This window comes from Microcaecilia unicolor, chromosome 1, assembly GCF_901765095.1.
Source record: "Microcaecilia unicolor chromosome 1, aMicUni1.1, whole genome shotgun sequence".
In the NCBI taxonomy this organism is placed as follows: domain Eukaryota; kingdom Metazoa; phylum Chordata; class Amphibia; order Gymnophiona; family Siphonopidae; genus Microcaecilia; species Microcaecilia unicolor.
Genome location: NC_044031.1, coordinates 444,851,565 through 444,923,653, shown reverse-complemented (window position 1 = coordinate 444,923,653; position 72,089 = coordinate 444,851,565). Strand labels below are relative to the sequence as shown.

General features: G+C 41.8%; 1 protein-coding gene across 4 annotated transcripts; it reads right to left on the bottom strand.

The window, feature by feature from the left end:
• Positions 1-31,560: 31,560 nt before the first annotated feature.
• On the bottom strand, positions 31,561-53,320 carry SOCS6 (suppressor of cytokine signaling 6). 4 transcript variants are annotated; one of them, XM_030212699.1, is made up of 3 exons: positions 53,181-53,320; positions 40,874-40,953; positions 31,561-35,931 (listed from the first exon to the last, which is right to left on the bottom strand). In XM_030212699.1, exon 3 carries the CDS (start codon positions 35,817-35,819, stop codon positions 34,215-34,217), a length of 1,605 nt encoding a protein of 534 aa, XP_030068559.1. In that variant the 5' UTR covers positions 35,820-35,931; positions 40,874-40,953; positions 53,181-53,320; the 3' UTR covers positions 31,561-34,214. The 4 variants fall into 4 exon arrangements, with proteins under 4 accessions (XP_030068559.1, XP_030068585.1, XP_030068577.1 ...); XM_030212725.1 differs by having other exon boundaries at positions 53,189-53,320; XM_030212717.1 differs by lacking the exon at positions 53,181-53,320 and adding an exon at positions 52,909-52,993.
• Between the last annotated feature and the right edge of the window lie 18,769 nt (positions 53,321-72,089).

Here is a 72,089-nt window from a genome sequence, read left to right as displayed (position 1 = left end):
ACATAAGGGTTCTGAACAAGTGAATAAGAGTTAGGAGTTAAAAGCAGCATCAAAAAGGTGGGCTTTTAGCTTAGATTTGAAGACGGCCAGAGATGGAGCTTGACGTACCGGCTCAGGAAGTCTATTCCAGGCATATGGTGCAGCAAGATAAAAGGAACGGAGTCTGGAGTTAGCGGTGGAGGAGAAGGGTGCAGATAAGAGAGATTTACCCAGTGAACAAAGTTCCCGGGGAAGAATGTAGGGAGAGATGAGAGGACACTGCAGGCCTTGGCACACAGGTATATTCAAAGGTTCACTAGCATATTCTATACCATTTTGCATTCCCAGCCTCAGGCTTGGGCTCAGGTGGAGGGTAGAGAATGAAGATAGGGTGGTGGCAACAGGGGGAAGAGAAGGGAGAGAGAGGCTGGATACCTGAGCAGGTAGAAAAAGAAAAAGGAGATGCTGAACACCAGGGTTGGTCAGGAAATGAAGAGGAGATGCTGGACAATTGGGGAGGTAAGGAAGAGGAGATGTTGGACATGGGGGAGGGGCACATGGATGAAGGTTTGCTTACGGCCTGCTCCCAGATTATGTCCTTAAAATGCAACAAGATTAGCATACAATGGTAGTTCAATACAGCTCATACAATTTGTGGAACTGCATACAATATTTTTCTACCAGCAAAGGCTTTGTTCTTCAAGGGCCCTGTTTACTAAGCCACACTAGAGGTGCATTAGCGTTTTTAGTGTGTGCTAATAATTAGCATGCGCTAAATGATAGTAAACAGGGCCCTAATTCTAATTCTTATTCTTATTTTAACTTTACATATTATTATTCTGCTGGGATTATATGCATATAGTTTATTTTTGATGTTTTCCATCCGGGAAATTATAGACCGGTGAGTCTGACGTCGGTGCCGGGGAAAATGGTAGAGGCTATTATTAAAAAGAAAATTACAGAGCACATCCAAGGACATGGATTACTGAGACCAAGTCAGCACGGCTTTTGTGTGGGGGAAATCTTGCCTGACCAATTTACTTCAATTCTTTGAAGGAGTAAAAAAACATGTAGACAAAGGGGAGCCGGTTGATATTGTATATCTGGATTTTCAAAAGGCGTTTGACAAGGTACCTCATGAAAGGCTACAGAGGAAATTGAAGGGTCATGGGATAGGAGGAAATGTCCTATTGTGGATTAAAAACTGGCTGAAGGATAGGAAACAGAGAGTGGGATTAAATGGGCAGTATTCACAATGAAGAAGGGTAATTAGTGGGGTTCCTCAGGGATCTGTGCTAGGACCGCTGCTTTTTAATATATTTATAAATGATTTAGAGATGGGAGTAACTAATGAGGTAATCAAATTTGCTGATGACACAAAGTTATTCAAAGTCGTTAACTCGCGACAGGATTGTGAAAAATTACAAGAGGACCTTACGAGACTGGGAGACTGGGCGGCTAAATGGCAGATGACATTTAATGTGAGAAAGTGCAAAGTGATGCATGTGGGAAAAAAGAACCCGAATTATAGCTACGTCATGCAAGGTTCCACATTAGGAGTTACGGACCAAGAAAGGGATCTGGGTGTCGTCGTCGATAATACACTGAAACCTTCTGCTCAGTGTGCTGCTGCGGCTAGGAAAGCTAATAGAATGTTGGGTATTATTAGGAAAGGTATGGAAAACAAGTGTGTGAGGATGTTATAATGCCGTTGTATCGCTCCATGGTGCGACCGCACCTTGAGTATTGTGTTCAATTCTGGTCGCCACATCTCAAGAAAGATATAGTAGAATTGGAAAAGGTGCAGCGAAGGGCGATTAAAATGATAGCGGGGATGGGACGACTTCCCTATGAAGAAAGACTAAGGAGGCTAGGGCTTTTCAATTTGTAGAAGAGACGGCTGAGGAGAGGAGACATGATAGAGGCATATAAAATAATGAGTGAAGTGGAACAGGTGGATGTGAAGTGTCTGTTCACGCTTTCCAAAAATACTAGGACTAGGGGGCATGCGATGAAACTACAGTGTAGTAAATTTAAAACAAATTGGAGAGAATGTTTCTTCACCCAATGCATAATTAAACTCTGGAATTCGTTACCGGAGAACGTGGTGAAGGCAGTTAGCTTGGCAGAGTTTAAAAAGGGGTTAGACGGTTTCCTAAAGGACAAGTCCATAAACCACTACTAAATGGACTTGGGAAAAATCCACAATTCCAGGAACAACATGTATAGAATTTTTGTACATTTGGGAAGCTCACCAGGTGCCCTTGGCCTGGATTGGCCGCTGTCGTGGACAGGATGCTGGACTCGATGGACCCTTGGTCTTTTCCCAGTGTGGCATTACTTATGTACTGGTATGTAACTTTATCCAAACTTCACAGTGGATTGCAATTAAAAACAAGTTATACAGTTCTTAACATTTTATTCTTGTACCAATAAAAATCTGCTTTGCTTCCCTTATTACCTGGTAGCATCTATCAAGCTAACAAAATACTATCCCCATCCTCAAAAATACCTAAATAAAATATTTTCCTATGGGTGTCTCTAAGCCGCGCTAGAGGCACATTAATGTTTTTAGCACACGCTAATTATTAGCACGCATTTACCGTGTAGATGCCCATAATATTCCTATGGGCATCTACACAGTTAGCGCATGATAATTTTTAGCACGCACTAAAAATGCTAGCACATCTTAGTAAACAGGGCCCTAAGACCTACAATTTATAGAGATGATATGTAGCCTCTGAAGCAAATTTTGCCATGTGCTAATAGTTAATTAGCTACTTTGCATGGTTTTGCATTACAACAACTCATTAACTTTAATTTCAATAAAATGTTGCACATGTAAAAATATGCTTATAATTTAACTCTTTGCCAAAAAGAAAAATATTGCAAATGGCGCTTTGCTAAAATTTCCTACAGTGTACCTTTATTGTGATGGTACACACACAATAAGGGGGTAAGAGGAAGAGATGGAGGTTACTTCTAGGCAGAGTGATGGGGCTCCTGCTGGGCAGGAGTCTCTGGGAGCATGTATGTGAGACAGGAGTGCAAGGCAAGCAGTGAAGGGGAGAGAAAGTGGGATGTTGTAAGTGTTTTGGGGAGAACGAGGAGGATGCAGAACAAGCAGAGGATAGGGTTTGTCTTACAGAAATGAAATAAACAAAACTAAAATTAATGGAAAAAATACCCAAAATTAAAAACTGTTCAGTGCACACTCCTATTACTAATCAGCCTACACTTACAATAAGACCTAGAATATATCAAGTACCCCAGAATGCTCATAAATCAGGATCGCTTAGAGAAAGGAAGTATTTACTGAGTAAAAATGTATTGAAATTGTATTGAATGGCAGGAATAGCCCTCTCCTCAAGTCACTCCACTGGCTCCCTATCCATTTCTGCATAAAGTTCAAACTCCTCTTATTGACTTACAAGTGCATTCACTCTGTAGCTCCTCAGTACCTCTCCACTCTCATCTCTCCCTACACTCCTCCCTGGGAACTCCGTTCACTGCATAAATCTCTCTTATTTGCACCCTTCTCCTCCACCGCTGACTCCAGACTCCATTCCTTTTATCTTGCTGCACCATATGCCTGGAATAGACTTCTTTAGCCGGTACGTCAAGCTCCATCTCTAGCCGTCTTTCAATCTAGGCTAAAAGTCCACCTTTTTGATGCTGATTTTAACTCCTAACCCATATTTTATCATCCCCACCTTAGTAATTCCCTTATCTCTTATTTCTCCTGTTTGTCTGTTCTAATTAGATTGTAAGCTCTGTTGAGCAGGGACTGTCTCTACATTTTCAAATGTACAGCACTGCATACATCTAGTAACGCTATAGAAATGATAAGTAGTAGTAGTAGGAATTAAGGCAATGCTGACAACAGCTCAGCTTTAGGACATTGACCATGTTGTGTGTGCAGTAGAATCGAGGTTTACAGAACTCCAGAGTGCTTTGGACTTTTGACTCGGCATTCATCCTATTCTTAGTGAAAATGGCCATTCACCAAGACTTTAGCTTGTGCGCTGTGTGATTCATATTTGGAAAAACGAGATTCAAAAGCACCAAACCCTTACGAGAAAAACTGCATTGGCTCCCAATCAAAGAACGAATTGAGTTCAAGATCTGCACCCTGGTTCATAAAATTATTCACGGTGAGGCTCCGGTATACATGGCAGACCTTATAGACTTACCAACCAGAAACACAAAAAGGTCAACATGCACATACCTAAATCTCCACTACCCAAGCTGCAAAGGACTAAAATATAAATCAACCTATGCATCCAGCTTCTCTTACATAAGCACACAACTATGGAATGCACTACCAAATGTCTTGAAAACAATGCACGACCTAACAAACTTCCAGAAATCATTAAAAAACAACATGTTCAAAAAGGCATTCCACAACGATCCAACCTAAACACCTGAACCCTGCAACACAACAAAACTTATACCAGAACTGGACAAAACTTAACTCTTCCTCCTTGATTTCCTAATTTACTCTGTCACTCATGATCTCTAACGCAATACCACTCTGTATTTCTCATACCGGAACTGGCGATTGCCATCACGGTACTATGTAAGCCACATTGAGCCTGCAAATAGGTGGGAAAATGTGGGATACAAATGCAACAAATAAAATAAATAAATAAATTCAATTCCTGATACATTTTGATACCAGACAAATCTTTTAGCTAACATTTATTTATGTTACAATTGTACCCCTCACTTTCCCACTCATGGCAAGCTCAATGCAGCTTACATGGGGCAATGGAGGGTTAAGTGACTTGTCCAGAGTCACAAGGAGCTGCCTGTGCCTGAAGTGGGAATTGAACTCAGTTCCTCAGGACCAAAGTCCACCACACTAACCACTAGGCCACTCCTCCACATTGCCTTAAAATTCCTGATGCAGGCCTATTTGGCAGAAACACAACCCATGTCGAGTCTGGGATGCTAATAAACATTTTACAGTTTTACATCATCTGGGTATTATTTTCAGTCACCTGCGCTGTGTTTGTGCATGCATATGGGCAACACAGTAACATCAGATTTGCCACATAGATATTCATCACTTTGAACCAAACCACATTGTTTCATGTATGAAAAAATATTGGCACCACCAAACAGCTGTGGATCTATACAATCTATGAATGAAATTTGTGCAGAAGTCTTTGCACTTCAAGAATTGGCCTGTATTTATGTGAAAAGCATCATCAATGACAAGCTCTGTCAACTGACGGCTTAGTCCAGGACTATATATGGTGCTTTCCTGTGACAATGGCATTCCTACCAATTCCCTTTTCTCTCCTCACATCCATGATGTTGGCAGCAAGTAATGAAAGCCATGAAAGCTGTATCTCAATAGACTGTAGTGTTGTTGTTGTTGTTGTTGTTGTTGTTGTTGTTATTTTCAGGACTTTTCTCTTTTTTATGCTTATGCTGGGTGAAGTACATGGAAATATGGTAGAAAAGCCTCAAGAACACAACAACGTAACACCACAAGCGTTGCTATATTGAGTCAGAGTAAAGTTCCTTAAAGCCCAATATCCTTTTTCAACAGTGGCCAATCCAGGGCACAAGTGCCTGGCAAGATACCAAAAGAGTAAAACAGATTTTATGCTACTTATCCTAGGAATAAGCAGTGGATTTACCTAAATCCATAAAGGTTTATGGACTTTGCTTTTAGGAAACTATCCAAACCTTTTTTTAAACCCTGCTATAATAGCTGATTTTACTACATTCTCTGGCAACAAATTCCAGAGTTTAATTATATGTTGAGTGAAGAAAAATTTTCTCCAGTTTGATTAAAATGTACTACTTAATTGCTTCATTGCATGCTCCCTAGTCCTTGTATTTTTAGTAGAGTGAGATTCTGGGGAAGATTAGATAAAGAATAATCAGTGGTGTAGCCAAACCTGACATCTTGGGCAGGCCCAGAGCTAATATGAGTGGACATTATGGGGATGATATTCAACCGGTGGGAGGCAGCTCGCATAAGTGCTGTGGTTGGCGCTGATCCCGGATATTCAATGCTGAATCATTTCCGGTGACCAGCATTGAATATCCAGTTTTATTTTGGGCCGCCAGAACTTAACCGGTTAACACTGAATATCAGCTTAAGTTCCTATTATTTATTTATCAATGTATTTATACCCCACATTATCCCCACAAACATGCAGGCTCATTGTGGCTTACAAAACCAGAGAGAGAGAGAGACAGATCTCTGGGTGATATCAGAGACAAATTAGAAATGAAGAGCAAAAGTGCAAGAAAGAAAAGACACTGTACATAGAACGGTACAAAAGAATGGGTCCAACCAGAATCCACGTTTGCATGCTTGCAGGGGTTATAGTCCTACATAGATCTTGTAGAAAATGTTTTTGCAAACAGATGCGTTTTTATTTAAAAAGTTAGATAGCCCCTCTGAAGGGACACCACCTTGTTAGTGGTGGAGGGGCTTCCATGTTTCAATAACTCAGACGGCTATGCTGAAGGGTTACCCATATTAGACAGGCCTCTGAGGAGAAACCAGACAAAGAGTGTCCCAAACTGGGAGAGTGGTGAGATGGTGACCTAGAGTTCGTATGCCCAACGGCCCAGCTGCTCTCTGAGGTTCTGTCTTCTTTATGATCTATTGGAACCTTGTGTTAATTGGATTTTATGGCACACTGGCAGGTGAGTAAAGGAAACTAATGCCGGTCAGTAGTAGATCTAGATGAACTTGAGTATTGGATATGTGATTTGATGGGGAATTATTGGAGTTTCAACATCATTGTCAATGGTTGGAGAGACATTGGTGTAAGGATAGATCAGATGTGACATGTGGTGAATGGAGATCAGCAGTGCATTCTTATAATTTGGCACTGAGGCTTACGAGAAAGGTATATTGATTGGGGACGATGTTACTGATGTGAAAATGTTACATGTTCTTCTGCAGACCAGATGGCTTATTTTTTTCATTCAAAGTTGAAGTTGTCTTGTAGACAGTCTTTAGTAGGGTCCTTGGACTTTGCTTTAGAAGAACGTTTACCTTTAAGTTTGATGAAATTCCAATAGATAGAGTCTGGTCCAAGATTTTCCCTTTGGAGAATATATTAGATAGGCTTTATAAGAAATATACTTGTCGGTTGGATAATTGTCTTCCATTAGTGATGCAATCTGTTTCTTTGAAGTTTAAGCAACTTTTTAGTTGGGTAGAACACTTTCTTAGATTAGGTAGATTCCCATCTGAATTAGGAGACATAATTATTACACCTATCCTGAAGAATACTAAGGATTCAGTGGGGTAGGTCTCAAATTATAGGTCAATTGCATCAATACCGCCTTTTGTGAAATTGATGGAAGGGATAGTTGCTGTTCAATTGTCCTATTTTTTTGGAACAACATAATATTCTTCACTCTTCCCAATCAGGGTTTCAATCTAATTTTAGTACTGAGACCATAGTGGGTACTTTATTTGATACAGTTCAATTGTGACTCAGTGAGGGGAAGAAAGTATTGCTCCTTCAATTTGACTTATCGAATGCTTTTGATTTGGTGGATTTGGACATTCTTCTACAGATTTTGGATGCCATTGGAATTTCAGGTACAGTCAACTCCTGGTTCCAGGGCGTTCTTCTTTATAGGAGATATAGAGTTAAAGTGTCAGCCAATTTGTCAGATAGTTGAATCAATGTTTGTGGGGGTCCCGCAGTGTTCCCCTTTGTCCCCCTTGTTGTTTAATTTATATATACATTCTTTGGGTTTTGTATTGGCGAATTTAGGATTTGTGCTTTGTTTTTTAGTTATTCAGATGATATAACTGAAGTTTTTAAAGAGTTGCCCACAGTTGGTGTTCAGTACTATTGAACATTGGTTGATGGTTTATAAATTAAAACTGAATACAGGAAAAAACAAAGCATTTGTTAATTACAGGCTCAAAGAGGCCAGTGGAACCCAATGTTGTCATTAACCATCAGGTTTATTCCTTTTTCCCCCTCTGTAAGGATTTTGGGGATGTTTTTGGATTCTACAGGCTTCTTAGCGCTTCAAGTCAGTAAGGTGGTTCAGAAAACATTTTTTCCTTATGCATAAATTACGTTGTATTTGTAAATACCATCAATTTCAGTTGTTGGTTCAGGCTTTGTTGTTCAGCTCTTTATATTATTGTAACATCATATATTTAGCCTGTCCTCAAGTTCTAATGTGTAATTTACTGACGATTCAAAATACAGAGTTGATTTATTTGTCAATATATTATGCCAAAGTTCACTGGCTGTCAGTAGCTGCAAGATTTGTTTTTAAGTTATCCTGCTTGATGTATAATGTGTCTTATGGTTTAGCACCTCTATATTTGACAAAATGTTTTATTTTGTCAATTATAGCGCGTGCTACCCAATCAGTACATTTATTTTCTTTTACCTCTATGAAGGGTAAAGTAAGAAAGAAATATATAGATTCTTCGATTTCTTATCAGGCAGCTAATTAGGTAAAGATGTTTCATATTTAACAGTACAGTCATCAGGTTATGGACATTTAAACGATTGCTTAAGACATATTTCTTTTTGGATTATGAAAGGAAGTGATTGTACTCATTTTTAACTCTTGAATTGTTATTGTACTCCTGGGTTGTCCAGTTTTTGCTGCATCAAACTGCGACATATTGCAGGCTATAAAAATAAAATGTTATGTTATGTTAAACTTTTACAGAGTTCTTATAGACCCATGACATGAAAAATCAGCCATTCTCAACATTTTGGATCTGCTACTTTAGTCACCTTTTCCCAGGGACGGTCACAAATGACCGACATATGCATAAATATAATCAATGAGGTAAAATTAGAAAGAGCAAATTGAAGAAACCTAGGACTAACATGACACAGTATCAGAAATATAAACATTTAACAGCACTGTAGAACAATCATATAACAGAACCATGATAAATAGTAGTACAATACAAACAGTACCATAATAGACAACAGCGAGTGGAGGAGTGGCCTAGTGGTTAGGGTGGTGGACTTTGGTCCTGGGGAACTGAGGAACTGCGTTTGATTCCCACTTCAGGCACAGGCAGCTCCTTGTGACGCTGGGCAAGTCACTTAACCCTCCATTGCCCCATGTAAGCCGCATTGAGCCTGCCCTGAGTGGGAAAGCGCGGGGTACAAATGTAATAAAAAAATAAACATGCAAGAACATTGAAATAACAGACATAACATGATGTCAGCATAACACCAATGAACACACACAGGGCCCTGTTTACTAAGGTGCGCTAGCATTTTTAGTGCAAGCTAAAATTAGCATACACTAAAGACACCCATATATTCCTATGGGCATCTCTAGCGTTACCATGTGCTAATTTTTACTGTGCGCTAAAAATGCTAGCGCACCTATAGCACAGATTAGTAAACAAGGCCTCTAGTAAGTAATCATTAGAACATTTGAATAACATAGGCATGATGCTAATGCTGTTCCTAGATTACAATGAAACATCTTACTATATACTATTTGAATCATGGTAATAATAATAATATCAACACATTTTTTGTGAGCGGTATCAGGATTAGCATCACATGTAATAGAATTAAAAAAAGACTTTCTTTCTATAGATAGATAACCTTCTGAATCTTTTTACCACATAAAATGGGTTCTGACTCTTCCATGACAGATAATGAGCCTGTCCTTGCATTGTTCTGGCCTCTGTTTTCTTCTACTATCCATATGGTCATGGGTGATATTAGGGGTGTAGCCAGGCCTGACATTTTGGGGGAGCCCAGCGTTAACATGGGGGGCACTAGGCATATAGGTGTGAGTTGTGCTTGGTACACTCCTAAATAATGCCTTAGAGTGTACTTAATAACAGTCTGTCCTGCATCAACATAAACCATATGCACAATTATGAAAACCTTGGAAAAACTGACATTTTTAAATGAAGTTGCATTATCCCATAGCTTAAACTTACCATTATAATAGACCTCATGCACTGCCTGATCCAAACTGCAGAAAGGCCTTTTCTGTTGTCAGAAATCAGGAGGATTGAATGATATAAACATAATTCTGTATGTCCCAATTGTCCATACTAATCAATAAGATTGAAGTTTAATATTCCTGATTGTCCAAGTTAATCTATTCACGATTGAAGTTAATCCAACACCTTTATTTCTGATTATGAAAAATGCACTTTCTGTAACTGTATACCTAATCGTCTCGGTCTCCTTCACCTTAAATATATATTTCTCTTCCGGAATTGGTGATCACCATTGTGGAAAATGTAAGCCACATTGAGCCTGCAAATAAGTGGGAAAATGTGGGATACAAATGCTACAAATAAATAAATATCCTTTAGACTTCTTTACTTCCTTTTCATTTATCACTTTATGTTTCTGGCTAGTGGCATACCAAGGGCAGAGCGATGAGTGTGCTCCACCCCAGGTGCTGGTAGTAAGGAAGGTGCATCAAGTAGTTGTGGAGCCATAGTCTACATTCACACAGCTGTCAGCTCTGTCTGTCCCCTGCCCGGAACAGGAAGTGGTCAGGGGACTGCAGTCTACATATGTGACAGCTGCACATATGTAGACTGCAACTCCGCAACTGCTCAATGCACCCCTAGATGGCAAACACACTAGCTATGCCATTGTTCCTGGCTGCTTGATTTGCATTTATAAGATGATATGCGTCTGCAAAAAAGAGAAGAAATGTGCTTTCTTTCCCAGCACTGTTCTCCATGCCTGTTTTTGTTCTTCTGTGTATAGTGTGTAGAGGTCCAGGCCTAACTCACCTTAAGCCTGTAAATCCTACCACAATAGAAAGGTGAGATAAAAACTTTCCTACTCCAAAATTAATTCAGGCTGGCCAGTAGGGTATTGTTTGTTTGTTTGCTCATAGCGGCTAAGCGGCTATATCACGCGATATAGCTGGTTAGCGCTGATATTCTGCGCTGGGTTTAACATTTAAGTAGGACTGCTATTTATGTGATACTACCTTTAACTGCTAGGAACTTAACCAGTTAGCACTGAATATTGGCTTAACTGGTTAAGTTCCAGTGGCCAAAAATGAACTGGAAATTCAGTGCTAATCGCTGGGTATGGTGCTGCATTGAGCTTACGAGTTCAGCAGTGGGCTTTAACCACGCTGCCCACCACTGCATGAATATTAGCTTGTGCCCACCCATATTAGCATTAGGCCCACCCAGAAAGTCAGGTCTGGCTACGCCACTGAACTAAGCATATTCTATTTACTGTGCCTAAAATATAGGCACCACTTATAGAATACGCTTAGGTGGAAATGTTTTCCGCACAGATTTTCTAGGTGCCATATATAGAACCTGGCCCTTAGCGCTGATTTTTTTTATCAGCGCCTAAATTTGGGTGCCATTTATAAAAACTGAGTCCTGCGTGTGCATTAGTGCTTAACACCCTTTAGTAAAAGGGCCTCTTGGAGAATAATGGGGCTTGCATGATTTAACATGCATTAAATCATATTCATGTGTGTCAGATAGCGTAACACCTTTTAGCTAATGAGACCCAAGCTTTCTGAAAATTGTTATCAGAGCATAGAACAGATAGCACTGGTGTTCTTTTTATTGTCTGCATTCCGGGCCTCATCTTTAACAAATAAACATTTTAAAGTAAAGACCCTATCCCAGCTTTACAGGATTGAACTTACTTAAATGACCTTCCTTTCAGCAAACAATAATTCTTTAGCGCTACTAAAAGCTATTGTATAGCTTTGTCCTGCAGATGCTGCTTCTGAGTCAAAGCAGATTTATATTTATTTTTTATAAATGGGGGAATGGTGGCAGTGCTATTATAATAACCTGATTCTATTACTTTCGCTGAAATGGAGCTGAGCTGCCAATAGCAGTATCTCTGTTGCAAAAAGTAGACTCTATTTCCCCTCTCCCCCTTAATGGATACAATGTGAAATAGGTTGGATGGAATATTACCACCCTGAAGGTGTTTTCATTTGTCATAGTTAAACAATTTGGCAATAATAACTCTCCTGTGCTATTCTACAGCTGAGCTAAAAGCACCGAGGGAGACAAAGCAGCGTCCGTCCACTGGCTTTGCCTTTGGTTCCATGTTCAGCAAAGTGCAGTAATCAAAGCATAAGGAAAAACGTTTGAAAACCTAAGAATCACACACGGTCCTTCTTGGCATGTCTATTTAGAACAAAATTGCCTTAGTTTTATTACTTCAAGACTCAAGAGGGTGCTTTTCAGTATAGATTCTGACAATTTTTCTAGCAGGTCAAAAACAGGCGGTGGGAGAATAAAAAAATATATAAACCATATCAAAATACACAAAAACTTCTCCACATATTAAGTCACAAAGCATAGCAATAAGGAGAATCTCAAACTAAACACAGGTAGGAGGGAAAAGCCTGAAAAGGAGCTTCAGACTAAAAACTGTCTTCAGAGTTGTTCATTTCATCATCATAGACATTAAAAAAAAAACCCTATCAAAAGACAAAACAGTAAACATATTACTTAAGCTTTCCGATTTGCATGCAGCCCTCTTCTCTTAGTGCCAGAGATCAGATGATGGCCAGCACTTTGCTGGAGCTGCTTTAGGACTCATGGACTGCATTGATCAGTGCTTCATGCTAAACGGCTGGCACTGATCAAAGTGTATTTTTATATAATTATTCAAACAGGGCCAGTTCAACTATTACAGAGACTAGGCAGGGTGACAGCAAAAATGCAGCTGCAAAGTAAAACTATAGGTCCTGCTAACCACATAGACTCAAAGAACTAATCAGTACACACTTTTACCCTCACAGAAGGGGAGCTAGTTTCAAACAGCCCATTTACCTAGGTAAATGAATTTTGGAAATTGAAGAGGTGAGTTCCAAAACCAGATGCATTTTTTAAATAAATGAGTTCATACTGGAAATAAAACTGTCTTTCTAGATAGCCATAGGATCTGTGAAATTTACACTAAAAGGCATATATTGGTATGGCATTTGATATTCATTGAGAAAAAAAAATTGCTTGTTTACTCTTTCCAAAAATACTAGGACTAGGGGGCACGTAATGAGGCTACAAAGTAGTAAATTTAAAACAAATCAGAGAAAATATTTCTTCACTCAACACATAATTAAATTCTGGAATTTGTTGCCAGAGAATGTGGTAAAAGCAGTTAGCGGGGTTTTAAAAAGGTTTGGATAACTTCCTAAAAGAAAAGTCCATAAGCCACTATTAAGATGGACTTGGAGAAAATCCACTGCTTATTTCTAGGATAAGAAGCATAAAATATAGTGTACTGTTTTGGGATCTTGCCAATCCCTCCTATGCTCAATTTACTTATCTGTTAACCCCATTAATTTTGCGTTTACTATAAACTGTATATTCTTCTTATGAATTTGTAATTCTTTATACTGTTACTATGTAAGCCACATTGAGCCTACCATGTGTGGGAAAGCGTGGGGTACAAATGTAATAAATAAATAAATACTTGTAACCTGGATTGGCTACTGTTGGAAACAGAATGACATCTGTCCCTGTATGGCAACACATATGTATTTCCATCGACTAGAATTATTGAAAATAAAAATTTGCATTTATCCATAAAACAATTTTTTTTTATACTTAACTGGTTTTGGAACTCACCTCTTCAACTGTCCTGGTGAGGAATAATTTTATAACAGGACAGCCATGTTGAAAGGCCAAGACGGTGTTTATTCTATCCTGGATTTATAAAGCCAACATAGGTGCCTGTGTGCCTTAAATAAACAACATCCTGGATCCACCTCCAATAGCAAGCCAGCTCAAACACATACATCTAACCATGCTTCTGAAGATGGTGTAAATGTGTATATGTACTCTACATATATATCCCTTGATTCTATATAGTGCGTCTTAAGTTGAGTACACAAATCCAGTCATATTCTGGATTTGCCCGTACAACTTAATTACTCAAGTCAATCAACACCAATAATTTGCCACTTAACAAGCAATTACTGACACTGTCAATAATTAGAATTTATGTGCAGAACTGTCTAAGCATATTCTATAATGTGATATGTGTAAATTCTAAGGGGTATGTTTAGTAAGGTGCAAACTCATCTAATTCAGAAAATTATTTTGAAGCATTGGCCAATTTTGATGCTGCATAAGGGATTAAGAGAGAAGCCTTGCTTCTCTTGCACTAGAGAAAGGAATATAGGGGAGATTCTATCTAGGAATAAGAGATCTAAGTCATCTGTAAATAAGGGAATTAAAGGACATAGTCCCTGTCAACAATATGTATACTGTAAACATGCAATGAATGTTAACCAGATAAGGGTACTAAACACTGGGAGGCAGTTTTATTTAAAAACGAAAACTAATTGTAATTCCAGTAATGTGGTTTTTGGCATTTGCTGTCCATGTCAGCTGTGGTATATCGGAAAAACTATACGAAAATAAAACTGCAAATAGCACAGCATTTAAGCAACATAAGATTACAGAAAAGAGATACCCCCTTAGTTAATCATTGGCTGATGTATAATCATTCGGTTTTGGAGTTGCAGTTTGTTGTACTGTTTCAAATTGAAAGCGGAAGGGGCAATATAGAAAAACAACTGGTACAAAAGGAACAGAAGCTGATATATAATTGGAATACTGTGGAGCCCAATGGACTAAATAAGGAAGTTGATTGGTCATTATTAATGACCATATATAAGAACTAGGTAATCAGTCACCCAATCGTGTACAATCAGGAAGTGCAGCAGAAGTATTGGATGCTGGGGAGCTCAATATGGTATGCCTAACAGAATTCATAGGTCAGATATGGTATGAGAATCAACTTTTTTGTATTAGATTTATTGTGAAAGTTGAGATAAGATTGTCATTTTGTGTATTATGTATTGTATAAGGTCCTCCTGATGAAGTAATAAAAAGAAACACGGCCTGTGTTGGGACCAGAAAAAAAGTTATGGGACCTGGAGATATGTAATATATGGTGGATGGAATAGACGCCAAGCATTCCAGTTTTTCTTTTTTCTTCTTTGGACTAATGAGTTCTTCTCAGAAACCAACAAGGACTTGAAAGCAAGCTGAAGGAAGTGTTCTGTTTATTAATATGTGACATCTCCGATTTAGGAGAACAGAACAGAAAGTCAGTGAGTGTTGAAACGGGTTATTACGTTGGAAATCTGGAACACTGTGAGATGAGCTACAGCTGGTTTTGTTGAATGGTACTGGGGTTGAGCAATTTGGGAAATGTATAATAGGGAGAGGCTACTGCGAGAGTGTGGGGCAGAGAATGTTTTATTGTTACATAAGTGTGGTTTTCATAATAAAGATTGGAAAAATCAAATGCACACAATGATGTGGATGTAGTATATTTAAATATCAAGAAACATTGTATTAGTCAAGTGGTAGTGGCAGTTTATACGGTGACTAATTATTGTGAATTTTCCCTGTGGTTGGTAATAAGTATACATTTCTATGGGCGCGTTAGCATTTAACACGCGTAAACCATTTACATGCATTAAAAATTTAATTTACACACTAGGCACCTGCTGTTATGGGTTGACAATGGGTCTGGACCGCCCCCTGCAGTTAGCACGTGATACTTATTGCATGCTGTCACGTGTGCAATTAGCACAGGTACATTTAAGGCTTGAGGAGGCATTAAGTGCATCCATGCTAATTGAAAACATTCTTAATGCATGGTAAAGAATAATTCAGTGTGGTGACTGCAAAGGACAGACTGGGCATACCTTCTATAATTACGGCACAGTCTTTGTACTTACCGCATGTCAATTTCTGCAGTTAAAGCACAATATTGGCACAAGCTACTCACACTTTATTAAAAGGGATCATTGGTGTAGGCTGATAGCTTTAAATAATCTTTTGTGACTATCATCTAAAAACTGATTATTTCACTTAAATAAATGCAGCACCAAATAGTCCAAGTTTTTAGTTGGCACAAAAAGAATAAATAATTAAACTCAGGGTGATGAAGATCCTTTGACATCTCCCATTAGTGAACATGCATGATACTTAGATTTCATTTCCAAGCGCAATGTGGGCGGGTTAATTTCAAAAATGTTTCATGAGCAGAGCTAAGAAGAGCACTTAGTGGCACATAATAGTCAATTTTAGGGGAAAAAATTGCAGTAACACCCCTGAGAACCTTGAAGAGGAGAACTAAGTTTTTGAACTGGCAGTAACATTTGATTAGCAAACAACGTAATTCTGTAAGGATGGAAAGATACTCTCTCTTCAAGTACCTGCAACCACTCTGACAGCACACTTTTTGGACTAATGGCAACTCTCTCATTGATTTTTCTGAGACCCCAAGATTTAAGGAGTTGTAGTACTCAAGGTGTGAGAGCCAACCAGTGCCTGCATAACCAGTTTTAGGGCATCTTGTTCTAGCCAAGTCAGTCAACAAACAAAAGTTATTACACAAAAACTTTTTAGAGTCTTCAGCTATTTGTAAATATTTAACTCAACTTGAAATAAGAACTTAATTGCAAGTTTCATTTTTTGTTAAGAAACAGTCCCCTAAAATGATGTCACCAATAAGGAAACCAGAAGTTATCTTAGACATAATAATAATAATATTATTATTATTATTATTATTATTATTAATTCCAAGCAATTTACAAATTAGGATCAAATTAAAATTCAGTATAACATAAGAAAAAGTCCATGTAAAACTGAGCATTTTATGAATGTCAAATCGTTCTTCCACATTAAAAGTATAGCCTATACGGTGTAGATTAGTGAAATCAAGTCCTACTTTAATGCATTTTAATTGTATTTTTAGACAACAGAATGAGTGGTCTTCATTAATTCTTAAGCTGGAGCTACTTTGCATCCAAATGAGCTGAAGGACAGCCACCAGCTATCTTCCCATATGGGGCTATGACGCTGCTGACCAGTGTGTGTCAATGACATCTACCCCCACCAGCCTCTCTTCAAACTTTTCATTGTGTGTAGCCTGAAGGTGGTGGGCATTTCCAAAAACATTCTCTTCATCTACTAAGAAATGCCTTCTCCTTCAAGCATGTGGCTTTACTTCCCATCTACTTTCCTCTTTCTGTCATGAGCTTGGGTAGAGAGGCAAAGAGTAGCAGGAAAAAAAGGTAGAATGATGAGGAAGGCAGCCCCAGAGGTCTCCAGGGGCTGCCATTGCATTGAAGAACACCAATGAAGACATTTAATATGCACTAAGCTAGATGGCAAATATATGTGCAAGGAAAAAGTTAACCATTACAATAATTAGGTACATTATAATAAACTTTCATTTTGGGTCAATTCATAAAATTTTGCATACCGATACTTTATCCTACCTTTCATCACTTGTTCATTCTCATCTTCCTGCAAAACCCCTTTCTTCCCTTAATGATTTGCATCTCCAACAAATCTTTCATGACAGTACGAGAACCTGAGCGTTTCCTTCACTTGAGAGCTCCCATCCTCACCTTTTGCGGCTTGAGCCCTCCTATCAAATTCCAAACTGCCCTGAAAACTTCTCTTTGAAAATGTTTTGATCTCCAGTCGGCTGTTGGTGAGGCTTTGAGGATTCACTAATCTCTGTAATCTTCTTTTTCTATCTTCTACTGTGCTGGTTTAATTTTATGCCTAGGCCATCTTTACTAGTGTTTTGTCAGCTCTGTTCTTTCATTTCTCTCCTTACTTTTGCTTTCCTATCTTATATTCATGTTCCTTTCCTTATTTTATTTTAAATCTCTTTATTAATTTTATCATAATTACATAAAGATGATAGTACAGCAAAATGTATGAGAAATTCACAATATCAAATAAACTGTAATACAATAAAGGAAAAAAGAAGGATTATTATAATTTGTCCACAATTGGGGGATCCAAGACTAGGAAATAAGTCAAGGTATCGAGATACACTTCAGAAAATAAAACATATTGTTAACACATTGACCGGAAGGATATTAGGATCATGCAACCTAGACAGTACATTTAACTGGGAGATACCACTTCCGGGGTATCCCTCACACTCTCCTTAGCAGTAATAAATTCTTGTAATCTCTTGGGACAAGAAAAAAGGTAATTAACACCATTTAAAGAAATCATGCACCTACAAGGAAATTTAATAACAAAAGTTCCACCAAGGGAAAGAATTTTTGATTTAAAAATCATTAGTTCTTTCCTTCTGACTTAAGTTTCTTTAGCTAGATCTGGAAAAATCTGAATTTTTTCTCCCATGAAGATAGCATTTATTTTTCGGAAATAAGTAAGCAATATCAAATTCTTATCCATCTCCAGTGCAAACGTGACAATCAATGTAGCTCGATCTGAAATTTCAGATCGCTCTAGAAAATCAGGTAAATTCAAATTTTGTGGAGATTCTGGTGCTCCATTCATTTAACCGCAAAGATTTTTTAAGATATTGTGTTCTTGTCACTGGAGGGTGACTTTCTGCAGGCATATCCAGAATCTCAGAGAAATACTTTTTCAAAAGTTCAATAGGTGAAATAAATGAAGAAATTGGAAAATTCAAAAATCTGAGATTATTCCTTCTAAGCTGATTTTCTGTATATTCCATTTTGCGTGCCTGGACTTTATTTTCCTTTATTACAGTTGCCACTATAGTTTGCAAAGATTTTAATTCAGAGTCAAAAGTCTCCAATTTAGTTTGATGGCTCTCAACTTTAGTGGATATCTGTAAGTTATTTGTCTTAAGTTGACTTATTTCACTCTGAGCAAAGTTAAATATGTGCTGTAGAGATGTGTTTACCCCTTGAATGGCCTCCCAGAGTATGACTTTTTCTGGTTTTAACGATCCACATCTTAACCCAGAAGATAAATCTCCTTGGGTTATATCTAGGGGTAAAAAAAACCCTTTCTGTTGTTAAGTTACTGGGGTAGAAGCGAGAGCTGGTCCTCCTACAGCCGACGGAAAGTCACCAACTTCAGACGCTTCCTCATACGACCCAATCTCTGCCCCACTTATCCTTCCAGGTTGTGGAGGGGTCAAACCAGAGGGAGGACTCAATGTAGCTCCCTCTGTACTGTGTTCCACAGTTGGCATTGTGGAAGTTCTAGAAGCTTGAGCCGACATTCCCGGTGGGCAGATTCCGAAGCTCTCCAGCGTGGGTTGCGACATGGTGGGATTACTAACTGCGCTCGAGGAGGTAGGAGCTACAGTTTTACATTTTCTCTTCCCCATTTCGCCTGGGGAGCGCTCCATATCGTCAACCCATAGCGGTTAGTTTCTGGAGCTCATGCACACACCTCCGGTCAGACGGCCATCTTGGATCTACACCCCCTTTCCTTATTTTAATTTTGAACATTTTACATTGTTTTGTTATTATTCGAGGAAGAACAGTGTATCAAATAAAGCTATAATGGTTTAGGATTGTAGCTCTTACTGCACAAGTATTTTATGTTTGTGGGTTTTTGTGTTATTTTGATATTATGTATGTTATATATTGTACCCCGCTTAGATTGGTAGAATAAGCAGGTAATAATTTTATTGAAAGAAAGAAAGAAAACTATACACTTATTGAGGAGAGGTGGAGGTAGTTAGTGGCAGTACACTTAAGTTCCTTTAGTTAGATCTTCTATTCTTATGTGTCTATACATTGTAAAGTTTGGAACCTATTTTTCTGCTAGTTAGGAGATCTTTGAGAGTACAAAGAATATTTATTGGCATTTTCATTGCACTAGTGCCATTGCCCTTGTGTCTTATTTATTTAGATTTTTTTGCTCACACCTTTTTCAATAGTAGCTCAAGGTGAGTTACAGTCAGGTACACTGGATATTTCTCTATCCCAGGAGAGCTCACAATCTAATTTTATACCTGAGGCAATGGAGGGTTAAGTGACTTGCCCAAGATCACAAGGAGCAGCAGTGGGTTTTGAACCGGCCACCTCTGGATTTCAAGACTGGTGCTCTAACCACTAGGCCACTCCTCCACTCTGCGTTTGGAATATGGGTGGATTGAGGAGGGGAGGGGTTAGAGGTACGAATAGGTGGGATGAGTTGAGTGGGGGAACAGGTGGATCTGGGTGGCAGTTGGAACTTGCTAGGGGGGGGGGGGGGGGGGTTGCAGTATTCAATAGCTAGGATTGGGTTGATAGTGGTAGCTATACAGTTGAGACCTTGCTGCCTTCTGGGGGTTCCACAGAGTTTTGTTCTTTTAGGGAAAGTGTGTTTACATGGTGGAATGGGTAGGCTGTATCCACTCACCAAAAAAATGAACAAAAATTCTGAGTTATAGCAGAAGGCAGTTCTCCTGATTCAGGAGACCCATCTTCCCCCCCCCCCTCAGAACATGCCAAGTTGAAACAGACATGGGTTGGGGACCTTGCCTTTACTCTTTTAATAACAGACAACAGGGGGGTGGCTTTACTTATTCACAAGTCACTAGATAGTGTGTGTCATAAGATTGGGCAGGATCCAGAGGGCCAGTTTGTGATATGGGTGGAAATTCTTCAGGGTCATAGAGTGACCTTGTGTTCTGTTTATGCTTCAAATGTGTACTCTCATAGATTTTTCTCTGCCCTGTTGGCTGCATTGGTGCCACTACGAGATTATCAGTTTGTGGTTGGATGCTACTAATCACCACGGATACACATCGACTGCAGCCCTCCAGAACCACAGCCTAAGAAGATGGATGGAAGGGGGCATAAATTTTCTTCAGAATGAGTTGGGCTTACTTGTAGGGAACGGGATGGGAAGCTCTTTGCTCAGGTTCAGCAACTTCAGGCTGCTAGATCTGTAGCCACGTATGGTGCTGAAGGGGCTCAGGACATTTATAGGAAATTGAGGGGACGGATCAATGAGATCTTGAATCAGAGGGCCCTGAGGGACATTCAAATGTACAAACTCCATCAGTGGGGGGGGGGGGGGGCGGGAACAAGGCGAGCAGGTCGCTGGCCACTTTGGTCAGGAATCGGTCTGCTATGCAGCTGATCACTCACATTAAGTCCCATTCAGAACAAGTACTTGTTAAGGAATCAGAGATTCAGGGAGCATTTGTAGACTTCTACAGATCTTTATATGATTCTGGTCATTTTTGTGGGCTTCGGCTCCTGGTCTTAACCCCAGAACAGTTGGCGAGCCTTAATGCACCTATTGAAGGCATTGAAATTCAGGCTGCTCTTAAGAGAAGCAAACTGGCAAAGGCACCCAGGCCAGACGGTCTGGGTCCTGAATACTACAAAATCTTAGGGACTCTGATTGGCCCTTTCTGTGATCTATGTCATATTTTGTGTACCCCAGGACAGGCTATGGGTTCTTTGACCCATGCCTCCATTGTAGTCTTGCCCAAGCCTGGTCAAGACCCAAAGAAACTAGGCTCATACCGCCCTCTTGTTTTTAAATCAGGACATCGAGCTGTTTGCCAGCATTCTGGCTACTAGATTGCGGAAGGTGTTACCCTTTTTCGTTCACAAGAACCAAACAGGCTTTGTTCCAGGGAGGTATGCCTCTACAAATATTCTTCGTGTCCCAAGTGCTTTACAGGCTAGGGGAGGCCTCCCCAGAGATGCCATTATTACCAGTTTAGATGCAGAAAAAGCATTTGATAAATTATTATGGGACTATCTTTTTTGGGTGTTGTCCCAGTTTGGCATCTTTGGTGAGTTTTTGATGGGTGTGAGCCTTATACAGCAAGCCTACAGCACAAATATTAATAGAGACCTTACGTCTACATTTGCGCTGGAGCCAGGTACGTGGCAAGATTGCCCCTTGACCTCTATATTTGTTATTTCCCTTGAACCCCTGGCAAGCAAAATCAGGCCATCTCCAGAGGTGATGGGTATCCAGGTTGGGACACATGAATACAAAATTAATCTTTTCGCAGATGATATGTTGATTTTTTTTTGGATCAGGCGTCTCGGGGATTCCCTTTTTTGTAGACCTTATTCAACAACTCGGTACCTTCTCTGTACTAATGATTAATTTTGAGAAGTCGGAGGCTATGGCGCTGTTAGCTGTTCATGCCTGATTCCCTGTTACCTGGTCTAAAGGCCCCTTGAAATATCTTGGAGTTTATCTGCATCTAGATGCTGGTCTTATGTACAAGAAAAATGTACGTGAGAAACTGGGATTCTGTCCATGCTCTTTGTCATCGATGGAAAGATTTTCACATCTCGTTCCATGGCCGGGTGGCCCTAGTTAAAATGGTTCTTTTCCCTAAGGTACTTTACCATCTTCAGATGATGCATCTTTGGATTACCCATAAAGATGAATGAGCTTATAAGGGGGTGATCTCTTCTTTCATATGGAGGACACGAAGGGCGAGAATTGGTTATAATAAACTTGTTCGGGATAGAAGTAGAGGAGGAGTTAACTTGCCTGATCTGACTTTATAATGTGACAGCAGCCCTTCGGTGGATCCATAAGCTCCATTCTGTGTACTTTGCATTTGCTCCTTCTTATGTATGGGAGGAGTAGCCTAGTGGTTAGTGCAGTGGGCTTTGATCCTGGGGAACTGAGTTCAATTCTCACTGCAGCTCCTTGAGACTCTGGGCAAGTCACTTAACCCTCCATTGCCCCTGGTACAAAATAAGTACCTGAATATATGTAAACCGCTTTGAATGTAGTTGCAAAAACCTCAGAAAGGCAGTATATCAAGTCCCATTTCCCTTTCCCCTCTTCAGTGTTTGTGATTCACTCCAGGGGGCTGCCCCCTCTATTGCATCCACTGAAACTGGCCTGGGGCTGGTGGCAAGCCCAATTGGGGGGAGCAACTGGCCATTCTCTCTTTTTGGAATTACAGAATAACCCTGGCTTCCCCACAAGATAGGTCCCCTTTTGCATTGTGAACTCAGGGAGTTAGCAGGTATATAGGGCAGCTGATTGCTACTGGTGAAGGCCAGTGCCCTTCTTTCTCTGTCAATCCACTTGGCAACTCCCTCAGAAATCTTTCTATCCTTACCTACAACTTAGGCATTATATCCATTCTTTGAAAAGCCCTGATCAACAGTATCCTTCTTTTACTACTCTGGATACTATCTTCTTGCAGATGCCTGCTGACCACAACCGCATCTACAGTTGGTATCATTTAGGTAAGGAATGGCAGCCTTACCCTTTTTTCTCCCAATTGGCTGGGATGTTGGGGGGGGGGGGGGGGGCAGGGGATCTTTTATTTCCTTTTTATAAAAATACAAAAGAGAATTACAGGTGGAGCACTTCTCAGATAGTTGGTGTGACATAGGATGTGCTGGCATGTTTGCATTTTGGATTATTGATTCTTTGTACCTTTTGTTATTGTTTTGTATTTTGTGAAATGCTGTGTTTCACCTGTCAATAAAAAGATTTTCATAAGAACAGGCCATGTAGATATGGAAATGATTCACAAAACCCAAAAACAAGTGCTAGATAAGCAACCAAAGCTCCGGTACTTTTGTTTTTTGTTTAGAGAGAGAAAGGGGGCAAATACAAACCTAGACCATCACAGTGGAGGGGCAATCCAGTGAAATTTCTGGGGCACAGCAAGATGGTCCAGCAGCTCTCCCGCTCTACCAGCTTTAAATGGATGATGAACAGGTAAGTCCATAAGGATTTGTGCAACATCTAAGAAAGCCTCCAGCTGTTCCAAAATGCAGTGCAACCTGTCAAAACATAGCCTGAAAGAGAACATATTATACCAGGACTCCGTTATACTAGCTTCCTCTGAGTTATCAAATTCAAAGGTCTTGGTTATGGTGTTGAAAGCAACACACGTCACTTTACTTAGACTGTTAGTACAATATCATAACACTATCTGACCATTACATCTACACCAGCAAAACACTCTTGTTGTGCCTCATTATTAAAAGGTCAACTACTCATTCATGTGCTTTTTTCCCCCTCTGTTATGATTCCTCGATAGTGGAATATCCTAATAATAGCACCTCAAATTATAGCTATTGCTCTTGCTTAGATGTAATCTTAAAGCCATGTTGTTCACAAAGGCATTTAGCTTATTATCCTTTTCATCTGATGGGCTCAAAGTGTCTTGGGTTTGGCAGCAGACTGTTATATTGGCTCTGTTAGGAGCATCCTCCACCTATAAACAGCAGCTTTTACACAGATGAAATGGGGGGGGGGGGGGGGGGAGGTCCGAAGACCAGCAGGGATCAGGGCAACATGGAACTTGGGAGCAAGTTTCAAAAAGCTCCTGCTACACACCGAGGGGGATGGGGAAGGGGAGATGCTACATGTTTTTGCCAACATGCACCTTTTTCAAAAACAAAAGAAAAAAAAAAAGAAAATCACTGTTCCCAATAGATGTGGGGAGCCATCAACGAGCAGACCTCATCTATTTTTACAAGGGGCTGGGCTCTCTGTTTAGCTGATCCTCTTGTAAAAGTACTGCAGGAATTTCCAACATCTGAATTCCTCTCACCAAGCCCTTTCTAAAATAGGGCTCATTTTGGTCTAAGACAACCACGTGCTGGTTTGTTCTTCCAATAATTATGAATTTTTCACTTCTATCTCCATGGCTCCCCAGCAAAGAAGAATGAAGTCCAAACTGCATTTACAGAGTAGCTGCAGCCTCAGCATCTTTTCAGCAATATAGCTTTGTTTTTCAGCCATTAGTTGCCCCACTGTCATGAATCAACTCGTCATACCTTTGGCTTTCTTCCAACTCTTTCCAATAGTAACTGTCTTACCACAGGTACAATTGCACACCTGCCCCTGCTCCTTCCCCCCCCCCCCCCCCCCCCCCCCCCGTGATCCTTCTGCACCCTCTAGTGGCTGGGAACTTCTGTCTTGTCCTTTACTTCTGCATCTTGCACAAACTCATCTATCCCATCCCCTCAGTTTCTTGCTGTTAACATATTAAGCCTCTCCTCAAGACTCCCATTTACTCTATATACAGCAAAAGTGGAAACCTGTAACATGTAAGAAGTTAGCTCATTCAGTTACAATGGCTGCCAACTGTGTCACAGTTCTTTCACTACTGTTATTTCACACATTCAGTAATCAGTGTTCATTGTTCTTGAGTCAGCCCAAGTATAACACAGAACCTGGAAGACTCAAAGGTAGTGGGCTCAAAAGCAGAAAATGTGAAGGCACTGTGTGTAATATGTGCTGCATAAAGTGGGATCGAGGTCCAATTTATTTATCCATTCTTATATTGCATAGTTATCCAAAAACATGCTTCTAGATCTGGATTTGGCTATAGCTGTCTATTTCCTACCAGTTGCTTTTGAAGCCCTACACTCACAGGTTTATGCTGTAGCTAGAAAGGAGAGGCAAGTATATTTAAGAGACACAATGGATGTCTCTTGTTTTAAGGGAAAGAACAAAACCCAGCTCTGGATCTAAAATTCAGGCAGTGGTAATTTCTCCATGGCACAACTGATTGGGTCTGACTGCACATTGGTTTGAAGGCATTGCTCAGTGTTTTCCAACAACTGGATCACTAACACAACTTTGTGAAAGAAACTTTTATTTACACTGTGTATCTAGAAGCAGATACATAAATTGTTGAACAATTATTTTTCCAAAAAAGGGCAAGAAATTTGTAATTCTCTTTACAAACCAAACCCCTTTAAAATCAAGGAACTCTGGATAATTCACTTTGTGTAGTGTACTTAGTACAAACAGCACACACCTGGTTTGGAAACATACAGAAAAAGGTGTAAACTACAGCAATCGGGATTGCAAATATTAAATTTTCATGGCACTCCAACACTATAAAAACTCTAACTCAACATATTAAATACAAAATTCATTAAGAATTTGCTAAGCTATGTATCAGAGTTTGGAATATTTTTCCAGACAGTAACTTGGCCATTTTGCAATGTTCTGAATTTCTGTTATCAACTTTTCATAAAAATAGAATATCTGAATTTTTACAGTTCTACAAATGCAATGAAACAAAAACCCTGGCAATTACAGTGTACCATTATTTTAGTTTACAGTTCAAAAGTATGCAGAAGGGTGGATGAGGTTTTCCGTTTATCAGACTGACAGGCATTTGTGATATTGCTCGTAATGTTTCCCTTTGCATTTTCTGATGTGAGCACATGGTATAATGCATTTCAGATTAGAGATGGCTATATGATAGTACAGATGAAAAGTGATAGAGTCAAAATTGTGTCAAATATTTTGCTTAGTGAAGGCATGTTAGGAAACAATGATGATGCACAGAATCAAATATCATCAAAACTAAAGGGAAGGACGGGACCTGCTTGACAAAGTAAACTAATCTTAATATACGCAAGTATAAAAATTAAAACATAAATTTGCTATCCAAATAAAGTTTCAAATAGTGAATGTACTAATTGTGTTATAGTGGGGCTAATTTTAAAATGGGGTTTTTTGTCAAAGATCCAAAAAGAAGCCTATTTTATATTTAAATAAAAAAAGGTGGGGGGGAGAATCATGTACCCATGTGCCTTTATGAAACAGGTAGCAAGAACTGGCCCCAACAGCACACAAATACATCTGCTCTTTAGCAGGTGTAGATCTGTGCATGTACATTGCAAGACCACCCGAACTATATCGCTAGAATATCTATACATGATCTTTCAGTGTAACGTTTGAACAGATATACGACAGCACACTTTTATAAAAATTCTTTACCATCAAACCATTAATGCGTATCTAAGCAGTTTACAAGTTAAATTTTTTTTTTTTTTTAATGGAAGTGCCATTTGAAAGGGGATGAAAAATGAAAGTTACATCAGTAAAACCATAAATGGCATGGAAGGGTTTAGGGTTTTTCTTGGAGAAACTAGTCAGGATGCAAAATAAGGGGAAGGAGGGGGAGCAGAGAAGACCTTGAATTAGAATGACTGCAGTTACAAAGGAACTATTCATGGAGCTCTTTAAATGTGTAAGCCATGCTTTATCCCCCAGATTCTACATAGAACGCCTGGTGTTCTGCACCAAAATCCAAGCGTAATCTATAACCACGTGCGTAACTTATTTGGCTTTATAAGCTAATCAGTGTTGATACAAAAGTCTTAACAAGCAATAATGAACACTAATTGGCAATAATTAGAATTTATGTGCATAACTCGCTAAGCATATTCTGTAACACACTGCACCTAAATTCTAATGTGTGCACAGCCAAAAAGGAGGTAATGGGCATTTCGTGGGCATTCCAAAATTCACATGCACTGTTACAGAATATGCCTCTGTGTGCCTAAATTTACGCACCGGCATTTCCATTGTTGTAAATGGATGTTCGTAGTTTTAATCGCTGTGATACCAATTAAGTATATTCTATGTACCACGCCTAAATATAGGAGCAGCTTACAGAATACGCTTAGGTGGCAATTTATTCCGCGCAGTTTATCGGCACCATATATAGAATCGGGCTCTATATGTGTAAAGGCTTTATAAAATTACCCCTATTATGAAATGGGCTTGAAAAAAAACATATGGAGTGGAGGAGTAGCCTAGTGGTTAGAGCACTGGTCTTGACGTCCAGAGATGGCAGGTTCAAATCCCACTGCTGCTGCTCCTTGTGATCTTAGGAAGTCACTCAACCCTCCATTGCCTCAGGTAGACTGTGAACCCTCCAGAGACGGGGAAATACCCAGTATGCCTGAATGTAACACCTTGAGCTACTACTGAAAAGGTGTGAGCAAGTGTAAAATATGGCTACGTTTTTTTTAAACTTCAAAACAGATTTCAATCGAAAATCCCTTTGGAATTTCAGGAGAGAGACATGTTTTAAAAAGTATCAGAACAAATTTGTTACAGCTCAAAATAAAATGTTAACTGAAAAGGGGCAATTTTAGCTTTAAGCATGGAAACCTTCTTGGTAGCAGCTTACAGACTGGTGCCATAATTTAACACAGCAAAATTAGCAGCTACATAAAACTGTTACACTAAATGAACTAACTCTTGTGTATACACAATTTAAAATATTTCTATGATATAGTTTACTGTGTTCTGGGAAGGAGGAGAAAGGTCACCTCTACCTTTTTACAGGCCACTAGCTCATCTTCTACCTGGGAAAAGAATTTTTAAAGTGGATTGTTCTTGTGAAAAATACATGAAAAAGAAAAAAACAACACTGTACCATAAGACCTGATGATCATTGTGCCTTGTTTACATCTCTAATAAACAGAAAGTGTATCTGGAAAGCATCAAAAAACCATGAGGCCTATTTACTAAAGTATGTGAACAACCTGACACACACACAGCTGAACTTGTTTTTAGCATTAACAGGATTGTGTTACCAATTTAAAAATTAAATCTAGATTTGTGTTAAATTTAAATGAGTTGATTAAAATACTAAATTATAAACTATTCAAATTTAGCACGGCTTATGCTAAAAACAAAAATTGTATTAATGCTGCCATTAAAGTTAATTACACCTCTTCAGTTGTGAATGTGTTAAAATATCCACAAATGCATTTTTAAGTCATATATCTGCTATGCCTTTTAAGCTCATCTTTATTAAATTAACACACTATTTATTACAGACTTTACTGAATAATGGATTAAGAGCGCTGTACTGATGTGTTTATACTGCTCTTTAATAAACAGACCTCTATATCTAGTTTTATCACCAAAACATGAAAGATAGGGTATCACAATAGCGAACTGCAAGAGACCATAGTAGATCAGACAACAGTTTACAAATTAAGACAGTCAACTACTGAGCAAGATGTAAATAGGACACAAACAGTTTGAAATGCCTATATGCAAATGCCAGAAGCCTAAGAAATAAGATGGGAGAGCTAGAATATATTGCACTAAATGAAAAATTAGATATAACAGGCATCTCTGAGACCTGGTGGAAGGCGGATAGCCAGTGAGACACTGTCATACCAGGGTACAAATTATATCACAGTGATAGGGTGGATCAAATTGGTGGAGGGGTAGCACTGTATATTAACGAGAGCCTTGAATCATATAGATTGAAAATTCTGCAGGAAACAAAACACTTCTTGGAATCACTGTGGATTGAAATTCCATACGTAAAGGGGAAAAGGATAGCGATAGGAGTATACTACCGTCCACCTGGACGAGATGAACAGACTGATGTAGAAATTTTATCAGAAATTAGGGAGGATAGCAAACTGGGCAACATAATAATAATGAGTGATTTCAATTATCCAGATACTGATTTGGAAAATGTAACATCAGGGCATGCTAAGTAGGTAAAATTCCTTGACAAAATCAAGGACTGCTTTATGGAGCAGCTGGTACAGGATCCAACAAGAGAAGGAAAAATTCTAGACCTAGTCCATAGTGGAGCACATGATCTGCTGCAGGAGATAATGGTAATGGGCCGCTTGAAAACAGTGATCATAATATGATCAGATTTGATACTGCTTTGAAGTACACACAGGAAATTCAATACATTACCATTTAACTTTCATAAAGGAGACTATGATAAAATAAGAACAGTAAAAGAAAAAAAAAAAGAAAAGACTAGCAGTTGCAAAGGTAAAAACTTTACATCAGGCATGGATGTTGTTCAAAAATACCATCCTGGAAGCCCAGGCCAAATATATTCCATGTATTAAAAAAGGAGGAAGGAAGACCACACGACAGCCAGCATGGTTAAAAAGTGAGGTGAAGAAAACTATTAGAGCTAAAAGAAAATCCTTCAGAAAATGGAAGAAGGAACCACCTGAAAATAAGAAATAGCAAGTCAAACATAAAGGAAGACAAAGAGGGACTTTGAAAAAAAGATTGCATTGGATGCAAACACACATAGTAAAAGAGTTTTTAGGAATATTAAAAGGAAGAAGCAGACAAAAGAATTGGTTGGACCACTAGATGATGGAGTGGTAAAAGGGGCAATCAGGAAAGACAAAGTCATAGCAGAGAGATTAAATGAATTCTCTGCTTTGGTCTTCACTGAGGAAGATCTGGGAGAGATACCAATGCCAGAAATGGTATTCAAAGATGACGAGTCAGAGCAACTGAATGAAATCTCTATAAAACTAGAGGATGTAATGGGGCAATTTGACAAATTGAAGAGTAGCAAATCTCCCGGACCGGATGGTATTCATCCCAGAATCCTGATAGAATTGAAAAATGAACTTGCAGAACTATTGTTAGTAATATGTAATTTAACTTTAAAATCAAGCATGGTGTTGGAAGATTGGCCAATATAACGCTGATTTTTAAAAAACGTTTCGAGGAGATACAGAAAATTATAGACCAGTGGACTCGACATCAGTGCTGGGCAAAATGGTAGAGACTATTATAAAGAACAAAATTACAGAGCATATTCAAAAAGCATGGATTAATGAGACAAAGCTAACACGGATTTAGTGAAGGGAAATCTTGCCTTACCAATCTACTACATTTCTTTGAAGGGGTGAGCAAACATGTGGATAAAGGTGAGCCGGTCGATATTGTGTATCTGGATTTTCAAAAGACGTTTGACAAAATACCTCATGAAAGACTCCAGAAGAAATTGGAGAGTCATGGGATAGGAGGTAGTGTCCCTATTGTGGATTAAAAACTGGTTAAAAGACAGAAAACAGAGAGTAGGGTTAAATGGTCAGTATTCAAAATGTGGATAGTGCTTTTTAACATATTTATAAATGATCTAGAGATAGGAGTAACTAGTGAAGTAATTAAATTTGCTGACAACAAAGTTATTAAATCGCAAGAGGATTGTGAAAAATTTCAAGAGGACCTTACGAGACTGGGCATCTAAAAGGCAGATGACGTTTAATGTGAGCAAGTGCAAAGTGATGTATGTGGGAAAGAGGAACCTGAATTATAGCTACGTAACGTAAGGTTCCACATTAGAAGTCACCAACCAGGAAAGGGATCTAGGCGTCATCGTTGATGATACGCTGAAGCCCTCTGCTCAGTGTGTGGCGGTGGCAGCTAAGAAAGCAAATAGAATGTTAGGAAGGGAAAACAGAAATGAGAACGTTATAATGCCTTTGTATCACTCCATGGTACAACTGCACCTTGACTATTGTGTTCAATTCTGGTTATCACATCTCAAAAATGATATAATGGAATTAGAAAAGGTACAGAGAAGGGTGATGAAAATGATAAAGCGGATGGGACAACTTCCCTATGACAAAAGGCTAAAGCGGCTAGGGCTCTTCAGCTTGAAGAAAAGATGGCTGAGGGGAGATATGATGGAGGGCTATAAAATAATGAGTGGAGTGGAATGATAGACATGAATCACTTGTTTACTCTTTCCAAAAACAGTAAGACTAGTGGGCACGCAATGAAGCTACAAAGTAGTCAACTTAAAATGAATCTGAGAAAATCTTTCTTCACTCAATGTGTAATTAAACGCTTGAATTCGCTGCCAATGAATGTAGTAAAAGCAGTTAGCTTAGCAGGGTTTCGAAGAGGTTTGGATGGCTTCCTAAAGGAAAAGTTCACAGACCATTATTAAAATGGATTTCGGAAAAATCCACTGCTTATTTCTAGGATAAACAGAATAAAATGTATTGTACTGTTTTTGGGATTTTGCCAAGTACTTGTGACCTGGATTGGCCACTGTTGGAAAGAGGATTCTGGGCTTGATGGACCTTCGGTATGTCCCAGTGTGACAATACTTATGTACTTTTCACTGATTTGAAATTAAACTTTTGAGGGTCATTTTAAAAGCATAAGCACCTAAATTTAAAAAAATACCCACATGCACTTTCAGCAATGTGCTAAGGGATTGGTAGCATGGAATATTGCCTCTATTTGGGTTCCTGCCAGGTATTTGTGACCTGGATTAGCCACTATTGGAAGCAGGATACTGGGCTAGATGGACGATTGGTTTGACCCAGAATGGCTATTCTTATGTTAAATTTCTCTAGGAGGCAAAAATCAAAGGAGAGACACAATGTATTATCAGTGGACTAAATTTTAGTACCTTTTAATTCACACAGAACAATTCACTAAGGGGTCCTTTTACTAAGGCGCGATAAGAATACCACATGCTAAAAGAGCACTACAGTGGGATGAACTGAGGCGTCCCATGGTAGTATTCTGTTTGGCAAATATTTTTTTATTTTCTAGCACAGGAGGTGTCTGGGAGGCAGAGAGTAGGTGGCCTAAATAGGTGGCAGTAAGGGCTCCCGGTGGTAATGGCCACGTGCTAATTTCCCCCCATCCCCCCCAGTTTACTGCTGCGCTACAAGTGGCCACAGCGTGCAGGATACCCATATGCTGACAGCAGCACCCACTACTTTTTAGTGCGGCTTAATAAAAGGACTCCCAAGGGAGGAGAGAACATGCTTCATACAGTTTTGCATCAAGGAAAAATAAAGTCTCAGTGTAAGAGCATTAACCTAGTTATTTGCAGAAAATGTATAACTGAATCAGAAAGGTGTGATTATATTAAATGATCAATTTCTTTACAGTTATTTCTGGAAACAGTACATTTCTAAAGCTTTTTTAATAAATGAAGTGGAAAACAGTAGTGTTCTGGTTCAGTAATTCTTTCCCATTTAATAATGTTTGGATGGAGAGCCCTCATCTTCTCTTTACTTTTTCTGTAAGGCATGATTATGAAAAAGCTATTTTAACGGTCATTGAGCAAATAATTCCCATCAACTAGTCCCTATCACACTATTGAAAGGATACTGTACAGAAAAAATCAGTTTATAATAAATTTAGATACAGAACAACCCTAGCTACTTTTCAAATATAATGTTAAGGTGGCAAACAAATGGAAAAAGATGAAAATGCTTCTTAATATAAGGAACATTTTGGAAATATTTTTACAGCATCTAACAATGCTTTTAAAAAATGTCTAATGTGCACTGGCTGTATCAACTTTCTATTTTGTGCTTTGTCCAGAATTTATGCTCATTTTGAACTAGTTTAATTTTTAAGTAACTGGGGGAGTTTGGAAGGGGGGATTTCAAATGTACTTATTTACTCAACATTAGAACTGGCATGAAAGAAAATCATTTAAAACCAGGAGAGCAAATTCAAACTTAATGATATCATAAAATGACATACTAAAACATTTTTCACAAGTTATTTTGAAAAACATTTATTAAACCCTCAATCTGTCATTTTTAAATGGCCACCAGACTAAAATTCTATGGAAAACTAATTTTAAACAAATAAAACATGAGAACTAAAACAGCTAAAACCATAAAATCCCTCCAGCAAATAAAACAACAAAAAAGAGATACTAGTCTGTCAGTGGCTCGCAAACCTCTCATGATGGACCCAATCAACTACTCAGGTTTTCAATGCAACCAAATTCTGCATACATGTTCATTGTGTATATCCTGAAAACGGATTAAGGGTTTGAGGTGAGGTTTGAGAATCACTGGCCTAAGTAATAAATCACAAGAAAAATATGCAAGAAATTTGACAGGAAAAAAAAACTGTAAAAAAAATTTTTCAAAAATTTTCAGTGTAAGAAAGCTTGTAAAAAATATATGCCACATCTTTTATATCATACAAGATCTTGTAAGTCTGAGCATATCCAAACTATGATCAGTGTTTAACCTAATCCCACAATTTACAACATCAGCATGTGTTGTCTGGGATTACTTTTAAAGCCTTATGAAAAGACAGGCCTCTAGAACTCCCCTTCAAGTATTAATGTTGGCCTTATTATAAAATTCAGTGCGGGATTACCTTATTAAGTTTGGTCCTGACTTCTGCCAAAAATATCGTTATTCAAATCCTTCTACTTTGAGCTGTGTTGTGCTCCCCCCCAAGAGCTATATTTTAGGCAGACTTCTCAGTTTTCTTTATGAATTCTTGAGCCCCCTGCTCAGGCAAAACTCAAAAAATATTGTTTTAGTGAAATTCACCTCTGCTTTTAAACAGTAGCCCGTCATTTGTGCATGCACTATACATAATCATCCCTGCTTCACTATCACACCTGCAGCCCTCCCTCTGTCAGTGTGCTTTCTGTCAGTCTGACAGATGCACAAGTGTCATCCTTTGTGGCCTATAATACGGTGTAAACATTCATATGATATGCAGAGAGATTAGTGAAAGAAACGCAGATTTTCAAGATGTATAAACTAGTTATTCAATGGCTTATGAAATTTATAAAGAACTACTGGTGACAATACAAATAAAGACATGAAAAAAAAACTTCCTTCACCCATTAAAAATGACACGCACTGTGAATCAATAAAGATGAAATGTGCTGTTAATGTGTAAAAATCACAGTGAATAGCAGCCTAGAAGTTGAAAAAAAAATAGAAGAAATCTGATAAATTCACATTGTGATCAGTTTGAAAATTGCTGAAAAAGTAATTTCATACAATCAAAACCCTCGTTTGAACCTGAAAAAAAAATGATCCTACTTACAAAAACAAAACCCAACCAATTATTATGACAGCAAAAGATTCTGCTAGCAATGGAAGTTTGTAAACTGTATTTCAAATCTCTTCTTCCCAAAGTGCAAGATACAAGATTCCCATAAGCTTCAGTAGTGCTTTTCTTGTAAATAATCCTTCATCTTGTTTGGCAAAGGCAGTTTCTGAATCAGGTCTATTCTAGTGTACTGACGTATGACAAAACGGCAAAGGTACTGTAAAGAGCGCACCTGCATAAATCGTGACACTGGATTTGTCAGTCTGACAGGATATGTCGCTGAGCCAGGCAACCGAGACCTTGAATAGCAAAAAGCTCCATTTTCTGAGTCCCTGATTGAATGTTCAATTAAATCAACTATAGATGTGTGCCCCTCCACATCAGGCTGCTCATAAAAGCTAAATCTACCATTGGAGTGCTCAATTCTAGTGTGAAGTGTTTTACTATGCGATCGAAAACTCAGGCTTAAAAGATAACGGTCATCAGAACTGTCCCGCACAAGAAAAGAGCCATCAGGCACATTTGCCAACTTTTCTTCTGCTTCCCATCGAGTGATAGGACCCCAGTACCATCCCTGTTTTGCAAGCTTCTTCAGTTCCTCAGTAAGGCTTGTCACCATCATAGGTCCACTGTTTTGAACAGCGTCATAGACTCTTCCAACTCCTGGGGCAGTGTTAGGATCAAAGTTTAAATGGCAGCGCATACTTTCAGCCACATGGGCACCTGTGCCATTTAGTCCAGAAAAGTTCCTTTGGATTTGATTATTCTGCATTGGAGGTAGCAATGGCGATAGTGGAGGAACATCAATGTGATCAACCCGTGGGCTTTGCAACATGACTCCTGTGGTGCCAATTAACAAGCCATTCACTGCCTGGTCCACAAAGATGTCTGGGGCAACAATTATATCTTGAGTGCTTTGTCCATCATTGTTGTGTAAACTGCTACACCCCATCTGAGAGTTAACAGCTGAAACCTCCATTGGGGAGGAACTATCAGGACAATAAGCTCTTGATCCTTCCAAAGGATACATTCCCTCATCTAAAGGCACAGTATACTGAATGTAGTCCTGAGGCATAAGTCCAATAACTACAGGCACATGTTCATCCATATGAAGATGCAAATCTCCATTTTGTGATGCTGTATTTTTTAATGTATTGTTTTGCTCTTGGAACAAGTTATCTGACTGCAAGTCATGAAAGTCTTTTCGAACACCATTCAGAGCTGGGCTTGGATTGGAGGAGTGAACTAGTGCTTTCACTTTAACTTCCATTTTGATGCAGGTTTCTTCTGAATTGGTAGGTCTTAAGGGCCATGGGGTTGGACTATAATGATGATTACGGAGGGATGTGGACCTCAAGGGTCTTTGAGCTCTCATATCTTTGAGCGTGATTGGAGCGGAAGAGGATGAAAATGTATCATCTTCAACAGAATTCACTGATGCACTGCTCTTGCCTTTCTGCTTCTGCTTTGCTGAAAGCCTCCTTTTCAACGTACCCATTAAGCTTTCACTTTTTGGTCTGTTTTTACCACCTTTTTCATCTTCATTGTTTACATCACAACTTGCCAAATCTTTGCCATAGCAACTGCCAAACAAGGAGTCATCTTTCCCAAAATCATTAGTCAACGATGGCTGCTGACCTACTACAAAGTCACTGTCATCTTTGCTTTTATTTAAGGTAAAGGACTTGCGAATTGTTTTAAGACTGATTTTCTTCATGGTAGAAGTTACCAAATCTTGTTGATCAGCAGCTCTTCCAGTAGCTTAGCATAACCAGCTGCTCCTTCATGTACATGCCTATCTAGTGTCATTTAAGTCTGGTAGCCATTTCCTAGAAACAAACAAACAAGAAAATTAACTTCAATAAAAATGATAATTATCTGTAGACTACTTCAAAAAGTGATACTGTATATCATCTTCAACTGAAGCAAACTAGCTCAGAGTTGGTACACTAACTTTCCAGTTAGTCTCGGATTCAGATCTCAAGTTGAATAAAGTGAATTTATTGTCTCTAAAACTTAACTGTAAACTGTGGCTAGGGCTGTGGAGTCAGTACACCAAACCTTTGACTCAGACTTCTATTCTTCTACTGTCCGACTATCCTACAGAAATTAAGCTTTAAATTTTTTGTTCTGGATCTATCTAAAGTGCGGTGATTTTAGTACGGCACTAATTTGCATTCTCGGTGAATACTGAGTCCACTGCCAACTTTTAATGGAAAGCTTGTGATAGAAGCCATACAGTCGGCGGTTGTACTGCACAGCAATCCACATCAACCCAGCTAAAGTCTACTGCTGGGCAGATTACTACAGTCTGTGCCCCAAAAATGGCAAGGACAAATCAAGATCAAGTATACACATGTAGTATCACATCATTCCTTATACTATGAGTTTATCTTATTGGGCAGACTGGATGGACCGTACAGGTCTTCAACTGCCATCATCTACTATGTTACTAATAAATATATATGATCTTTGTCCTGGATCTAAAGTACTGTTATAAGTATAAAATGATAACTTTACCATAAATTATAATGTTGTAAGTTTTTATTTTGAAGCTGGAGAAAGTCAGTACATTTTTATGGACTCCATCCAAAATTGCTACCAACTGTCTCCACAGCCCCCCTGCCCGTGGTGCTGGAAATAAAACTTACGGCAGCACAGAACAGCTGAAGCAGACATTTTTTGTGCTAAGGAATTTATTACGCGCTAACACTAGAGACACTCATATATTCCTATGGGTCTCTCTAGTGTTAGCACGTGCTAAATTTAAAGCGTGCTAAAAAACATTAGCGAGACTACACTGTGGCTTAGTAAACAGGGCCCTAAATGTTTAAAGCCTTTTAAACTATACTTCCCAAAACATACATCATCTGAAGGAAATTTTCACCGTGTTTTATGAAATGAAACTTTTTATGCAAAATTCTATGCAGCCTCTCCTGCTTCTGTAAGAATCACAAAATGGTCATCTAAGAAAGTGGAAGTGTCTAACTACTCACTAGCATAAGCAGAATTAAAGAATGTCCAGAAAAGAGACAGACGGTTGATAATAAGAACTCAGAGAACTCTTCTGTGTGATGTCTGATACTCTACTTTATTCTAAAAGATTGGCAACACCTCTCTGACATTGGACTTATAAGCAACAAAGCAGCGCGATTAGGACGGTTGCAAGTGGAGCTACAAGATATAAGCTGCAAATAGACCACGGACGTTAAAGATTGTTAGAAGTTTAGCAGCAACAACTTGTTAAAGGACATTAGTTTCTTTTTCTCTTGTGTCTGATGAGGTGATTAAGATAAAATGGCATGAATGAAACTCTAATAATTTATGCAACAAGAATTTACAAGTTTGTAATAAACAGCACAATTGGTATTGCATGTAGTTAGTTGATATGTGATATGAAGGAAAACAAATATTAGTCAAACATTAGCACTAAAAGGATGGGAGAATATGCATACAGACCTGTTCCCCAAAGAAGGAAGGAAGGCATCAGATGCTGATCTGTCGTGTGATCTGAGCCTGGAGCAGTACTGGCAGCCTCACTCTCTGAAAATCTCATGGGCAACGCCCATGCTGGGGACACTCATGAGGTTGATTTACCCTGCTCAGTCTGTCAGCCAGGCTGCTGCACTTTCCTGGCAGGTATGTGAGCCTGAGGACCATCCTGTATTTGACAGCCCGGTTCCACATTCCTACGGCTTCCTCACACAGGGAGTAGGATCCCATACCCCCCTGGTTGTTGACACAATACATTGCAACCTGAATGTCTAGCACTAATTGCACTAAGGTGAACCCTTACGGAGTTGGTCTTGAGACCAGACTCTGACAAGTGTACAAGATACTCAAGCAGGGTCTGAGTAGGACAAGTAAAAGGATCTAGGGCCCTGCTCTCACACCAGACGTCAAACTTCCTCCATTTAAAAGAGTTAACACCTCTTAGACGAATCTTTCATGGAAGCCAGCAAGATCAGGGAGACACCCTCCAAAAAGACCAAGGGAAACGAATTCTAAGCTTTCAACATCCAATAGCCAGAAACTGGAGGTTGTGATGTAGAAGCGACCCCTTGTTCTGAGTGATGAGGGTCAGAAAACACTCCAATTACCACAGTTCTTCGGAGGATAATTCCAGAAGAAAAGGGAACCAAATCTGCTGCAGCCAATACGGCGCGATCAGAATCATGGTTCCATGGTCTTGCTTGAGATTCAACAAAGTTTTCCCCAACAGAGGTATGGGAGGATACGAATACGAAGATCTGTCCCCAAATTGAGGAGGAAGGTATCTGATGACGTTAGTCTGCTGTGGGCCTGAAGCCTGGAACAGAACTGAGGGACTTTGTGATTGATCCGAGTGGCAAAAAAATCCACCAAGGGGATGCCCACTGTCGGATCTTGCGGGCCACGCCCATGTAGAGAGACCACTCGTCTGGTTGCATTATCTTGCTTAGTCTGTCGGCCAGGGTGTTGTTTACGTCTGCCAGATTAAGTGACTCGAAGGAACATACCATGCAGGCGCGCCCAATGCCACATCTGGACAGCCTCCTGACACGGTGTGATCCGGTGCCCGCCTGCTTGTTGATGTAATACATTGCAACCTGTCTGTTTGAACGAGAATAAATTTGATGGGACAGCCTATCTCTTTAGAGTGTTCTAGACCACATGAAGCTCCAGGAGGTTGAGCTGAAGATTCGATTCCTGGAGGGACCAAGTTCCTTGAGTGTGAAGTCCATCTACATGACCTCAAGAGACAGTCCGCCATCATCAACTTATGTGGCTGAGGAATATGGAATGGAAATCCCAGAGCCAAATTGGATGGAATTGCCCACCACTGAAGAGAGTGAGCAAGCTCTGGGGACCCTTGGATTATATCCTCCAGATTCTCAGTGGCTTGATACCACTGAGAAGCCAGGGTCCATGAGCTGGTCTCATGTGGAGACATGTCATGGGTGTAACATACACTGTGGAAACCTTGTGGCCGAGCAACCTCAACATCTGCCAAGCTGTGACCTGCCGAGAGGCTCGAACCTTGGATGCAAGCAGATTATCTTTCTATTATGAAATGTTAAAGTTATTAAAAGCCTGAAATAAAAAAAAATTGACTAAACAACTGAACCCTGTGGCATACCACTGGTAATACACGTATCCCAGAGCATATAGTCCATTTACCAGGTATTATCCTTTGTCACCTCCCACTCAACATATGTTTAACCCACTCACTCACTTTATAGCTTACACCAAGAGCGTTCAGTTTATTTTTAAGTTGCATATGTGGAACCATGTCAAAAGAGGCTATTATTAAAAACAAAATTACAGAGCACATCCGAGGACACGGATTACTGAGACCGAGTCAGCACGGCTTTTGTGTGGGGAAATCTTGCCTGATCAATTTACTTCAATTCTTTGAAGGAGTAAAATGTGGACAAAGGGGAGCCGGTTGATACTGTATATCTGGATTTTCAAAAGGCGTTTGACAAGGTACCTCATGAAAGGTTACAGAGGAAATTGGAGGGTCATGGGATAGGAGGAAAAGTCCTATTGTGGATTAAAAACTGGTTGAAGGATAGGAAACAGAGAGTGGGGTTAAATGGGCAGTATTCACAATGGAGAACGGTAGTTAGTGGTGTTCCTCAGGGGTCTGTGCTAGGACTGCTGCTTTTTAATATATTTATAAATGATTTAGAGATGGGAGTAACTAGCGAGGTAATTAAATTTGCTGATGACACAAAGTTATTCAAAGTCGTTAACTCGCGACAGGACTGTGAAAAATTACAGAAGGACCTTACGAGACTGGGAGACTTGGGCGGCTAAATGGCAGATGACGTTAATGTGAGCAAGTGCAAGGTGATGCATGTGGGAAAAAAGAACCCAAATTATAGCTACGTCATGCAAGGTTCCACGTTAGGAGTTACGGACCAAGAAAGGGATCTGGGTGTCGTTGTCGATAATACACTGAAACCTTCTGCTCAGTGTGCTGCTGCGGCTAGGAAAGCGAATAGAATGTTGTGTATTATTAGGAAAGGTATGGAAAACAGGTGTGAGGATGTTATAATGCCGTTATATCATTCCATGGTGCGACCGCACCTTGAGTATTGTGTTCAATTCTGGTCGCTGCATCTCAAGAAAGATATAGTGGAATTGGAAAAGGTGCAGCGAAGGGCGACTAAAATGATAGCGGGGATGGGACGACTTCCCTATGAAGAAAGACTAAGGAGGCTAGGGCTTTTCAGCTTGGAGAAGAGATGGCTGAGGGGAGACATGACATATAAAATAATGAGTGGAGTGAAACAGGTGGATGTGAAGCGTCTGTTCACGCTTTCCAAAAATACTAGGACTAGGAGGCATGCGAAACTAGTGTAGTAAATTTAAAACAAATCGGAGAAAATTTTTCTTCACCCAATGCATAATTAAACTCTGGAATTCGTTGCCGGAGAACGTGGTGAAGGTGGTTAGCTTGGCAGAGTTTAAAAAGGGGTTAGACAGTTTCCTAAAAGACAACTCCATAAACCGCTACTAAATGGACATGGGAAAAATCCACAATTCCAGGAATAACATGTATAGAATGTTTGTACGTCTGGGAAGTTTGCCAGGTGCCCCTTGACCTGGATTGGCCGCTGTCGTGGACAGGATGCTGGACTCGATGGACCCTTGGTCTTTTCCCAGTGTGGCATTACTTATGTACTTGTTAAAAATAATAAACCACATCTAGCCCTCTCCCCAAATCCAAGTCTCTGGTCAGCCAGTGAAAGAAATTGATCAGATAAATCAGACAAGACCTACCTCTAGTAAGCCATCTTGCTCAGATGTAATCCACCAAGTATGGTTCTGGAATCATCTTCTGTGGGGATGCATAATCTCTCCTGTAGTTTTAGGGAATTAAAGTAATAGCAGTGTTTATTTGGAATGATGCAAAAAGTAAGTTAAAATTACTCTTAGTTCAAACAAACAAAAAGCTTAGGTATCCTGATTTTATCTGGAAGCTCTTGCTTCCGCAGAGCAAATGAGTGACAAATCACAAGTGGGGCTTGCTTAAACGGAAACACCTCAGTTTGTTCAAACCTGAACACTTCAGTTCTGTTCAAACAGAGTTTAACAACAGACTATCATTTACGGATTCATTCAGACCCTGATTGCCAAGGAAATCAGAGCTCACCCATTATCACTGACTAAACAGCTCTCCAAAATTACTCACCATTAAAAAATAAATAAATAAATAATAAATAAAAAGAAAGCATATTCTATTAACAAAATAATGCAAGCTGTGAGACCTTAAGGTCTGAAAGCAACAGAATTAGTTAGCCTTTCCAAAATACTAGCTCGCCTGTTTCTTGAATATGGGAAAATTAGGTTCTTACCTTGGTAATTTTCTTTCCTTTAGTCATAGCAGATGAATCCATTACGAGTGGGTTGTGTCCATCAACCAGCATGGGGAGATAGAGAGCACTGAAAAACCATAGTGCCTCATGGCCAGCTAGCTCCATCTGCCTCTTCAGTATTTGAAGCTTCCAAAGCAGTGTTACACCGCAAAGCATAATAACATGAACTTTCCTCACAGCGGATGAACGCCCCAAAACTGGAGCTATAAGCCAAAGGAGGGAATGGACTCATCCTCCTGGAGGGAATGGACTCATCCTCCTGGAGGGAATGAACTCATCCTCCTGTAACTGAACAGAAATCCTGAAGACTGTTTTCCAACTTCTCCCAATGAGGGAACATATCTACAGGAAAAACTGAACATAAAATTAACATGAATCACATAATGAACCACAGAGGGAGCAGAGGTAGGGCTCATGGATTCATCTGCTATGACTAAAGGAAAGAAAATTACCAAGGTAAGAACCTAATTTTCCCTTCCTTGTCATCAAACAGATGAATCCATTACGAGTGGGATGTATCAAAGCAATCCCTAGATAGGGTGGGAACAAGCCACACCACATGCCAGCACTTGTGCTCCAAAATGCGTGTCTCTCCTGGCAGCCACATCCAGCCTGTAATGTCGGGCAAACGAGAGCTTAGAAGCCCAAATAGCTGCACTACATATCTCTTGAAGAGAGAGTGCTCCAGTTTCAACCCAAGAAGAGGAAATCGCTCTTGTGGAATGTGCCTTAAGGGCTTCAGGCGGAGGCCGGCCAGATAGCAGATATGCTGAAAAGATAGCTTCTTTGAGCTAACGGGCTATAGTGGCCTTAGACGCTGCAGACCCTCTGCGCAGACCTGAAAAGAACAAAAAGATGGTCAGAGGTCCTGAAGGCATTTGACATGTGCAGATATTGCAACAGAGCCCTTCGCACATTCAGAAGATGCAACTGCCCATAGGCTTCTGGAAACTCCTCTTTAGAAAAGGAGGGCAGGAAAATAGGCTGGTTTAGGTGAAACGCTGAAACCACCTTAGGCATGAAGGAAGGCACCGTACGTACCATTACTCCGGACTCTGAGAATTGCAGAAATGGGTCTCGATAGGATAGCGCCTGAAGCTCAGATATCCGTCTCCCGATGTCATGGCCACCAAAAAGACCGTCTTTAAGGTCACATCCTTCTCCGAAGCTCACCTAAGCGGCTCGAAGTGCGAACATTGAAGGGCCTTTAAAACTAACCCCAGGTTCCAGGCCGGAAACGGAGCCCGCACAGGAGGACGGAGCCGAAGCACCCCTCTAAGAAACCGTGTCACATCTGGGCAAGCAGCCAGAGAGAGGCCAGAGACCTTCCCTCGAAAACATGCTAAGGCTGCCACTTGAACACGCAGGGAATTATAGGCCAAGCCTTTTTGTAAACCATCCTGCGAAAAGTCAAGTATCGGCAAGACAGAAGCCCGCATGGATGTGATCGCTTTAGAAGCACACCCAGTCTCAAATTGGCGCCAAATCCTGGCAGAAGCCACGGAAGTGGAACGCTTGCGGGCCTGTAGGAGAGTGGAAATGACTTTACTGGAATATCCCTTGTCTCTCAATTGCACCCTCTCAATAGCCATGCTGTAAGACCAAAGCGGCAGGCATCCTCCATGGTCACCGGGCCCTGTGACAACAGGTTCGGTACCAGAGGTAACGGCAGGGGATCCTCTACCAGCATCTGCCGGAGGTCTGCATACCACGGCCTCCTGGCCCAATCCAGGGCAATGAGAACCACCTCTCCTTGGTGTAGCCGAATCCGCAGGAGTACTCGCTCTATCAAGGGCCACGGAGGGAAAACATACAGGAGGCCCTGAGGCCAGGGTTCAGCCAAGGCATCCAACCCTGCCGAATGAGGATCTCTCCGTCTGCTGTAGAAGCACAGGACTTTGGCATTTGTGCTTGACGCCATAAGATCCATTATGGGCTCAGATAATCGGTTTGCACGTTGCTCTGACCTGCAATATGAGCTGCAGACAGAAACTGCAGATGAAGCTCGGCCCAGTGGCAAATCTGCGCGGCTAGTGCTATGCACCGAGTGCCTCCTTGGCGATTTATGTAGGCCACTGCTGTCGTGTTGTCCGACAGAACTCTGACAGCCAATCCTTCCAGGGTCAATTGAAAGGCCAGAAGTGCCTGGAAAATCGCTTTCAACTCCAAGCGATTGATGGACCACTCCGACTCCTCGGGTGTCCAAAGACCCTGGGCATGCCTTCCCCGGCAATGGGCACCCCAGCCCTTCAGGCTGGCATCTGTTACCACCAGGCACTAATCGGGGAGTGCTAGCAGCATTCCTCGCCGCAGCATGCTGTCTGAGAGCCACCACTCCATACTGAGCCGGGCCGCAGGGAGCCACGTGAGTCTGCATTGATAATCCTGAGATATTGGAGACCACCGTTGAAGCAGGGAGCACTGCAGAGGTCTCAGGTGCGCTCTCGCCCAAGGCACCACTTCCAAAGTGGCCATCATCGACCCCAACAGCTGGACAATGTCCCAAGCTCGCGGGCAAGGCATCCTCAGGAGCAGACAGACCTGGTTCTGAAGCTTGCACCGCCTTTGCTCAGGTAGGAAGACCATCCCCGAGGCTGTGTCGAACCGGACCCCAAATATTCTAGAGATCGAGAGGGGGTCGGGTGACCTTTGGCTATATTGACGACCCAGCCCAGCGATTGCAGTACTGAGACCACTCTGGCTGTAACCTGATGACTCTCTTCTCCACTCCATCAATCAGGATGACCCTACCATCCACAGACCAGTTCCTACTGCCTTCTTTCAGCCATTCAGACTGCAATTATCTCCGATGTTACCACTTGGTCCTTACATAGAATCTGTGAGGCCAGTGCAGAATTCTGCGCAGGAAGGAAATTTGGTGGAAATTCTATGTTGTGCCCAACTTCCACAGTAGATTTCTTTGAGTAAAGTAATATCGGCCAATATGGGCCAAATGTACAAAATACTTTTCCACAGACATGCATTACAATGGATGTGTGTCTTAATAAAAAAGTTGCAAAAATACACATGTAAAAGTTGTTATTTTTTCTTGTTTTAGAGAATTTTGCCAGAAGATGGTGCTAGAGATCTTTCATATCCTTAGTCCATATATTCATAAGCTTTCAGCCATACTTCAGTAATTTCTAGCTTTGTTTACAGATAGATTATGAACTTGGAACATCAGGTTTAAAAACACAAATACCCATTAAAGGGAAGTACAAAAAGCTACTTCTAACTTACACATCCTGTATAGTGCTTAAATGGAGATCTGCCTTTGACTAGAATTTCTTCAACTAGATTACTTTGTTTTGACCCTTTTCAGGAAGTTTTGGGGGGTTTTTTTTCATCCATTAGGAAAGTGATGCCCAAACCTATCGTGAAAGAGCTGCATCCTTGGTATCCAAATCTCTCATTCCCCAAATCCAAGCAACCTTCAAGAGCTGTTTCTATTTGCGACAATTACGCTGCCTCTCTCCTTACACTGAGAAGGCAAATCTTAAACCAGTTGTGCATGCCATGATAACATCAAGACTAAATTACTGTAATGCACTCTACAACAGTGTGACTACAAAGGGTCTGCACCAGCTCCAATTGATTTAGAATGCTGCAGAAAGACTAATAGAAGGCTGCAAGCGATGTGACCACATCACACCATTTTTGCAAAAACTTCAAGAGCTAGCAGTACAATACAGGGCTAAATTGAAAACTCTGATCTTCAAGACCCTTAAAGAAAATGGCTCTAAGTACTTCAACAGGATCACCATACCCTCTCCAAAAGACATTACAAGATGTGTAGGAGTGGCCTAGTGGTTAGAGCACCAGTCTTGCAATCCAGAGGTGGCCAGTTCAAATCCCACTGCTGCTCCTTGTGATCTTGGGCAAATCACTTAACCCTCCATTGCCTCAGGTACAAACTTAGATTGTGAGCCCTCCTGGGACAGAGAAATATCCAGAGTACCTGAATTTAACTCACCTTGAGCTACTATTGAAAAAGGTGTGAGCAAAACCTAAATAAATAAATAAGATGTGATTCGCGCAAGCGAGCCTTCTCCGGAGTAGCCCCCACACTCTGGAATAGACTCCCTGAAAGGCTCCACTTAACACAAGACTATTTCAGGAAGCAGGTGAAAGCTTGGCTCTTCAACTAGGCCTTTAATGGAAATAGTAACTAACTTGTTAGTCTCACACACACACGGAGTGACACGGGCTGCACTCCTACATTAGCTGAGATAATATTTAATCACCTCTCTGACCTCATGTACAACCCTCTTTAAATTAGTCCCCTTATTTTCTAACTCCTCTTACTCTTTTATCTATATGTTCCATCTTTGCTTATACCCTATGCTGTCTTTTAAAACGTTTTACTATGTATTGTGTTGAAGTTGTAAGTAGTATTCTATGCCATATTTTGTCTTATTTGAATATTTTGTAATCGTCTATTGCTAGTTTGATTTATTCCTACTGTACACCGCCTTTATTTATTTATTGCATTTGTATCCCACATTTTCCCACCTTTTTGCGGGTTCAGTGTGGCTTACAATATGAGTTAAATATTGGAAATACAATTTGTTACAGATTGGTTATGGATTACATTTTTCAGAATTATGCGAAACAATTGAGGTGTCGTTAAGGAATGTAATACTGGAGTATAAACCTTGAAACATTGGAAGGAAACAATGGGAGCTTAGAGGGCGATAAAAAGGCATAAGAACATATGATATATATCTTTCTGTGATTCAAGGTAAGAATGATGTGATGTTACAGGAATGAGAGTTCAGAGGTGAATGTGTGGTGCATTCGTGAACAGTAGGTGTGGTCTTTATGTGTTTTGGTCCTTTCCGTAAATTTTTTCGAAAAGATGGGTCTTCAATGATCTGCGGAAGGAAGCTTGCTCGTTGATTGTTCTTAACTTGCGTGGCAGTGTATTCCAATACTGCGTGCTCATGTGAGAAAAGGTAGATGCATGTAGCGCTTTGTATTTCACGCCTTTGCAGTTGGGGAACTGGAGGTTTAGGAAGGTTCGGGATGATCTTTTGGCGTTTCTGGGTGGTAAGTCTATTAACTCAGACATGTAGGCTGGGGCTTCGCCGTGAATGATTTTGTGGACTAATGTGCATACTTTAAAAGTGATGCGTTCCTTTAGTGGAAGCCAGTGCAGTTTCTCTCGTAATGGTTTTGCACTCTCATATTTTGGCTTTCCAAAGATGAGTCTGGCTGCCGTATTCTGGGCTGTTTGAAGTTTTCTCAGTGTTTGTTCTTTGCAACCTGCGTATAGTGAGTTGCAGTAATCCAGATGGCTGAGCACGAGGGATTGCACTAGGCTGCGAAGACGGATCTTGGGAAGTATGGTCTTATCCTTTTCAGTTTCCACATGTTGTAGAACATCTTTTTAGTTGTGTTGTTAGCATAAGTTTCGAGCGTTAGGTGGCGGTCGATAGTGATTCCAAGGATTTTTAGCGTTTCTGAGATTTGAAGGTTCAGGTTTGGTGTGTTTATAGCTGTGAATTCTTTTGTGTTGTATTGGGAGGTGAGTATTAGGCATTGAGTTTTTTCTGCATTTAATTTCAGACGGAATGCATTTGCCCATGTGTTCATGATGTGTAGACTTTGATTCCTTCAAAAAGGCGGTAAATAGATCCTAATAAAATATTCATTGTGGCTATCCTGAAAACCTGACTGGCAGGGGTTCCCTGGGACAGGTCTGGGAAGCCCTGCGTTAGGACAACAGAACCAACTCTTCCATAACCACAACAGACCTGTTTTTCAGGATATCTACATTTATTGTGAATATGTAAGTGTATGAGTTATTTTTATAGAATGGAAACATTTCATGCAACCATTTTTCATGTTAATTTCATTGTGAATATATTTAAACCAAACTCGTTTATGGTCTTTAAATTAACCTAACCCTAACATATGTTCTTGCAGGCAATGAGATCACACTTCTTAAGAAGATAAAATTGTTTCTAGGAAAAGTCCATGTTATAAATGAAAATATAATTCACTCCTTGCTACCTAACACTTACTCAAGTACCTTCTGTATTAAAATCAAGTCCATTATAGTAGAATAAAAAATAAAAAGTATTTAGAGGACCACAAAATCCTTCCTAAGGTTTCTTAAATACACTAGTCTAAGTTCACTGAAAGTAACCCTTTATCAGCGATACTGTGGGCAATTTTTAGCAGCCTATGTTGCTGCCAAGTACAGATGCACTTTTTTTTTTTGTGATCTGGGATCTTGTAGAGAATACATTTGCAAACGCAAAGTTCATCGTTTAGCAGTTACACTAAACACAGTCCTCAGAAAGCTGCTTTTCAATTCAAACATATCATCACCTTGGAAAGCAGACTGTGGAGTACCGCAAGGATCACCGCCATCACCGATCCTATTCAACTTAATGATGACCTCACTTGCCAAGTCCTTACCCAACCATGGCCTTAACCCTTTCATATAGGCAGACAATGTCACAATATACATTCCTTACAAAACCAAACTGACAGAAATCACCAACGAAAACAAGCTCGGCCTGAACATCATGGATTCATGGGCAAATGCATTTCAACTAAAACTCAATAAAGAAAAAACTCATTGTCTCATCCTCTCATCCCAACACAGCGCGGACATCCCCACAAGTATCAACACCCAGATCACACCCTTCCTATCTCAGACAGCTTGAAAATCATCGGCGTTACAATGGACCGTAACTTAACACTAAAGAGCCAAGTGGCATCCACAACAAAGAAAATGTTCCACTCAATGTGGAAACTCAAACATGTTTGAAGTTGAAACTCAAACGCATGTGAAGTTTCCCTCGGGGAAATTCTTCCCAAGGGAAACATTTCGCAACCTGATACAATCAATGGTACTAAGCCACTTAAGATTACTGCAATGGAATTTATGCGGGATGTAAAGAACAAACCTTAAAGAAACTTCAGACTGCTCAAAACACGGCAGCTAGGCTTATATTTGGTAAAACGCGATCTGAAAGCGCAAGACCCCTCTGCGAAAAACTACACTAGCTCCCTATCAAAGAACGCATCGCCTTCAAAATCTGCACCTTGGTTCACAAAATCATCTACAGAGAAGCCCCGAGTTACATGACAGACTTGATCGACTTACCAATTAGAAATACATCTGAATCAACACGATCTTACCTAAATCTGCACTATCCAAGCTGAAAAGGACTTACATACAAAACAACTTATGCATTTAGTTTTTCCTACATAAGCACACAACTATGGAACGCACTACCAAAAGCCTTGAAAACGACGTAAGACCACCTAAACTTCCGGAAATCACTAAAAACCAACCTGTTTAAAAAGGCATACCCAAACTATAACTACGTCATGCAAGGTTCAGCATTGGGAGTCACGGACCGAGAAGAGATCTAGGTGTCGTCGTTGACGATACGTTGAAAACTTCTGCTCAATGTGCTGCTGTGGCTAGGAAAGCAAATAGAATGTTGGGTATCATTAGGAAAGGGATATTATTCTGCTGTTGTATCGCTCCATGGTGCGACCATACCTCGAGTATTGCCGCACCTCAAAAAAGACATAGTGGATTTGGAAAAGGTGCAGAGAAGGGCGACAAAGATGATACAGGGGATGGGACGGCTTCCCTATCAGGATAGGCTGAAGAGGCTGGGGCTCTTCAGCTTGGAGAAAAGGCGGCTGAGGGGAGATATGATAGACGTCTATAAGATAATGAGTGGAATGGAACGGGTCGATGTGGAGCGTCTGTTTACGCTTTCCAAAAATACTAGGACAAGGGGGCATGCGATGAAGCTGCAGTGTGGTAAATTTAAAACGAATCAGAGGAAAGTTTTCTTCACTCAACGCGTAGTTAAAAACTGGAATTCGCTGCCAGAAAAGGTGGTTAAGGCGGTTAACTTGCGGACTTCAAAAAAGGGTTGGATGGCTTCCTGGAGGAAAAAGCCATAGAATGTTATTGAATGGAAGCAGGGATACAGTATTTCTAGGATGGGCGGGACAAATTGCTTGTTCTTTTGGGCACTGTCAGTGACAGGGTGTTGGGCTCGATGGACCCTTGGTCTGTCCCAGCATGGCAATGCTTATGTACCGATCCAATTTAAATGCCTTATCTCTGCAACACAACCAAACTAAAGCAAGTAATGGACATAACACAACTCTTCCGTTCTCCGATTCCCTAATGTGGCTGTGCCACATGAACTTGATCTTACCACAACATCACCCTGTATTTGTTCACCCTGCAAAGCCACATTGAGCCTACAAATAGGTGGGAAAATGTGGGAAACAAATAAATAAAGTACCTGTGGACTTTCACAGTGTGCGTGGCAACCGGAGTGGAGGAGTAGCCTAGTGGTTAGTGCAGCGGACTCTGATCCTGGGGAACTGAGTTCGATTCCCACTGCAGCTCCTTGTGACTCTGGGCAAGTCACTTAACCCCTCATTGCCCCAGGTACAAATAAGTACCTGTATATACTATGTAAACCGCTTTGAATGTAGTTACAAAAAGCACAGAAAGGCGGTATACCAAGCCCCATTCTCTTCTCTGAGGGGGTACAGTTTTGATATAGGCCAACCCAGTTGAATAGTTATTCAAAGTTGTTAAATCGCGGGAGGATTGTGAAAAATTACAAGAGGACCTTACGAGACTGGGCATCTAAATGGCAGATGACGTTTAATGTGAGCAAGTGCAAAATGATGCATGTGGGAAAGAGGAACCCAAATTATAGCTACGTCATGCAAGGTTCCACGTTAGGAGTCACGGACCAAGAAAGGGATCTAGGTGTCGTCGTTGATATGTTGAAACCTGCTCAGTGTGCTGCTGCGGCTAAGAAAGCAAATAGAATGTTAGGTATTATTAGGAAAGGAATGGAAAACAAAAATGAGAATGTTATAATGCCTTTGTATCGCTCCATGGTGCAACCGCACCTTGAATATGGTGTTCAATTCTGGTCGCCGCATCTCAAAAAAGATATAGTGGAATTAGAAAAGGTGCAGAGAAGGGCAACGAAAATGATAAAGGGGAAGGGACGACTTCCCTATGATGAAAGGCTAAAGCGGCTAGGGCTCTTCAGCTTGGAGAAAAGGCGGCTGAGGGGAGATATGATAGAGGTCTATAAAATAATGAGTGGAGTTGAATGGGTAGATGTGAAGCGTCTGATTATGCTTTCCAAAAATACTAGGACTACGGGGCATGCGATGAAGCTACAATGTAGTAAATTTAAAACGAATCGGTGAAAATTTTTCTTCACGCAATGTGTAATCAAACTCTGGAATTCGTTGCCAGAGAATGTGGTAAAGGCGGTTAGTTTAGCAGAGTTTTAAAAAGGTTTGGACGGCTTCCTAAAGGAAAAGTCCACAGACCGTTAATAAATGGACTTGGGGAAAATCCACTATTTCTGGGATAAGAAGCATAAAATGTTTTGTACTTTTTGGGATCTTGCCAGGTATTTGTGACCTGGATTGGCCACTGTTGGAAACAGGATGCTGGGCTTGATGGACATTTGGTCTTTCCCAGTATGGCAATAATTACGTAATAACTAGGCTAAATGGAAAAACTTGATGCAGAACAAATCTGAAAGTCCTCCCACTTAGCAATTGTCAGAAACAATGTTGAACACCGTATCATGCTTCCCAAAACATACAGAATGAACAACTTCCAATGCTGGAGACAACAAGCCAGCAATAATTTTAAGTGATGAGTTTGACAAATAAGATCAACATCTCTTTCATATTCACTGACAATATGTGATACTTCAAAAAAAAAAAAAAAAGTTATGTTCATTTCTTACCAACCACACATGGCTGCAGAGAGGTGCTTTGGAAAAAATGGAGTGAAGGAATAGCATAACTGTTTGAACCCCAGGATGGCAACAAGCAAAGCAAGGTTCAAACCCTGCTGCTCCTCCTTATGATCTTCTGCAAGTCACTTAACCCTCCACTGCCAAAACTGGATTGTAAATTCTCTTGGGACAGGGAAAATACCTAGTGTACTTGATTGTAGCTCACCTTGAGCTACTACTGCAAAATAGATTTAGATGATGGAACATATGAACCTCCTCAAGGTAAGAGGGTACATGGGTATACAGTACTGTTCTGAAAAGTCACCAGGAAAATCTTGCAGGGAAAATAACACATTGTGTTCTTTGAAAACGAGCATAACAAACTTACAAAGTTTCACAGGGGGCTCATTTTCAAAGCAGCCAAACAAAGTACCATAGTAACCTGTGGTACTTTGTATATCCAAGTGCTTTGAAAACGAGTCCAATAGTACCCTATGTAACTCTATGTACTTTGAAAATGAGCCCCTACATGTTTCAGAGCAGCATTTGAAATTGATTCTGGCTACAATACATGCCCAGATTATTTATACAGATTTCAAATGTGAAGAGCCCAAACTATAAAAGGCAATTAAGTACGATTTCAGGACTGCAATCTGGACATGAAACAAAAGCAGCAGAAAAAACTTAGCATCAAATATACATTAACCTACTAAGTCTAAAGATAGTGATTAAGGAAGCAAACCATTTTTAGGAATACTAAACGAAAATAGTGATTTTGTTGCTTGTTACTATCCAGCCAACACTTTTACACTTATAAAAGTGAAGCTGCTCCAGCAAAGACACTGATAATATTGGCCAAGAATAGAGCAGTTTATTTATTTATTTTTTGTTCACACCTTTTTCAGTAGTAGCGCCAAAGTGAGTTACATTCAGGTACATTTGATATTTCTCTGTCCCAGGAGGGCTCACTATCTAAGTTTGTACCTGATGCTATGGAGGGTTAAGCGACTTGCCCAAGATCACAAGGAGCAGCAGGGGGATTTGAACCGGCCACCTCTGGATGTCAAGACCAGTGCTCTAACCACTAGGCCACTCAGCAGGCTAAGAAACAGGGAAACCTGGCTGAAATTCCACTACAGCTCCTTGTGATCTTATGTCACTTAGCCCTCCAGGGTCTCAGGTGCACACTTAGATTTTAAGTCTTCCAGGATCAGGAAAACAGCCCAGTGGATATGAATATTCTTGAGCTACACCTGCAAAAAGACGTGAACTAAATTCAAAATACCTTCCCCTTCTTGTTGTATTGTGCTCGACACTAAATTTCAATGAAACCACAAACTTAAAGCAGCAGAAAAAGTCTAGAGAACACTGCCTGATGCCTACGGCCTCATAGCCATCACCACAGCCCGCGGTCACATGACACTGCGTGGCTAGACTGCAAAGATACCGTTCGGCTGCCCTCAAACTCTTACACACACAACGAGTACCCCTCCTCCCCACACGCAATCGGGCACGGGGGGACGAGTCTCCCTCCCCGTGGTCTGCCATCGCTCCCTCTCTCTCTTTTCCTCTCTCCTCGGTCTACCACGTCTCCCCCTCTCTGCGATCCAGCACCTCTTCCTCAAATACCTCCCATCATACCGTCAGAGTCATACCAGAAATTGCCCACCAACAATCCTGCAGCTTTCCTCCGGTTCCCCGTCCCTTCTATGAAATAACTTCTGTTCTCTCTCGCTCCCTCTGAGACGCCCCGCCTTGCCGGAAATAGGAAGATACGTCACAAGAGGGCGGGACGCCTGAGAAGGAAAGCTTAGGGGCCTGTCGCGGCCGTCATCTAACACTAACTGGATGTAGAGTGGTGAATGGGGTTTGCGGGAATCCCGCGGGAACGAAAGTAGTTCGAATGGGAGTGTACACTGTACGAGTCTCTCGGTAACCCACCTACGTACGCAGGGTTCTCCAAGATGGCTATGCAAGGAGGAGGTTGAAGGTTCATCCAGCCTCCTTATGTTTAAGTACCACTTCCTCCTCAGTCCTCCCTTGAAGTAATTCAGCGCAGCCGCACATACTCTATGCCCAAGCTGGCTGGCTGATACAGTGAGGCTCACATGGACCTGAAGGCGTTAGAGATCACCTGATGTACCGGCGCATGCGTGTGGCGACCTCCACGTGTGTAGCGTCCCACCACCCACGCGCCAAGTAGATTAGGTCACGGACGGTCGGTGATCTCTCTGACCCTATGAAGCAAGGAGCTGGTAACCTCTTGGGGAGACTGGGTGAAGCTCGCTGTATCAACCCAATCAGAACTGTGGCTGTGCTGAATTGTTGAAATGAGACCTCATAGGACTTGTACGACTGTTTTAAGTTTGCCGTGCTTTCCTATCAATTTGATGGAATTCTTTTATGTTTTTTTGTTTTTATATTGTGATTTTTTAATACTGATATTGTAAACCGTTCTGTTTTGTGCATACAATTTGTAACGGTATAGTAAATGAATAAACGATAAACGATACAGTGTATATTCGCTACTAAAGCAGGAAGTGTTAACCAGGGATTAGTTTCTTTTTTTTTTTTTCGCGTCGGTTCTACAAATAATTTTATGCATGAAACATTGATGGTGACAAAACATATAGACTTTGACGCTTAATTAAGGGTAGTCTGGGGGGCTAGCATAGTTTATAGGCAGAGCATGAAATTAAGATGCTCTGAATATAACTTAATCCAACTAAAAAGTCTACTTTATATGCATGGTGACAAAGTTATGATGACATATGAATGGTTTTAAGTATATGGATTAAGTTAGTTGAATAAAACTCAGCGGTGTAGTTAGACTCTGGAACTCGTTGCCGGAGAATGTAGTGACAGCAGCGGTCCTTAAGGAATTTAAAGGGGGTTTGGACAGATTCCTGAGAGAAAAGTCCATTGAACATTATTCAAAAAAAATTTTTTTTTTTTTTTGGGGGGGGGGGGGGGGGGGTTGCCAGGTTCTTGAAGCCTGGATTTGTCGCTGTCAGAGACAGGATGCTGAGCTTGATGGACCCTTGGTCTTTTCCCAGTATGGCGGTGCTTATGTACTTATGTACTAAGTATTTTATTCGTTTGTTTTGTTTTATTTATTAACATCTGTTTATATTCTTTAAAATGCTGTGATTGCATGTTTATGTGTAATGTGTTGTAATTTTTAAATAAATGGAACAACCTAATCTCTCTGTATAAAACGCACCTCCAACGTTCTATGAAGCCTCTTTTAGCCAAAAGTGAAGGGGGTGAGATCCCATTGTGTCTGCCCCGCCCACGCGTCAAACGTGATGACGTCGAGGGCAGAGCAATGACACTCAACCAATCGCATCGCTCGGCAGCGAAGCGTCAGGGAAGGAGGCGGCGCTCTTGACGTCTAGCCTTCCCTTCGCTGTGTTCCGCCTTCTTCTGACGTCAAGGATGACGTCAAAAGAAGGCGGAACACAGCGAAGGGAAACCTAGACGTCAGGAGCGCCGCCTCCTTCCCTGACGCTTCGCTGCCGGAACCGCCACGGGGTAAATTTTCAAAGAAGAAAAAAAAAAAACCCGATGCATGGATGCGAAGGGGGGGGGGGCATGGATGCGAAGGGGGGAGGAGAAGAGGGCGGGCCAGGCTGGGACATGGGAGAGAGAGGAGCATGGATGCGAGGGGGGGGTCATGGAAGGGAGAGAGGGGACTTGCTGGAAAAGGATGAATGGAGGCGGCAGGGGACAGAGGAGCATGGATTGCAGGGCAGGCCTCAGGCAGAGAGGGGAAATGCTGGATAGGGATGAATGGAGGGGGCAGGTGACAGAGTAACATGGATGGCCATGGATGGGACGGCAGGGCTCAGGGAAAGGGGAATTGCTGGATAGGGATGAATGAAGGGGACAGATGGGCATGGATGGATATGGATTGCAGGACAGGCCTCAGGCAGAGAGGGGAAATGCTGGAAAGGGATGAATGGAGGGGGCAGGGGACAGAGGAGCATGGATTGCAGGGCAGGCCTCAGGCAGAGAAGGGAATGCTGGATAGGGATGAATGGAGGGGGAAGGTGACAGAGTAACATGGATGGCCATGGATTGGGACGGCAGGGCTCAGGGAAAGGGGAATTGCTGGATACGGATGAATGGAGGGGACAGATGGCCATGGATGGATATGGATTGCAGGGCAGGCCTCAGGCACAGAGGGGAAATGCTGGAAAGGGATGAATGGAGGGGGCAGGGGACAGAGTAACATGGATGGCCATGGATTGGGAGGGCAGGGCTCAGGGAAAGGGGAATTGCTGGATAGGGATGAATGAAGGGGACAGATGGGCATGGATGGATATGGATTGCAGGACAGGCCTCAGGCAGAGAGGGGAAATGCTGGAAAGGGATGAATGGAGGGGGCAGGGGACAGAGGAGCATGGATTGCAGGGCAGGCCTCAGGCAGAGAGGGGAAATGCTGGATAGGGATGAATGGAGGGGGCAGGTGACAGAGTAACATGGATGGCCATGGATTGGGACGGCAGAGCTCAGGGAAAGGGGAATTGCTGGATAGGGATGAATGGAGGGGACAGATGGGCATGGATGGATATGGATTGCAGAGCAGGCCTGAGGCAAAGAGGGGAAATGCTGGAAAGGGATGAATGGAGGGGACAGAGGAGCATGGATGGCCACACACACACACTCTCTATCACACTGTCTCACATACACACTTGCACACACTCTCTCACAAACACACTCACACCCAGACTCACTCTCTCTCTCACACACTCACACTTTCACTCTGACTCTCAAACAGTCACTCTCAAATACACTCTCCCAAACATACATACTCCGAGGAAAACCTTGCTAGCGCCCGTTTCATTTGTGTCAGAAACGGGCCTTTTTTACTAGTATGAACATAAAGATAAGAGCTAATGGTAAAAATAAAATGAATTTATAAAGACAAAGACAGTGCCAGATACATAGTAGTGCAGGAACTATAAATTAAAAAATAAATAAAACACTAGCCTGTGCTTAATTCAACAATTGTATATTGATATAATGAACATACAACTCTTAATGGCACTCTACACTGGTCTGACTAGAAAGGGTCTGCAGGGGAAAAAAAAACACAAAAGTGGAGAAACTGGATCTGCTAGGGGAGGAAAAGTAAAAAAAAACAAAACAAAACCAAAAAGCGTGATCAACATAACGCTTCCAAAAACACCAGGCAGGCGAATGGTAAAAAGTGATTCTTTATTAATAAATAAGACTCAACACAGAGCTGTGTTTCCTTCCTCAGGAGTCTATAAATTAAAATAAGATACATAATTTCAGTACATAAAAGCATTAGACATGTTGTAAAAATGCACAAAATAATAAGAGCATAAAAAAATGTGACTGAAAAAGAGGCGTTTCAAATGGATGAAGTGAGACCCGAGGAATGAACTTGTGTATCTTCTTATTGGATTTTATATTATATACTTACCCCCCCCCCCCCCCCAGAATACATTTTCATGTAATATACATCCTTCTTGCATAATGATTTTTTTTACCCTTTTTCTGTGCTCCATATTTATATAATTTATAATTCAAACAATTATCACTTTCATGTATTTATACCTTTTTACATTCTTATTTATGCTCTTATTATTTTCTGCATTTTTACATGTCTAATGCTTTTATGTACTGAAATTATGCATCTCATTTTAATTTATAGACTCCTGAGGCAGGTGTTATTCGCCGAAACACGGCTCATGTCGAGTCTTATCCTATATAATAATTCTCACCTCCAACAGGATGTGCCTGGGACCGTGCCTGCCGGAAGTGGTCTGCTAGGCAGGCACACACTGACCTCAGTGACAGACAATTTGGCAAAGCAAAACAATCTGAGTGCTGGCCATTAGGACACAGGGTTGATAGGAGAGTTTTAAAAGACTGAAGGAACCGAAAGTGTTAAATGGGGGGATGGGGGGAGTTCTGAACGACTGAAGACATGAACATTGGGAAAGGAAAACAATCTGAATGCTGGCCATTAGGACACAGGGTAGATAGGAGAGTTTTAAAAAGACTGAAGGAAACGAAAGTGTTAACTGGAGAGGGGGGGGGGGGGGGGGGGAGTTGTGAATGACTGAAAGACATGCAAATTTGGGACAGGAAAACAATCTCAATGCTGGCCATTAGCACACAGGGTACATAGGAGAGTTTTAAAAAGCTGAAGGAACCAAAAGTGTTCGGGGGGAGGGGGAAGGTGAAGTTCTGAATGAATGAAAGAAATGAAAATTTACGAGAGGAACACAATCTGAATGCCGGGCATTTGGACACAGGGTAGATAGGACACCTTAAAAAAAATGAAGGACATGAAAGTATTACATCTTGGGGGAGGGGTGAGGAGGAAAGCGGTGGGGTATCCGGATACTGGGCGTTAGGGCCACGGGGGTACATAGGACTTTTGAAAGCCTTAAGGAACCAAAGTGTGGGAAGGAGGAGGAAAAGGAGGGGAGGGAACGGGGTGAGGGGCATTAGGAACAGGGGAGGGGGCCCTGTCACACACTGTCATTCCCACACATACACAGTCCACACAGACAGTCTCACTCTGTCACACACCCGCACATTCACTGTGGCTCTCTCTCTCTCAAACATACACACTCCCAGAAAACCTTGCTAGCGCCCGTTTCATTCATTCCAGAAACGGGCCTTTTTTACTAGTTTATTAATAAAGAATCACTTCTTACCATTTGCCTCCCTTGTGTTTTTGGAAGTGTCGTGTGATCACACTTTTGTTTTTTTACAAAGGGTCTGTACCAGCTCCAGTTGATTCAGAATAATGCAGCAAGACTAATGCAACATGACCATATCACACCATTTTTACAAAACTTCACTGACTACCAGTACAATACAGGGCCAAATTTAAAACTGTTTGACTTTCAAGGCCCTTAAAGGAAATGGCCCAGAATACTTGAAGAACAAGATCTTCTTCTACACATCTCTAAGGTCACTTAGGTCCTCCCAAGAAGGATCCCTAACCATACCCTCTCCAAAGGACATCACACGTGATACCCACAAGCGAGCCAGGAACCCCCACACTCTAAAATGCACTCCTTGAAAGGCTTAGCTTAACACAAGACTATCTCTACTTCAAGAAACAGGTGAAAGCTTGGCTCTTCAATCAGGCCTTTAATGGAAGAAGTAACTAACTTGCTAGTCACACACACAAGGAATGACACTGTTTGCACGTACTATAGCAGGACATGTTTATCTACTCCTACCCTAGCTAACATGATAATCAAGCACCTTCCTGAACTCATTTTCGAGTTTTCTTTAAATTGGTACCTTATTTTCTTTCTCCTGTTATTCTATATTAAATTTCTGCATTATTGGCCAATATTTCCTTCCTGTGCGTTACAGCACTTTGGTTTGTGCATTGAGAAGGAATACTAACTGACCTAATTTGCATCCATTAAATGCATTTGCAGCAATGTTCAGTGTACATCGTGCTTGTGCCCTTTTCAGCATTTTGCACACAATAATGTGCACGTAAATCAGGCGCTAACTGCTTTTTAATGCAGGCATTAGTTTTGAGTATCGGCATTGATACCTCGGACCGTCTTTAACATCCTTGAATCCCTGTGTTGAGGTTGTCTGGGAGTTACCTGGAAAGAAGGCCGCAGACCCATCCTTGAAAGTCTAAGGAAAGAGCTCCCATCTCTTCCCAAGTTGCAGGCCTTGTATGTCCAGTAAGGGCATCTTCTAGACTCATGTATTGCACTTTTTTATGCACGTACCCATGGGCTTGCATATGCACAATATGTTCTCACACTTACTGCCTTGGAATATATAACACTGCAAAAATTTTCTATGTCCTGTAGCTTTATTTTACTGTTATTGCAATTTTGAAACAGGGTTTTCCCTTTTAACCACTTTGAATGAAATTTTATAAAGCGTTTTCTGTGTGTCATATTCTTCATGAGGAAATGGCTTTCCATAAAAAAATTTGTGGATGTATATGCATTGGAGCCGACTCTGTGGGTGCTTGAGCACCCCCAATATTGAGAAAATTCCTCTTATGTGTCCAGGGAGGGGTTATTTTCATTGGGCTTAGCACCCCCAATAATTTTGAAAAGTTGGCTCCTATGTGTGTATGCATGTGGAAATACACAACAATGTTCCCTCTAAGCTGCGCAGCCGTGCACCTTCTCTGTAGAAGGCATGTATAAGTCCTGACCTGCTACACAGCAGTTGTACCAGAACCTGTCCCACCTCCCTACCATTGCCATTCTGGCTGCTGCTGCTACAACAGACCAGTGGCAAAAGAAAGAACAGTCACCACAGGGTCAGTCCCACTGTGCAGGCTCTGGGCTGCCAGTCCCTGCCCCTCCAATATCACTTCCTGCTCTGAGGCAGAGCTGGCAGCTGCATATTTACACAGTGGGGCCCCACAGTGACTGTTTGTTTTGTCACTGCTGGTCACATTCTCAGGCAATGAATTCCAGAGTTTAATTACAGTGAAGATATATTTTCTCCTATTTGTTTTAAATGTATTACTTTGTAGCTTCATTGTGTGCCCCCCTTATTTTTGGAAAGAGTAAACAAACGATTCACGTCTACCTGTTCCACTCAACTCATTATTTTATAGACCTCTATCATATCTCCCCTCGGCCATCTTTTCTCCAAGGTAAAGAGCCCTAGCCTTTCCTCATAGGGAAGTCATCCCATCCCCTTTATCGTTGTCGCACTTCTCTGTACCTTTTCTAATTCCACTCTATCTTTTTTGAGATGCAGTGACCAGAATTGCACAAAGTATTTGAGGTGCGGTCACCACAGAGCGATAAAAAGGCATTATAACTTCATTTTTGTTTTCCATTCCTTTTCTAATAATACCTAACATTTGCTTTCTTCTCCACTGCTGCACGCTGAGCAGAGGGTTTCAACGTGTCATCAACAATGACACCTAGATCCTTTTCCTGGTCGGTGACTCCTCTAACGTGGATCCTTGCATCATGTAGCTATAGTTCGGATTCTTCTTTCCTATATGCATCACTTTGCTCTTGCTTACATTAAACGCCATCTCCCATTTGGATGCACAGTCTCCCAGACTCATAAGGTCCTCTTGCAATTTTTCACAATCCTCTTGCGATTTAACAGTGGATGTTTAATTACCCTCTGTCAATATGGTACTGGAGGAATACACTTCACACTTTGATGTTATGGGAGTCTTATGATTCTCAATGTATCTCCTAGATTCATTACTGAGACAGGCAGGGAAATGACTGGGACTCGCTTCTGATTGGCCTGTCAGGGATTGAGCTGACATCTGAGGCACCAGATGTCACACCTTATTTAAACTTACCTCTCCCTACAGCGGACGCTCTAGCGTTATCCTTTGCAGCTGTGAGCTCTTGTCCTATTGCTTAGTCTATGCTTGTGGCACAGGGTGTATTCTTTGTAGTTTGCTTGCTCTTCCCTTTGTCTGTGGTTTCTGTGTGTGCTGGCTGCAGCTAGCTTTTCCCTGATTACTTCACTGCAATTCAGCTGGGTCTGTTGTTTCTCCTCTGCCTCGCCTCTCCCTTCCAGGCTGTGGTGTTGACTTGTCCCTTCCTTCTTGTTTGTTTGTTTAGTCTTCCCTCCAGCCTGCTTTAACCCTTTGTGTACAGTGCTTGGTATTTGGCTCTTGTGAAGCCCTGCCTCCTTAGGCAGCCTTTCTCAGTATCTGTTTAAATGGTTGTGTGCAGTGTTTATTATTTGTGTCTCTGGTGAGCCCTGCCTCTTTTAGGCATCTTTCTCTGTTGTCTGCTTTAACCGTTTGTGAGCCCTGTTCTTTCCTGTCCTTATATTTGAAAGCAGCCTTTCTCTGGTCTGCTTTTGCTCATTGTTATTTGGTTCCTTTAGGCTTTGACCCTTTTCTTGACTGTGTATTTCAAGGCAGTCCTTCCCTGTGTTCTGCTTTTACTCTTGGTGCCCTGTGTTTGTTATTTGGCTCTGGGGAGCTCTGTCCCCCTTTCCTGGTTTAATTAGTTAGAAGCTGCCTTTTCTTTCTGTCTGCTTTTGCCCTTGACCTGCTGTGTTTGTTTTGGCTCTGGTGGGTCCTGGCCCTCCTACGCCTGCTGGATTCTAGCAGCCCCTTTTCTTCAGTTTGTCTTTTCCTGTTCGGCCATTTCTGTGGAGCTTCGCTTCTTTAGGTTCCGCGAGTCTATAGTGTCCTGCTCTGACCCTGCATTTCCCTTTTCCCCTATGGGCACTGCCTTCTGCTACCTGGGCTACTGTGTAGCCTTTGTTGTATTCTATCCCTCTGGTTGTTGTCTGTATCTGCCAGTTTGGTCTGATGTCCTTCCCGTTGTGTCTCTGCCTGGTGCTGTGTGCGCCGCCTGAGCTCCAGTCCCGTCTGGGACCTCTCATTGTTCTTTTCCCTTCCCTAGTGTATGATTCGGTTCCAGTTCAGCCTTGCAGCACGTACGCTTGGACTCTGTACGAGTGGGTTCCCGATCGGCCTTGCGGCCCTCATGAGTGGTCTATTTCCCTTTTCTGGTGGTCCTTGCTGATTTCCTTGAGTGTGCGGGGTTTCGTGGCCTTTGTTACTGCATAGCGCCTGTTTGGTCTACCCTAGGCATTGGCCAAGGTCCTTCCTAGGCCGCGGCCTAGGCACAAGAGCTCACGATCAGACTAACACTAAGAAGCAAAATCAGTTTCTATCAATTTGGGGTGCATATTTAGATGATATCTCTCAAAACCCATCGTCACATTTCTCAGATGATCTTTCAGGAATGCATAGGGTGTCTTAACTCTCCACACTGAAAACCCTCCCCCCAACCTACCTGAGAGCTCAAAGATACATTGTATAGGTGTAGTCTGTGGTCATAGGAACAAAGACCTCAAGACGGTTATGCATTGCTCTGTTCAGTTGGATGTTCAGATTTATTGGGTATGGGAGAGTTCCTGGGGTTATATGGACTGTGTTTTTCTTGTTTATGTTTCTAATTTTAATAAAAAGATATTAAAATAAATAAAACGGGTTCCAGGTGTGATCTGAGAAATTACTGACCGGTAAGCCTGACTTCAGGGCCGGGCAAAAGAGTGGAAACTATTATAAAGAATACAATTACAGAACACATAGACAAATATCATTTAATGGGACAGAATTCGCATGGGCTCAGCCATGAGAAGTCTTGCCTCACCAATTTTCTTCATTTCTTTGAAGGTACGTATAAACATGAATAAACGTAAGGCAGTTGATGTAGTGTATCTAGATTTTCAGAAAGCTTTTGACAAAGTTCCTCATGAGAAACTCCTGAGAACATTAAAATGTCATGGGATAGGAGGTAGTGTCCTTTTATGGATTAGGAATTGGTTATTGGACACAAAACAGAGGGTAGGTTTAAATGGCCATTTTTCTCTGGAGGAGGGTGAATAGTGGAGTGCCGCAGGGATCTGTACTGGGACCGGTGCTATTAAACATATTTAAATAATCTGGAAATTGAAACAACGAGTAAGTTGATTAATTTGCTGATGACACAAAGCTATTCAAAGTTGTCTAAACACATGCAGACTGTGAAAAATTGCAGGAAGGTCTTAGGAAACTAGAAGACTGGGCATCCAAATGGCAAATGAAATTTAATGTGGATAAATGCAATGTGATTTACATTGGAAGAATAATCAAATCATAGTTGCTGATGCTAGGGTCCATCTAAGGGTTTGAACCCAGGAAAAAGATCTAGGTGTCATTGTAGACAATACACTGAAATCTGCCCAGTGTGTGGCAGCAGCCAAAAAAGGGAAACAGGATGCTAGATATTAGGAAAGGGATGCAAAATAAGACCAGAATATTATAACACCTCTGTATCGCTCCATGATGCGACCTCACCTTGAGTATTGCGTTCAATTCTGGTTGCCATATCTCAAAAAGATATAGCAGAATTAGAAAAGGTTCAAAGAAGAGTGACCAAATGATAAAAGGGATGGAACTCCTCCCATGTGAAGAAAGACTAAAGAGGTTAGGCTGTTCAGCATGGAAAGGGACGGCTGAAGGGAGATGATTGAGGTCTATACATCCTGAGTGGTGTAGAATGGGTAGAAGTGAATCGATTTTTTCACGCTTTCAAAAAGTGCAAAGACCAGGGACACTCAATTAAATTACATGAAAATACTTTTAAAATAAATAGGAGGAAATATTTTTTCACTCAAGAATAGTTAAGGTCTGGATCTCGCTGCTGAGGATGTGGTAATGGCAGCATATCCGGTTTTTAAAAGGTAGTTCCTGGAGGAAAAGTTCATAGTCTGTTATTGAGATGGACACAGGGAAGCCACTGCTTGCCCCAGGAACGTTGCTACTAATTGGGTTTCTTGTCTATGCAGGATACTGGGCTAAATGGACCATTGGTCTGACCCAGTTGGCTATTCTTACGTAATGTGCAGCTTCCAGTTTCCCATTCCCAACTCTCAGGGCTGGGAAAAATCCTGTCCGTGCTTCATTCCTGCTGGTTGGAGAACACACCCTTCCTCCTGGCTGTGTTCCTTGGGGTCTGCTTCCAGAGAGACCTGCTCTCTGCCTTGTTTAGGACAGGTGCAGCTTTTCAGTGTACCCTGCTGAGTTCCAGCTCCACACCCTACAGCCTTATGGGAACTAGTTCCTTTGGAAGTCAACTTTCCTCAGAAGCTCTATAGTTTTAAAAAAGAATTTGGCTTTTTCAGGGTCACTGACTGGTTAATGTTTGAACAACACTTGATGTTCAGTCAAAAGGTAACCAGTTAAAATTGAGAGACCTGCTGGAGGTGCTAAACTGGATGGTATTATTTAGTGCTCTCTGGTTAAAGATAAGTGGTCCTGTTGCTTCATGGGATATTTCCTTTTGGTTTTCCTGAACCTTGTAGACTAAGGGCCTGATTCTCAAAGAACACAGGGGCAGCAATGTGCGATTTTGACCGGTTCTAGCTGGTTTAGTGTACAAGGTAGTGAACGAGTAATGCACAAAGGGCTTCTGTGAGCCCTTTTTCATTCACCCTGAATCATATGCTAAAATATTATAATAACCTAATTAGTATGTAAATGTGCATTCCGAGCGATGTTCGAAAGGCCGTAGCATGATAGGTGGCTTCTGGATCTCGCCTCTGAACGCTCCTCTGTCTTGGCGATTGATGTGTGCGGTCTGCTTCTTTCCCTCACTTTTTGTATAGGATTGGGCAGAATGCTCTGTATATTCTCATGCCTTCCTCTTGCTGCCTTCTGGGCCTCTCACAATCTTTGCCAGTTCTCTGTCCTGCACATGCAGTGCTTTGCTTTGTGCTGTGAAGGCTAGTTTCCCACTGTCACTGCAGGGCCACCTTGCAACTCTTTTCCTCACTTTAGTTCCGGGTAGGAGGCCAAGGGGGAGGGCACACAAGCTGGCACCCAGGGGAAGTTGACCCCCGGGAGAACCAGAGGTGGCAGCTTCTCCTCCAACTGGTGTTCCAGGAGATTTCTCTCCAGCAGCGTTTGCTCGGGAGACCTTCCACAGCCAGCTTGTAGAGCAACCATACGTGGCTTTCATACATGCTGGCTTTACACGTCCAAAACAGATGAGTAATCTGTTTTGCTACCATATTTGATGCACATTAGCAAAACAGATCACTCATCTATCTTTAGAAAAGAGAGGTGGGATGTGAAGCAGTGGAGGCTGTTCTGGACATGCGCTGCTTAGCAGGTGGCTGCTGTTTTTTTTCCCCTTTCTAGCTTCTCGCTGTTTTTATGAGCAGCTCATTTCCTTTGATGATCACTTGCCATTTCCACCTTGGTAACATTTACCAGGTGGAAATATTGAGCTGTTCTGCCCGGGGACTTTTGTGCATTGGCACCTAAGTAGCGTACATTATCGTGGTATAAGGGTGGGGTTTTTTTTTTCATTTATTTCTATGTTTGTATAACATTTATAAATGCAAAATTAAAATTAAAACAAAAGGTAAGTGCCAAATCTAGTTTGGAGAAATTGCTGTCGTATCATAAAGGTCATTAACCTGCACTATCTCATTACCGCAGATTACTGACACACACAAATACGAATAATGGAGCTTGTGATCAGCCTTGCAAACTCTGCTATTCATACTGCCCAGGAGCACCATGGTTCAGTGCTCCCACACGCCTTCTGGAATGGCATGAGTTGTACCCCAATGGCCCCCAGCAGACACATACCCCACTGAACCCCCTCCCCCGTTCCATATTCCAATGAAGAGCTCCCACTTTGTGCTAAACCCCCCACATCCTTATGCCCCCTAGGCCAATTCCTTGAGGCATAGCGAGGTTGTGGCAGGAGTGATCTCCATCCACTCTTGCCCATGCCAGCACTGGGTTCAAAATGACAACAGCAACTCCAAGCATTCCAAGTATCCACCACTCTCTCCGTGAAAAAATACTTCCTGACATTTTTCTTGAGTTTGCCCCCCTTCAACCTCATTCATGTCCGCTAGTTCTACTGCCTTCCCGTGTCCGGAACAGGTTTGTTTACGGATTAATCTTTCAAATATTTGAACATCTGTATCATATCACCCCTGTTTCTCCTTTCCTCCAGGGTATACATGTTCAGGTCAGCAAGTCTCTCCTCATACGTTTTGTAACGCAAATCCCATACCATTTTTGAAGCTTTTCTTTGCACTGCTTCAATTTTGTTTACATCCTTAGCAAGATATGGCCTCCAAACCGAACATAATACTCTAGGTGGGGCCTCAACAATGACTTGTACAGGAGTATCACCACCTCCTTTCTTCTGCTGGTCACACCTCTGTCTACAGTGGTGGAAATAAGTATTTGATCCCTTGCTGATTTTGTAAGTTTGCCCACTGACAAAGACATGAGCCCCATAATTGAAGGGTAGGTTATTGGTAACAGTGAGAGATAGCACATCACAAATTAAATCCGGAAAATCACATTGTGGAAAGTATATGAATTTATTTGCATTCTGCAGAGGGAAATAAGTATTTGATCCCCCACCAACCAGTAAGAGATCTGGCCCCTACAGACCAGGTAGATGCTCCAAATCAACTCGTTACCTGCATGACAGACAGCTGTCGGCATGGTCACCTGTATGAAAGACACCTGTCCACAGACTCAGTGAATCAGTCAGACTCTAACCTCTACAAAATGGCCAAGAGCAAGGAGCTGTCTAAGGATGTCAGGGACAAGATCATACACCTGCACAAGGCTGGAATGGGCTACAAAACCATCAGTAAGACGCTGGGCGAGAGGAGACAACTGTTGGTGCCATAGTAAGAAAATGGAAGAAGTACAAATGACTGTCAATCGACAAAGATCTGGGCTCCACGCAAAATCTCACCTCGTGGGGTATCCTTGATCATGATGAGGAAGGTTAGAAATCAGCCTACAACTACAAGGGGGAACTTGTCAATGATCTCAAGGCAGCTGGGACCACTGTCACCACGAAACCATTGGTAACACATTACGACATAACGGATTGCAATCCTGCAGTGCCCGCAAGGTCCCCCTGCTCCGGAAGGCACATGTGACGGCCCGTCTGAAGTTTGCCAGTGAACACCTGGATGATGCCGAGAGTGATTGGGAGAAGGTGCTGTGGTCAGATGAGACAAAATTGAGCTCTTTGGCATGAACTCAACTCGCCGTGTTTGGAGGAAGAGAAATGCTGCCTATGACCCAAAGAACACCGTCCCCACTGTCAAGCATGGAGGTGGAAATGTTATGTTTTGGGGGTGTTTCTCTGCTAAGGGCACAGGACTACTTCACCGCATCAATGGGAGAATGGATGGGGCCATGTACCGTACAATTCTGAGTGACAACCTCCTTCCCTCCGCCAGGGCCTTAAAAATGGGTCGTGGCTGGGTCTTCCAGCACGACAATGACCCAAACATACAGCCAAGGCAACAAAGGAGTGGCTCAGGAAGAGCACATTAGGGTCATGGAGTGGCCTAGCCAGTCACCAGACCTTAATCCCATTGAAAACTTATGGAGGGAGCTGAAGCTGCGAGTTGCCAAGCGACAGCCCAGAACTCTTAATGATTTAGAGATGATCTGCAAAGAGGAGTGGACCAAATTCCTCCTGACATGTGTGCAAACCTCATCATCAACTACAGAAGACGTCTGACCGCTGTGCTTGCCAACAAGGGTTTTGCCACCAAGTATTAGGTCTTGTTTGCCAGAGGGATTAAATACTTATTTCCCTCTGCAGAATGCAAATAAATTCATATACTTTCCACAATGTGATTTTCCGGATTTAATTTGTGATGTGCTATCTCTCACTGTTACCAATAACCTACCCTTCAATTATGGGCTGCTCATGTCTTTGTCAGTGGGCAAACTTACAAAATCAGCAAGGGATCAAATACTTATTTTCCACCACTGTATACAGCCTAGAAACCTTCTGGCTACGGCCACCGCCTTGTCACCCTGTTTCATCTCCTTCAGATCCTCAGATACTATCACCCCAAGATCCCTCTCCCCGTCTGTACATATCAGATTCTCACCACCTAACACATACGTCTCCTGTGGATTTCTACTCCCTAAGTGCATCACTTTGCATTGAATTTTAATTGCCAAACATTAGACCATTCTTCTAGCTTCTGCAGATCTTTTTTCATGCTTTCCACTTCCTCCAGAGTGTCCATTCTACTCCATCTTTCAATGCAAGGCCTATTATTTTTGGAGCTACGACCTTGCAGACAGACTAAGACTGCTGACAAGGTTCCAATGTGCTAGAATTAAAATGTTATCAGCATCAACATCATGGCCAGAACAGCCAAGGACTCTGGAAGTTACCCTCACAGCGAAGAGAGATGCCGTGGCTAGCAAATCACACATTGTTTATGAAACCCCGGCTTCCTGTCAAGGTGACTCCATCAGTGTGATGCCAGTGAGACAATCATTGGCTCGTGAAGCCACAATATTTTGGGTAAACAAAATTATGTGTGTGTCACCCCCAAAGCCAGAATGTATGTGATCTGCCACAGCTGCAGCCCATGAATTTTGTATACAAAGGGGCTCTATTCTGATGCAAGTGGCTGCTGTGTTGATATCCAACTCCAGGAGCAAACCTGCGCTGGACCTCACGATCATTTCAGGACCACACTACCATCTAGAGGTCTGCATCAGCAGTATGTTGGTAGGGTCCTTTTATATACCCTGCTGTGGACTCAAAGTGACTCTCTTTTACTTCAGAGTCTAGTCAGGGGTTTGTATGCATTTGCTCTAAGCTATTTTTGTCCTGAGAGCTTGATGTGTCTATATTCTTCCTTCCTGGCACATTATTTTCGATGCGGCTGTAAATAAAATAATTACCTTATTTTTATAATACCCTTGATGTGGCTTTAGTTATTTTATTTTTTAGGGGGCCGGAACTTGGATCTTTGGATAAGAGGGAATGTTTTCATTTGACACTGTCTTTAGCGAGTACTTGGCAAAGGCCAGTTCTATGGTAATTTATACTAAGTATCAGGTTTCCCCCACTAACACCCCAGAAGTTGTTATCTGTTACACCCCACAAGGGAGCTGTTGCTGGTGTGCAAGGTTGAGAGAGAAAGGCCTGTTGTTAATCAGGGGTTTGGGAGTGGAGGACTATTGCTGATGTAAGAGGGGGGCTTAGGGAAGAGGGTTGGGAGAAGAAGGGACTAATGCTGATGTACGGGGAACCAAGTTGAAGTGGTGACTGATGCTGCTGCTGGGGCTTGGAGAAGTGATACTGGCATTAGAAAATTGTATATTGGGCCATTGAATGGAATCCACCTAAACAGCTACAAATCTTTTTTTTTTTCACAATGCAAATACACCGATAGCACCTTTTTTTTCTGACCCCCTGAAAAGCATCCAATTATCAAACAAAAAACCTAAATTCGAGTTATAAAAACCTATATAATCAGAAGCCCTACTTATGATGTCCAATATGCATTTTTACAAGATGGTTCTGATATTCTGATAGGGGTGGTGTTAGGGTTGTCATTATTGTTTGAGTTTAAGTATCAAAATCTTATGGCCTGAATTGTGTGTGGGGGGGGGGGGGGGGGGGGGGGGGGGGGGGGGGGGGGGGGGGGGGGGGGGGGGGGGGGGGGGGGGGGGGGGGGGGGGGGGGGGGGGGGGGGGGGGGGGGGGGGGGGGGGGGGGGGGGGGGGGGGGGGTGGGGGGGGGGGGGGGGGGGGGGGGGGGGGGGGGGGGGGGGGGGGGGGGTGGGAGTAAAACTGAAAGTTCACTTAAGGTGTCTAATACTCTTACAATGTCCCTGGCATGACTTCAACTCCTTTCTTTAAGTGGATGACTTTTTGACCAGACATCAAGCATTTTTTTTTCTCATTTACATCTGATTTATTCAGCAATGTCATGAAGTTAACTGGATAAATCATTTAATATGAAGCTTTAGGGAGCAAGCTAGCCAGTCTTTAGTCAGAGTATTGCACTGCCCATTGCCTACCGAAACTGGTCACTGGGTGGGAGGTATTCAAAATCAACAGAATCTAGATGGTGTGGCTAACTACCTACCTGATAAGTTCAGTCTGCTCCAACAATGTGCACACAGATAGAATCAAAACTCAGTTTAGTATGTAAGTCTATCCCCCCAAAATACACATGGAGATGGAAGTGACTGCATACAGAATTTGGCCATTATTTTAGAAAGGCAGATGGGCACATGTACATCCCATCTAAAATTGACATATCCCCACCTTTGGGACTGCATGTATAGATGCTGGTAAGGGTAGATACTACATGGTAGGGACTGTCTACGTGTGGGAGAAGGATCAATTTTACAAATATAAACATGGGAAAAATACAGGGAAGTACAGTTACATATGTTTATGAAACCATACACAGGTGTGGGTTGCAAATATATATTCAGAAATAATCTGAAGAAAGGATCAACTTGCGAGGAATCAAATTTAAAGATATGTAATTATTCAAAGCTGTTAAAAACATCAGAGAATTGGGATGAATTGCAAAAAGATCACTTGAGACTAGGAATGGCCATCTGAATTGGAGTTTAAATTTAATGTGAACTAATACACAGGGGAAAATAGCATCAACTGGGTTATGGGTTAGGAGTTTCCCCTCCCATACGCATCAGCTGCACCGCCTCCATCAGCTCCTCTCCATTAAGGTCTGGGTGGGGTAATGGGGGAGGATGCACATCTATGAGGGGGGGGTGGAAGGAATAGGGGAGGTGGATCTGTGAATAAGGGTGGGTGGGAAGGAATGAGGGAGGTGCTGCACTAGGGTGGGGGTGGGGGGTGAGGGTAGCCCTCCTCCTCTGTGAGTCCACCACACCACTTGCAAGTAAGGAGAAGAAGACATGTCAACTGTGTCTGTACAGAATGCACACACCAGTGTAGTCAGTGCCTGTGCAACTTACCATGGATGAGTATGTTATGGAAACATGCAAGGATGGGGGTTACTTCTCTGGAGGGGCCCCGACAAGGCTGCACATGGGGGAAGTGGTGGTTCCATGTGAGGGGGGGAGTCTGAGGGAGAGCATGGGTGAGAGAGGAGATGTTTGGAGGGGGGCACCCCAGGGGAAGAAGGGGGCATGCTCTTGGGCGGGGGCAAGCAGGAGTGCACAGCTATGGGGGGGAGAGGTTGGTTGTGTGGGGCCGGGCTTGGGGTATGGGCAGTCTTGCAAGGGATGGTGATGTTTTGGGGTATCTTGGGAGAAGGGGGCTGGAAGAAGGGCTGGGATGGAGGACAAAGTAAGGACATGGATGAGAACCAGGGGCAGGACCAGAATGGGGGAGGAGCGCACCTGCCAGGGACCATCATCATCATCTGCCTCCTCTTCTGAAGACACTTCTTCAAGAGACAAGAGGGAAAACTGTCACAATCCCTGAGCGTTCAGGTCACCCCGTAGTGATTGGGGTTATGAGCAGCAGATGGGCTGAATGAGTGTACAATATGTTATAAGTGGTAGAATGGCTGACTGAGTGAGGGCCGATCAAAACTCCAGCATTGCACCAGAACAGCGCCTGAGTTTACCGCCACCAGCAGCGCCCCGCACCTGACTCCCTTATAATCGAAGTTAATAGTATGCAAATGGTATGCATGCTATTAGCTTCCATCATGAGGGAGCAAAGTGGGCAGATGGCGCCTGGCACATGCATTCAAAACATGCATTAAGCACAACATTTGAACACATGCCCAGGACAAGGACTGTCACTGACCCCACCCCCACCCCTCCAGTGGACCCTGGATCCCTGCACGGAAAATACAAACAACCACACTGGTGGTCCAGTGGGACCCCTGACTCCCATCTCACCTCCCACCCCCCTGGCTGCCACTGCCCCCCCCCCCCCCCGGATGTCACATGCCCGTCTCCCCTGAAAGCTTTCTGTGGTGGGTAGTGATGGAGGAGTCCCCCAACACAACCCCCTTCCCAGTATCTGGAAAGTTGAAGGATGAGAGACTAGCACTCTCTCCTCCTCAGGGGGCCCCACCTCAAAATGGCAGCACCGTGACCTGCCCTGCCTGGTGCATACTGGGATGCATGGGATGGGGTTTAAATTGTCAGAGCAGAGGGGAGGCTCTCTCCCTTAACCATATGCTCTGAGCTGGCGTAGGGTTAAGGCAGAAGGAGCCCGGGAGGATCAGAGTGCAGTCATGAGGGAGGTATACCAATGAGCCGTTTAAATGTAATGCGGTTATGGCACGTCATTGTTTGCCTCGCTAGAGCCCTCTGATCATTCTGCTCAGGTACATGCGGGTGCATAGTGTGGTGATAGTGGCCTCTAGCACCTGCATTTACCTTTGATCATCTCCCCTATGAGTGAATAGGGGTTATAAATTTCTAGGAGGCTGAGTGATAGGAAGTTAGGAGTGATAAGAGGATTGAATAATGGATTGGGGGGGTAATGATGGTGACCGGACGGCTTGATGTGAGGGCAGGAAAGCTGAATGATGCTGCAGAACAAGTGTTAATA

What these genes read in the sequence shown, in the direction of transcription:
- SOCS6 (XM_030212699.1), bottom strand. Translation starts at nt 35,819, where the DNA reads ATGAAGAAAATCAGTCTTAAAACAATTCGCAAGTCCTTTACCTTAAAT.